Here is a 71,354-nt window from a genome sequence, read left to right on the forward strand (position 1 = left end):
TTATTTCTGAGCCAGCTGAGCCTCGATTAAGTAGACACATTTTTCTCATTTAGGAAAAAGGCTAAAATAATCCAAATTCAGTGAGGAAAAAAGCTGACCGGTAGTGCTTCAAATCTTCTGATATTTTAGCCAAAGAGAGTCCAGTCGTTGAATTTTAGGTTTATGGTTTCAAAAGTGTAGGATCTAGTAGCAGTTTTTAAGAAAGGTCGATCAAAGGTCGACAAAATTACAATTCCGCGGCTTTGAAAAGAACAACTGAAACACGTGACACGAAACACGCAATAGAGTAATTTGTATATTTTTTGGGCAAAGACAACACGGTAAAATTAGCTTTGAAGTTTTATACGTTTTAGACTTTAGAAAAATAGTATTTATCCTAAAGATTGCCTACAATAGAAGAAATACCAAAAATAACAGCACTTGAACTCTCCCTGATGTTCGTCACGCACGAGCGACTTGGAGCGGCGAATGACAAAAATATTTTCCATTGATTCAAAGTAAGCTATATTCTGAAAAAAGAAAAATCTATTTTCTTTAAACTTTGCCCACAAATCTGTCTTAACTAAAAAACGAAACAGCTTTCATATTTGCAAGTATCGTAAGATATATGTTTTAATATTTTATTCATTTAGACCACAACCGGCCTATTTTTAGCAATGGCGACAAGTGAAAATCGAGTCACCGCTTCAAAAATTTATGCTCTAACTTTAGAAATTGTCTTAACTCTCCTGGAATAAATTGGGGACCTTTATCTGTATAAAGCACACAATTTTGATTCGTTTAAAAGAAACTATTAATACGAAATATTTTTGATTTGAAGTCTACTTGGCCATTGACGCGAACGGTTCGAAAAAATGGCACATTTTCAACGGATCACTGCGCAAAAGTCCAACTACTTCCGCATAACATTTGTTTCCATACCAACTAAGAAGAAGTCAAAGAGTATGGAAATGGAAAAATATGTTGTGGTTTAAGCGAGCTTTTAGTGCAACCAGGCGGCAACTTGGCTTATGTTGCGAACATGTTTTGTTTACATTGCAACAGCGGGCAGTTGCTCAAGCGAAAAGAATTTAGCATAAACAACACAATATTTCGTAAACATTGTAACTTTACAAAACTTTATATCAGCTCACACAATAAAACATTATTTAAAACTCGAAAACCTTAGCAGCTAGCGAGTCAGCAAAAAAAAAAATACTGTCGCCTACCTGCAAGCCGGTGAGACAACAAAATTCATTGTCAGGTCCGCCATGGCCATGTTATTGGATTTCACATTTCTTTCTGGTTTTCGTCAACCATAGTATCCGCAGAAAGTTTCAAACGGTAAACATAACACACATAACATAACATTGAACATACCACATGATTGTGATAACTTAAACAAATGAAAGAAAGTTGCGGGCAACACATCCCAAGAAATCAAGCGATCAAAACAGATCGGCTTGAACAGTTGATTGAAAGTTGCGTCACGCAATCTAACCTGAATCCAACTGCCTTATGGGCGAACTGAATAATTATTGTCCAAGAATCGGACTGTCCAAAATATGGGCTGTAAATATTTTTGACCGACGTATTTGTTTGATTTCTTGTTTTCGACCACTTCCTGTACATCTACATCTGGATGCTTCCAAATTTGAAATTTTAGGCTCGCTTTTCAAATACAAAAAAACCCGCTTTTTCAAAATAATAAATTGTTCTAGTAAACGATAAAGGTAAGTAAGAAAGAAATAAAAAGTGGAACACAAATAAGTCTTTACAAACCACGCCGCCACGCACTTGTCATTCATACTTCGTTGTTGTTCTCGCGAAGCTTTATCAACTTACAAAACAAATGGAGGAGTTGCGCTTTTTGTTTCACACTTCAAAGTATAGAGGAAGTTGCGGCAATCGAGGGGGATAACCGAGCACGTTCGTCTTGGAGACTGCAATGATCTTATAGCAAACCATTTAATTTCGTGGAATTTCTGTTAGAGCACGAACTAGTTTTTGCAAGAGCAGGTGTATTTGGATTGTCTTCATCAAAGAAAGGCGAAATTATATAAGTCCCAAGCATCGCCATTCTAGTTTTTCATAGGAAATATTCAAAACAGCACGGGCCTTTCTAATATCCCACTCACCGTGCTGATAAAAAAGCCATTAGAAGCAGAGATGTGCTAAATGTGCACATGGCCGACAAGATCAGGTTTGTAAACGTATCTCACGTTTATACGGTAGTATAAGCTTATAGATTTCCTTTAATGGCTGAGTGGAAAATTTTTCTAGGCAAAAATGTCTTGTTCACTTTTTCGTTGGCTATATTTTTAGTGTGGCCATAAATGTGCAGGGTTTTTCTATCCTTCTGATAATTTCCACCCTATATCTTTCTCCGTAAGAAGGAATAGATGATGAGGTCAATTGAGCTCTATTACACCCCCCCCCCCCCTTAACGAACCCGCCCAACCGGGAAATGAAAAAACCCGTCCGCGAATAGGACTGTTTGAGTTTTCTTTCAGCTAAATACGTTTTCAGCTTAATACGTAAGCTTCGTTTCTAATAAACATACCAAAATGGTGCACACGAGGACATATACATCTGTTAAAAATATTTAGAGCCGATATTTTGGACAGTCCGATTCTTGGACAATAATTATTCAGTTCGCCCATAAGGCAGTTGGATTCAGGTTAGATTGCGTGACGCAACTTTCAATCAACTGTTCAAGCCGATCTGTTGTGATCGATTGATTTCTTGGGATGTGTTGCCCGCAACTTTCTTTCATTTGTTTCAGTTATCACAATCATGTGGTATGTTCAATGTTATGTTATGTGTGTTATGTTTACCGTTTGAATCTTTCTGCGGATACTATGGTTGACGAAAACCAGAAAGAAATGTGGAATCCAATAACATGGCCATGGCGGACCTGACAATGAATTTTGTTGTCTCACCGGCTTGCAGGTAGGCGACAGTATATTTTTTGCTGACTCGCTAGCTGCTAAGGTTTTCGAGTTTTAAATGATGTTTTATTATGTGAGCGGATATAAAGTTTTGTAAGGTTACAATGTTTACGAAATATTGTGTTGTTTATGCTAAATTGGTTTCGCGTGAGCAACTGCCCGCTGTTGCAATGTAAACAAAACATGTTCGCAACATAAGCCAAGTTGCCGCCTGGTTGCACTAAAAGCTCGCTTAAACCACAACACATTTTTCCATTTCCATACTCTTTGACTTCTTTTTAGTTGGTATGGAAACAAATGTAATGCGGAAGTAGTTGGACTTTTGCGCAATGACCCGTTGAAAATGTGCAATTTTTTTTAGCCGTTGGCGTCAGATGGCCAAGTACACTTGAAATCAAAAATATTCCGTATTGTTTGTTTCTTTTTAACGAACCAAAATTGCGTGCTTTATACAGATAAAGGTCCAATTTATTCCAGGAGAGTTAAGACAATTCCTAAAATTGGAGCATAAATTTTCGAAGCAGTGACTCGACGTTTTTTCCTATTTTCAGTTGTCGCCATTGCTAAAAATAGGCTGCCGGTCGTGGTCCAATTGAATGTAATTCTTAAAAAAATATTTCTTGCGATATTTGCAAATATGAAAGCTGTTTCGTTTTTTAGTTAAGACAGATTGGTGGGCAAAGTTTAAAGAAAATAGATTTTTCTTATTTCAGAATATGACTTACTTTGAATCAATGGAAAATATTTTTGTCATTCGCCGCTCCAAGTCGCTCGTGCGTGACGAACATCAGGGAGAGTTCAAGTGCTGTTAGTTTTGGTATTTCTTCTATTGTAGGCAATCTTTAGGATAAATACTATTTTTCTAAAGTCTAAAACGTATAAAACTTCAAAGCTAATTTTACCGTGTTGTCTTTGCCCAAAAAATATACAAATTACTCTATTGCGTGTTTCGTGTCACGTGTTTCAGTTGTTCTTTTCAAAGCCGCGGAATTGTAATTTTGTCGACCTTTGATCGACCTTTCTTAAAAACTGCTACTAGATCCTACACTTTTGAAACCATAAACCTAAAATTCAACGACTGGACTCTCTTTGGCTAAAATATCAGAAGATTTGAAGCACTACCGGTCAGCTTTTTTCCTCACTGAATTTGGATTATTTTAGCCTTTTTCCTAAATGAGAAAAATGTGTCTACTTAATCGAGGCTCAGCTGGCTCAGAAATAATCAGAGATAAAAATACTAACTATATTTCAATAAAGGAAGAGTCAATCTATGCAACTAAGGTAAGGAAAGGTTTACAGCGGTTGAAACGTCTGGGTAGTAAGAAGCTGAAATGCGTGAAATTTCGGATTGTCGAGAAGTGAAATTTGAGCTTCCGGTACGATTACCGTTATTTGTGGTTTTCTGCCGTAAATTTGAATATTTCGAAAAACTAACTTCATATCTTACAGTTACATACCTAGGCCCTCAAACTGACAAAGTATGAGTTTTTGGCTGTGGCCAAAATTTCTTTGATTTTTTCTGACCATGACACTTAAGCAATCAGTTTAGTATTTATGTAACTGAAAGCTTGTAACGTATTGATGAAATATACCACAAGTATATTGTATATATCCACGGGGAAAATGTTTGGCCTCGTGGACACGGCATGGTCTAGTGGTCAAGGCATTAAGGCTTGCAATCTGGATGTCCCTGGTTCGAAACTTCGGCCTCAACAGTAGGTGAATTCGCAACTCTGAAATGCCAAATTTCACCTTCTAGGCTATACAAACAGGGTCAGTCTTTCTGCACTAGCTAGGATATTTAGCACTACAATGCTTATTAATAAAAGCGATACCTAAATAAAGTGGATCAATTGTTATTTTGTATTTGAGCTTACAATATGTAGTCTTGCTGAATATCTCAGCATAAATAATTGAATATGATTTGCTAGCCATTTTTTTGTGATCAATTTAGTTATTTAAAAAACACAGAGATAGTAGCTTAAAACCTTTTTGCAACTGTCCGTAAAACAAAGCCTGTATAAAGTGACGAAGCTTAAGCTCTTGGCGAAACTAGTAACAAAATCATATCACACACAATTAAATTTTAATTCCTTTTTCGCTTGGTGGCTTTACCAAAGTTACAAAACCACTTGGTTGCTTGAACGGCATCAAAAAACTAACAGATAGTTGAACAGGCTCGCAGGAACATTTTTTTCCAAATTGAAGCTTTGTAGCGATTTTTATAATCGAGTTTTTGCGAAAACAGAGCACGAAATTTGTCGCGATTTTACCATCAATATCATCCACTTTCACTTTTTAGCTACGTCACGGACAAAGCTTGTTGTCCGTAATCCGTCTTTAGTTAATCTCTGTCAGTCGAAACCATCCTTGGTTATTTTCGCGTTTTAATTGTACTCCTTTCGTGTTTTTCTATGTTTGAAAATTATTATTTCAAGGTTTCATTCAATTTGGAAGTAATCAGAAAAATGACTTAAAATACCGTGACATTGCTTCCTTTTAAGGAAAAGCTATCACTCTTATTACCCCTATACCAATTATCTGAGAATCTTGCATTGGGCCTAAAACGAGTGCGCCCCAATCATAACAGAAATGATGTTTCCAAAATGGGGACGATTGGTCCAAAAAACGCCAGCTGCACAGAGGGCCAGGGCACGCAGGGATAAAAATATATTTGATTAGATACTTTTATCAGGTGACACCGCCTCCTCCTCCCCGCAACCTACCACCCAAAAAATCAGATCAGGGCGCTTTGGCAGAAGTTTTCTGGGCTTCACGCTCTTCTGCAGTCAAATAATATTGAGGCTCAAAGCAGCAAAACGATGGGATTGCTGCTTATGGAGATTTAATTCAAAACAACAGAAAGCAAGTTCAAGTTAAAAAGATCACATACGTTCTACAAATGTGTCCTGTCATCTTTATTTTTGGTAGGTCAGCTCTGGCATCAACAACCAAAGAGCAACCGACCAACTACAGAATTTAAATTGAATTAGTGATCCCCGTGAGCTCAGGTGGGTTCGAGAAGCTTCCATGAAGACGTGTTGATGGACAGTTAACCAACAGGCCACATAGCCCAGTCACCTCTGATGCTAACAAGGTTTAATTTCAAGAATTTATAAGGAGCGCCCATCTGAAGATTCTTAGTCGTCAGTTCGACCAAGGAATGATGGGACGGGAAGTCAGCCTGTCACCCGTCGCTTCTCATACTATGTTATTAGACACGGCTGGCCAAGGGCGAGTGAGACCAAGTCATGACAGAAGTATAATGCTGTCAAAATGGAGACGAGTGCCCCAAATGAACGCCAGCTGCACAAAAGGCAAGGTTATGTCGGAATAAAAACTAAACAACTTATTTGATAATATACTATAATCACGGTTTAGAAATAGTTTAAGCGCTTCAGCCCCCAACCCTCCGCCTCCCCCATCTCGCGAAAACGAGTAAGTACAACCAAAAGAATCACATACACTCAACAACTATGTCCTAAAAACTTTATTTGGTTGATCAGCTATAGAATCAACAACAAAACAGCAAAATACGTACGACTAAGTACATAGAATCAGTGATCCCGTTGAAGCTAATTGGGTTCGGCAAACTTCCATGAAGATGCGTTGATGGACATTTAACCAACAGGCCACATAGCCCATTCACCTCTGACGCTACTATGGGAATCGAGCCACCATCGCCCCGTCATCTGTACCCCCAGGACTTTACCCTCGTAGCACACCTGATGCGTGCCGTATTCCTTGGTAAACTGCAACTTAGAACCTGAAGAGAAAACAGTTAAGCCGCAGGTTATGGTAGCTACTTATATGCCACTATCTGATCCGCCTAGCCCCCAAGGAGAAATGAAGGTGTAACGTGCGTTCGGAACCGTCCTCATACAAAACTGATTTCTTACACGTCAACATGCGCTTTAGATGTTCGACAAACGTTGGATTGACATGATAAAGCGACTGTTGAGACCTATCATAAAATCAGCTAACTTTAATTTGGTCAGGGCAGTACCAAATGGGGAGATTTCAATGTGTGTGTAAAATAAAAGATGCTTTTTTTAAAAAAAAAAATGAGAGAGCAAAAGAAGTGGCGAGACAGTGAACATTGCAGCGGGTTCAAGTTTATGCATGCGCTCCTGGATATGTTATTTTTAAACACTTTTGATAACTTTATTAAATACGTTTTAGTTTTGAACCCACCTGTGATCTTTCCATTTTTGAAAGTAAAAGGGCCAACTTCGTCGATTCCTGTTCCTGTAAACTGGTTTCTGTTTTGGAAAGTCATGTTGACATCGATAAGCCATTTACTTCCTGCACTTTTTCCTTCAAACGCACGATGGTCAATGAAATAACCTATCCAGTGACCTAAAATAAACAAAATAAATAAATAAATAAATAAAATGAATAAATGAATGAATCAACCAACCAATCAATCAATCAATCAGTCAATCGAACAATCTGTCAGTCAATCAACCATTTAACCAGCCGGTCGGTCGGTCGGTCGGTCGGTCGGTCAATCAGTCAGTCTGTCAAATAATCAAGTAATCGATCGGCAGTTTTCCCAGGAGTGGAAATTTCTTTGAAGGCCGGAGCAAGGGGTAAGGAGACTCCGCCAAGTCCAATAGAGTCTGGTTAAACATATACATTTTGTCTATTGAAACTGAATCTAAGAGAACTACGAAGGCTAAGTGTGCTTAGAAACTGCGATAGGGAGTACGTACATAACAAATAACAGCAAACAAGAAATTGTTATGGAAAATACCTGATGGCAGAGCTTGAGAACTCTTTGAAGAGAGGACAACGGACAATTCCTTAGACTCTGCCGCGGACAACTTGGCTGATTTAGGTTTTGGGGTGGGAGCTGCTGAAGATGCCACAGCCTTTGCAGCCTTAACGGGAACGACGCCTTTAAGCTTCTCCATAATTTGGTTGATTGCTTCAGTCTCACTGGAGCACTAACATGGAAACAAAAGAGTCAGTCTGACACTCTTGTTTGTGCGATATGAGTAAATGTATGATGTCCCACAGTGGTGTATCAAAAAATGTAAATGTTGTTTTATAGAGCCTTTTTTAAGCTCCGAGATAGCTAGTTTCTAGGCATGCGACTAAAACAGAAGAAACAAATATTTCAAATGAACATAAAATGATGTGCCAAAATCGGCACATCAGATCATTTTACAATCCTCGCAAAACCGACTATCTCCCAACCCCAAACTAAGAACAATAGGAAAGTGCGAGTCAGAGATATGAGGGATAGTGCGTGGCGGCCGTTTGGTAGATGGATGTTGGATAAGGACTGGTCCCATGTTATCGCTGCTCCTACGTGCAAGCAAAAGTTTGATTTGTTCTCAAGTGACTTACAGGATGCCATTGAACGGTTCCTGCCGTGGAGAACGATTAAGGTTAACTGCTCTGACAGGCCCTGGACTACTAAGAAATTAAAGATCTTGATCAGGAAACGCCAGGAGGCCTTTCTCAAACACGGCAAGAGTTCTGATACCTACAAGTTATGGCGGAACAAGGTTCAGACGGAAATAAGATCTGCTAAGAAACGTTTCTACCAAACCAAGGTTGCCGAGCTGGAGCTCGACCAATCAAATAGTACGAACTGGTGGAGTCATATCAAACGGCTTACTGGGAAAGACATTAAACAAGACTGGTCCTACCAGTTCTTAGGTGAAAATTGCCCAGATACACCCGCTCTCGCTAATAAGGTCAACGATTTTTTTCTTGGTTTAACGGACCTGTTTACCCCCTTAGAGCCTCCATCCTGCGCACCCCAAGAGGTTCCGCCCGAGTTCTTGGTATCAGAGAGTGAAGTACTGAAAGCCCTCCATGCAGTCAAGACCCGTAAAGCTGTTGGACCGGATTTGATTCCTAACAGAGTGCTAAAGGAGTTCGCTCCAGAATTAGCCGCAGTAGTACGTGACATTTATAACTCCTCCCTAGTTGAGGGCAACTTCCCTGACTCCCTGAAAGCCACCATATTAAACCCGATTCCTAAGATTTCCCCTCCACAACAAATCGAGAAAGACCTGCGCCCAATCGCTCTCACCTGCGCGTTAGCTAAAGTGATGGAGGGTTTCACCCGTGCCCGTCTGATTTCCCAAGTTACTAATAAGATTGACCCACGGCAATACGCGTGCGCTGGCCGGTCTTCTACCGATGCGCTGGTTTACCTCCTTCAAGCGGTGTATGAAGCAGTCGACACTGGGAACAGCGGCGCAAGGCTATTTATGGCGGATTTCTCTAAAGGGTTCGACATGATCGATCACGAAGTTCTCATCAAGGAATTAGAGAAATTGGACGTGCACCCCGTTTTGGTGAATTGGATTAAGGCCTTCTTAAGCAATCGAACCCAGGCTGTGAGAATCGGGAACACTGTGTCTGATTGGAAGACCCCTAAGGGAGGTATCCCCCAAGGCACCAAGTTAGGAGTAATCCTATTCTCTATTATGACGAACAGCCTCCTACGTGCTTGGAACCTTAGAATTAAGTTTGTCGATGACACAACAGCCTTAGAAATCATCCCTAGAAATAGTGTAAGCTTGCTTAACTTTGCTGCCAACGATATTTTTGAATTTTCAAACGAGCACAAGATGAAACTTAATCCTTCTAAATGCAACGAAATGTTAATCAATTTTATGAGTAACCATAATTTTGTAATTAATCCTATTATACTTGGAAATAACGTAATCGAACGAACCTCAACATACAAACTCCTTGGAGTTTACATCAGCAGCGACTTAAAATGGGACTACCACATAGACTATATTGTTAAAAAAGCGAACAAAAGACTATTTTCTCTAAGGATACTAAAGCAATGCGGTGCCACGCCGGTAGCATTAGCCAAAGTATTTGTTACGGAATAGTGCGTCCTATTTTAGAATATGCCGCCCCTGTCTGGCAGAACATTCCTGACTTTTTAGATAATAACATTGAGAGAGTCCAGAAGAGAGCCATGTTTATTATTTGTCCTTCCCTCGACTACAACGAGGCATTACGGCTGCTCGGCCTCACTTCATTGAGAGAACGGCGCCAACATCTTTGCCGGCAGTATGTCTGTAAACTTCAAGATGTAAATAGCCCTCTTCATTTTCTTTTGCCTCGACGTGAGGAGATTGTACATAACTACGACTTAAGATCCGGCACAAGTCGAAGCACCATCAAACCTCGCAGAACGAAGCGTTCGCAGGACTTCGTCACTTTTCGATATTACACCTCGAACTAGCTTGTTTATAATAGAACCTTTTATTGTATATATATTGTAATTTTTATATTTATAGTTTATATTTATACCTTAGCTTGTTTTTTACTCTGTAATTCAGTTATTAATACTGCAATGAGTGTCTATTAAACATTACATTACATTATTATATAAAAATCCCAACTGGCCGATGGTAGACCAGTTGGCTACATACAAAGCGCGACCGAAGATTTGAACCAGGGACCACCGAAAACAAATCCAACTAGTGGAAGGGTGTCGGGGTTGAACCCGGGACCTCCGGATTACAACACCAGCAGCCTTAACCACTCGGCCATGCTGCTTTCTGTGTATTAGTTTTACCTACCAAGTTCCGGCGATAAGTTACCCGTGATATCTAGAACAGCTCGACTCGAAAGTAACTCCTTCTAACTCCTTCCGCGCGTTAAAGCATTACCGCGCGCGTTAAAGCCTTACCGAGCTCATGAACACTCCCTGAAAATTTGCGAGAAGAGCATCGACATGAGCATATTCCTCCATGTCAAAGTTTTCGGTGACTACAGGCATGATTATTGGCGTTTTCTTGGTGAGGTACTTGCGCTGTATAAAGAAAAGCAAGACGTCTTTAAGGACAAAGAAAGTGTATGTACGTCAATATTAGACGATATCAGACGGTAGAAAAACATCGGTATCAGACCAGAAAACTTTGCCAAACTTAACTTTCTAATGTTGTTGGATAATTGGAACAGGCCTCTTTCCAAATACGACATTTATAATTTCTTTCAACTTCTTGCCGTTGAACTCGTCAACTCAAATTCTTTTTTTCACATCCATCTTGTACGTGTAACATACAACACCAACTGACATTGGTCGTGACTTTATCCACAGTGAAGTTTCGAACACTTCGGGGCAAACGGAAAGTTAAAGTAAACTACTAACAGACCTCATTCTCCTCCCCTCCCCTTCACTAAAACAGTAAGTAAAACTTGATTAGATACAAGATTGACAATTTTGCCTGAAAGTTGTTTTTTAGCAAATAGTAAATCTTCATTGAATTTTTGAATTGAATTGTATCTTACCATGGCGTAGTTGTACTCAAAGACACACTCATCTGATTTTGCCCACTTCTCGTTTAGAAAAATCAAGAAAACCTTGGCATCGCGGACATTTGCGACAATATCTTCGCGGTAAGTGTTCCCTCCGTGAATATCTGTGCACATCCAAGTACTGATGCCACGGCTATGGCAGAAAGAACAGAAATAAAAAGGAAGCTTTTAAACCTATGTTAAATAAGTAAAAACCTGACGATCTTAAAGAAAAACTCTACCAATACCACCACTATCACAACCACCACCACAATTACAACGTACCTTCATCGCCGCAACCACCACCACCACTACAAGCACTACCACCAGCAGCATCACGATCACCACCACCACCATCATCTTCATCACCATCACTACAACCACCACCACTACCACTATTACCACCGTCGCCATCACCATCACTAAAGCCATCATCGTCATCATCACCTCCTTCACCACCACCATCGCCACCACCGCCGCCACCATTACCAGTACCGCCACTCTCACAACAGCCACCGTACCACTTACAGTTGAGTATGGTCGAATTACTAAAATATTGTCATGCTTTCAGACCAACTTTCACAGTGGTGTACTAAAATATATTCCGTACGAACGCTTACCTATGGAATACGCTTCTCGCTTTGTCCGCTAACTTCTTAGATGAAGCAACGTTCAAACTCAAAAAATAATCAGCACACATTTCCCTACGAAATAAAAAGTGAAACCGTTTATAAACATATTATACTTTGTTTGTAAAATAACAGCCAAACAGTTAAAAGACTCAATCAAAGAGGTCTATGACCTACTCGTGAATGCATTAGATATATTTGAATCGTTCCTTTGAACAGCATACTATCGTTGGAAATATTTATTATAGGGATTAATAATAATAATCAACTTTATTAAAAGAGGGTAAACACATAACAGGTCGCTTAGGTATAAGAATTACTTTTTTCATATTTTTTATTGCTTAGTAAACCGATGGCTCAGTGGTACAGCTCTGCGTTCTAAAGCGTGTGACCCGCGATCAACTCTCATACCCCGTAGCTACAGTTCTTTTTTTCTTCTTATTTTTTTTCCACGGATATTATATACATATCTGTCTTGTATAGAGTTTCGTTACTCTTTTACTGATTATCCTTTAATAAATTGTGTCGTGCTCTAACCTTCCCAGTCTTTTAATAACACATAATCACTGGTCATCGTTTCCGAATGTTCGCAATTATTAAAGTAAAGGCAATATTTCATCGTTTGGGAAAAGATTATTTCTCATTTACAGGGGTGAAGTATTTTCTACACGTATTTCTTTGAACTGATACCTTTGTAAAGCTGTATTTTTATTCACAGCCGAGGGAAAAGAAATTTAGAAAGCGCCCGTGAGCATACCTAATTTGCATAATGTTTACAACACATGGATGGACGGATGGCTCAACCTCCCCACTATACTCGTTCATTATGCATTCACGAGTAAAAAGCATTCTCATATTTTACGTGTTCTCGTTGCCATATATGGTCAAATGACGTTATAGTCCAATAATGAATCCTGGTCTTGCTTAACCTTGCGTAAGGTACAGACCTTTTGAGAAGGAGTAGCTATAGTTGAACAATTTCTTCTGAGTAAGAATTTTTTTAACCTTTCAGCTTTTTACCAATATATCCCTCTGCAAGTTTTTTCTTTTTTTTCTTTTTCAACATCCATATGTTTACCAGGTGAGGCTTGTTTCAATTTTATTCGTGCTTACTTGTGTACGATTTTTTTTTACACTGTATCGGCTAGTTTTAATCATGCGAGAATACTTTGCCGAATACTATACTTTACTCAGTCGCTTCTGTAGTACAAGTACATGAATTGATTTTTTTTCACTTTGAGTTGACTTTATTTGGCCTTGGGTTGATTATCTGTTGCCGTGAGTTGATTTTCTTTGGTCGTAATTAAGTTGATTTTTTGATCCCTTGCTATGATCGATGTTCTGTGGTGAGTTTATTTCATATTGCCACTACATAAACTTATTTAAGTAAACTTTTCCGAAGTGCTCAGCAAAGACAAAACAGAAAAGATTGACCAAAATTAACTTTATTAAACTAAACTTGCTCTGTTCTTATTCTGCGCGGGCCATGAATACAAACTAGTGTACAGTAAAAGTTGTTCAAACTGTGCACATGACGAGATAAAAGATGACCACTGATTTATCCCAGAACAAATTTATACTTTATGTGTACGTGAGCAACCCATGAGTGCAGCGATGATGGTCAGAAGAGTGAGACGAGAATACTTAACCACGAAATATCACGAAATATAAAGCAAAACAATAAGAGGACCGAGAAGCTATTTTATATTGCTAGAAAGCAGACAATTAATTATTATTTTGCTCTGCCTCAAGAAAATAGCCAAATTTCGCTATTTTCAAATTCAGCCTAAAATAATAGACATCACAACGAGGCTCCGGGGAATAAACTCCACAAACTCTATAGTTTAGTCCCCGGAGCCTCGTCCTGAGGTCTATTGTTTTAGGCCGAATTTTAATATATCGAAATTGGGCTTTTCGTTTTGCTGTGAGCATGTTTTGTTTTGCGATAAGAAATTCAGTTTAACCGTCAGCGATTTAATTTTTTTGCACCTATAGGGCGCCTTATACTTTAAGTGCTTTGGCCGCATATTTACCAGAAAGGAAACATTGTAAACTCCTGTTAAAATTAAATGCGGGAGCTTCGCTTTTAGGGTTGCTTAAATTTATATATTTAGTTTCGAATTCAAGAAGTTAGAAATCCAAAAACTGTCGACAAAGCATGTAAACATTTCTTAGGCCATTTTGAATTCATTTTCTAAGGGCAGGAAACCAATTTGAAGTCAAGCAGAACAAATTACCAATTCATTCTCCCGCCTCACCTGATGTCATTTCTAAGGTTCGGAGCAAAGTTAGAATATTAATGTTTCGAGCTAACGGCCGAGACGAACTATTAATATTAGTGAACTTTAGAAAGAAAAAATATGGATGTCGTACATATTCATGTCATGTCTTTCCAAATCTGCAGAACATAGCCTGCCGCGGCCGCATTCTTTGTTTTCTATAAATAAGCTAGAGGCTGCTAGACGCAAGAAATTATTTCTAACCGCCTTATGACAAAAAAGTTGGTTGGAATTCTACAGTTGACTGACGTCTTCCCTTAATATGTCGTTATTAATACTATTACGGAGCAATGCTTAACGCACAATGTTTTGAACTAACAACCGTGATATCTTTGTTTGTTGAAGAGTCAACGCCGATTGATATCGATCGTGACTGAATCAGCGTCTATGCTGCACACCAAATTTTGTTCGAATTGGCCGAGAGAAGGCCAAATATTCTTTTGAGGTCATTCATGATCAACGAGAAAACTGAATAACCGATGATACGGCACTGCCTTAATTTGCTGCAAAATTAATTTGGAGCCGGAGACCTTAACTGACCCATATTAACTATTCTAAACTGCAAATATATGTTCGGAATTGTGTTTTATCTCTTATTTATACGTAATTAAACTGCCTGGTACTTCATAGTACACAACTTTATTTACAAAAACGTGCTGTGCGAACTATTACCAACTCAGACTATCGAGAACATTCTGCCTCCTTATTTGCTAAACTGGGCATCTTAGATATCTTCCAAGTCAATGCATTGCAAATAGCTAAATTTATGTTTTACTATCATAACCAATTATTGCCCCCGATGTTTCTCAATTTGTTTTCTACTTGTAGTCAAATACACAGTTATGACACAAGAATAGCCAAGTGTTATCGACCACATCACTGTCGTACAAATCTAAAGCAGTTTACAATACTTTTCCAGGGCCCAAAAATTTGGAATTCTCTACCAGAATCGATCACTGGCCGGTTCGAGTAGCTTCTCTTCTTTTAAGAAAAAAATGATTAAATTTCTAATAAAATGAGTCTGAAATTGGCCTAGCTGCACATTCACAGCGAAATTACTAACATATTGCTAACCCGAGGTGGCCTCCCCCATAAGCCTTGTGGTTTCTTTGAGGTCTCATCGCCCTATCTATTTAGTTATTTTGTACGTATTAATTTCTAAAGTGGCAAATAAAATGATGATGATGATGATCATGATGATGAACTAAGACACACACGGTCGCCATGACGAGAACGCTCACAATTTAGCTCAACTTATCTGCAGCGAATCAGTTCAAGATTGCACGAAGAAAGAAGAAAGGTTTCGTCAGTAACTTCAAGAAACTGGAAGCCTTACCTTGAAAGACAAGGAAGCCGCTAGAACCCTTCCTTCAAACTCTTGATCCAATGTAAGAAAGCAACTGCAAGTTAATTGCCTGTAGCGAAGTAAACGCGACGTGCCAACAAAGCGGAAAAAGTTCAAGATAAATGGCTCATGGACGCAGGAAATTTTTCTATCGCCTTATCACAAATTAATTTGGTGGGAATGCGGTTGTTTATAACAAAGGGCCCGACAGACCGCTGAGAATTTTAAAGTTGTTTGTCCTTGTTTGAGCTCTTAGCTCTGAACTATTGTCCGGTTTCCATCGGTAGTAATATTTGGGTTTGTCTAATGACCATGATTTGGACCTTCGATCCATCAAGGTTATAGTTTCATATTTTATTAGTTTTAGTTCTTCCGAATTTTTTCAGTGGCCGTTTACTTTTTATTTTGGTTTTTAATGTAGGTTTGTTTGTATTCGCTCTCTTAAGTCAGTCTCAGAATTGACTCAAGTTTTCCGGGGTCACCGAGATTCGTACCGAAATATGTGTACAATTTAGCTATATCAACGGTTGATGAACCTTCGAGGTTGTAGTCAGTAGTCAGTAAAAGTCAGTAGTTAGTCAGTCATAGCTGAAGACAATAAAGAAGCGAGAGAGAAGATTTGCGATGGAGTCCTGGCTACCTCTTGCACAGCTGATTGCCAAGCATTTCAACACAATCCTGAAATTGAACTTACAACCATGATATCTTTCTATGTCGATGAGCAAACGCCGGTCAATATATATCGATCGCGACTGATTCAGCGTTCTACAGATTAAACTTCCCTGAAACAATATCTCGTCATAACCTCGAGTTCCATACCACCATTTATACCACCATTTGCCAGATATACTGCACACTAAATTATATTCGCATTGACCGAGAGTAGGCCGAATATTCTTTTGAGGTCATCAATTCATGATCAAACAGTGATCAACGTGAAAACGGAATAACCGATGATACGACACTGCCTTTATTTGCTGCAAAATTAATATGGAGCGGAGACCTTTACTGTCCCATATTAACTATTCTAAAATGCAAATATATGTTCAAAATTTTGTTTTATCTCTTGTTGATACTGTAACTGCCTGGTACTTCATAGTACACAACTGAGACACACACGGTCGCCATGACGAGAACGCTCCCAATTTAGCTCAATTTATCTGCAGCGAATTTCAAGATTGCACGAAAAAAATATTCAAGGTTTTGTCAGTAACTCTAAAAAGCTGGAAGCCTTACCTTCAAAGACAAAAAAAGCCGTAAGAACTCTTCCTTCACTCTTGATCCAGTGCAAGCAAGCTGCTGCAAGATAATCGCCTGTAGCGAAGCAGATGCGACGCGCCAACAAAGCAGAAAACGTTCAAGATAAATGGATCATGGACGCGGGAAATTTTCTTACCGCCTTATCACAAGATTAATTTGGTGGGATTGCAGTTGCTCTAACTGCTTTTTTTTCAAAAATTGTTATCGTTATTAACATTGTTTCGGAGCAACGCTTTAAGCACAGTTGTTATAAAGCGTATATATTTTTTTACAATTGTGTGATTTTACTTCATGATCAGTTGTTTATAATTCTGTAGCTAACGTGAGAATCTTGTGATTTAAAGGACCGACAGCCGGCTGAGAGATTTAAAGTTGTTTGTCTTAGTTCATTAACAGCTCTTAGCTCTGAACAATAGTTTCCATCGGTAGTCATGTTTGGGTTTATCTACTGACTTTGGTTTGACCTCCATATTTAGGTTCCTGTTATGGTTTCGTCTTCTATTAGTTTTAGTTCTTTCGAATTGGTCATTGGCCGTTTACTCTTTATGTTGGGTTTTGATAAAGGTCTGTTTGTATTCGCTTTCTTAAGTAAGTCCCAGAAGTGTCTCAAGTTTTCCGTGGTCACCCAGATTCGTACCGAAATATGTCTACAATTTCGCTATATAGTTAATGAACCTTCGAGGTTGTAGTCAGTAGTCAGAAAAAGTCAGTAGTAGGTCAGTCACAGCTGAAGACAATAAAGAAGTGAGAGAGAAGATTTGCGATAGAGTCTGATTACCTCTTGCACAGCTGATTGCCAAGCATTTCAACACAATCCTGTAATTGAACTAACAACCATGATATCTTTCTATGTCGATGAGCAAACGCCGGTCAATATATATCGATCGCGACTGATTCAGCGTTCTACAGATTAAACTTCCCTGAAACAATATCTCGTCATAACCTCGAGTTCCATACCACCATTTATACCACCATTTGCCAGATATACTGCACACTAAATTATATTCGCATTGACCGAGAGTAGGCCGAATATTCTTTTGAGGTCATCAATTCATGATCAACGTGAAAACGGAATAACCGATGACACGGCACTGCCTTTATTTGCTGCAAAATTAATTTGGAGCGGAGACCTTTACTGTCCCATATTAACTATTCTAAATTGCAAATATATGTTCAGAATTTTGTTATATTTTATCTTTTATTGGTACTGTAACTGCATGGTACCTGGGTACTTCATAGTACACAACTAAGACACACACGGTCGCCATGGCGAGAACGCTCCCAACTTAAATCCTGCAGCGAATTTCAAAACTGCACGAATTATAATATTCAAGGTTTTGTCAGTAACTTTAAAAAGCTGGAAGCCTTACCTTGAAAGACAAAAAAGCCGTAAGAACCCTTCCTTCAAACTCTTGTTCCAGTGCAAGCAAGCTACTGCAAGCTATTTATCGCCTGTAGCGAAACAGACGCGACGCGCCAACAATGCGGAAAAAGTTCAAGATAAATGGCTCATGGACGCGGGAAATCTTTTTTCCGCCTTTAAGTTATTGCAAGATTAATTTGGTGAGATTGCAGTTGTTCTGAAAGCTTTTCTAAAATTCCCGAGGGATACTCAAAAACGTTTTGCACGGGGAGGCTCCGCCTAACAGAAAAGGGTTCTCCTTTCGTATACCTACATAGGAATACTGCAACCCCGACATAAAATCGCTCACTAAGAAGAAGGTAAACTCTGGATTTTGCCCGAGACCTTTCGTTGAAGCAGTTTTTTAAAGGACAGTAAATGCCACCGTGTGCTTTCTGAAATTATTTAACTCCTTGCGGCTGGCATTAATGGGAACGTTAAACTTTCCCTGTGAATATATAGCTGGTGTAATAGCTGATCCGCCGGACTCAGACAGAGAGAAAGAGACGAGAACCTTCGTGGTAACTGCAATAGTCGCGGAAGACAGGATTTCGACGTTATTTTCACGCTGACGCGAAAAGCAAGAAGGAGCACCACGCACAAGAAACCCTCAAATCTCAAAGGTCACGCTAGCGCTGTGGAGTGTCGAGATGTTGCCCTATCAAAGTCTGGTACCTAGAGTACTTCACAGTGCTTCACCACGACGGAAGTGGCCAAAAATGACATTTCAAATCTGTTATGTCTGTTTTATCTAGACAGTGTCGACGTTTGCAAAGATCGAAAACGAAAAAAAAATGAGATTTTCACGAAAAAAACAAAACAAATAATTCACGAGTCACGCAAAAAAAAATGTATAATAGCTTGGTACCGGAATTGTTTAACGCAAATAGTCATGATTATGGAGGCGCGGTGGCCTAATGGTTAGTGCGCCGGACTCCGGATCAAGCGGTCCGGGTTCGAGCCCTGGCTGGGGTTACTGTTAGTCACTGGAAAACTCACCTCATCACCATTGGCGAAAATGCCGTTTATTTAAAAATTGGTTCATGCTTAAGCGTACACTATCGAATCATGGTGCACGCGGGAAGTTTGGAGAGCACTCAAGAAGCTCTTGTGCACAACTAAAAGTATGAACCAATTGTTTTATAACATTGCCGGTAGAAATGTAGATCAAAACCTGCGCCAAAAACTCGCGCGAGTGAAAAAAAAATCTGGCGAAGTGATTTGCCCACGCGATCAGCGTGCACTATTGGATTTTATGCACGCTCACGTACACTGAATTTGATTGCGAGGCTCTTCTAGCTATGTTGTAATTTTTAATATAAAAAATGGCATGATGCTGGTGTAATGACCACGTCGGACATTGTAGACAAGGAAGGGAAGTTATTTAGTCTGAATTCAGGAAGAAGCAGGTGTGGTAACATACCAACTTTGTTGTTCTCTGAAAAGCGGTACCTCTTAGGGACTAACTGATGAACTACGTAGGGCGTCTGGTACCTCTGGGCTACTGTACATTTTATAGTTTCTTTCTCATGGCTGGATTACATTATCATGAATTGTGCATAAACATCCTCTTTCGCCATTTGAGAATAAACCAGTTACAGAAGGAAATGAATCGTTTCGAAAGATATGGATCGATTTCAATCGATCTATTTGGATCGATTTCAATCGATCGATTTTGGATCGATCCGGATCGTTGCAGAATCGATCCGGATAGTCGATCTGGATCTTTTTTAACCCTTAGAATCCTAAGGTTCTGGTATTTTTTAAGCAGTTTTCTGGGCTTAAGCTAATCTGTCGAATTTCGTGATTGCATATAAGAAGCTCAAGTAAAAATGTGTGCTGTTTCAAAACACTGAGGGCTCAAAGTTTCATTGTGACGTCAGCATTCAACCGTTGCTTTCTTGGTGAGCGAGCATACGGGCTCGAATCTGGCGAATATTTCGTTTATAAGTGTTTTCTTCGAGTCATTTTCCACTGCAGAAGCCCCCAGGCTGGCATCATTAAGCTAGAATTCTGGGTAGAGGCAAACTTCTGAAAGAAACCAGAGGTGAGAGATGATTTGACGATGATTGGAACGCCAAAAACATTTGTATCTTTGGTTTTGGTCCGTCAATTATTAAGTGGATTAAAACCTTTTACTGTAAAATTGAAAGCTGTATTCTTAACAATGGCTGGTCAGGTAACTTCTTCCAGCCTCAAAGAGGTGTTAGGCAGGGCTGTCCTCTTTCACCATATTTATTTAAATTCTGGCAGCGGAGATATTGGCTTAGACAATCCGGAGTAACAGGAAAATAAAAGGTTTCTATGTAGACAGAAATGAAGTCAAGTTAAGAAAATATGCAGATTCGATGCAGATGATACTACTCTTATCCTAGACGGGTCAAAGGAGTCCCTAGTCGCAGCCTTACAAACTTTAGATGATTTCAGCAAGATCTCCGGCCTCAGGCTCAATGATAGTAAAACGGAAGCTCTTTGGATCGGCTCTAAGAGTGGGCAAGAAAAAAATTATGTACCAGGAAAAGACTTAAAATGGCCAAAATGCAAGGTAAAAGCACTTGGTTTATGGCTGTCAACCGATCCAGACCTGGCGATAATATTAAATTATAAAGAAAAAACTGAAAAAATTAGAAAGTTCTTAAGCTGCTGGCAATACCGTAGGCTCACGCTGCTAGGGAAAATCACCGTAGTTAAAACACTGGCCGCATCACAGTTGGTTTATTTATTAGCGCCGCTGCATTCTAACCACCATGCTATAAAAGAAATAAACGACTTTTTCTACCATTTCCTATGGAATGGTAAAGGTGACAAAATAAAGAGAAAGATTATGATTAACGATCCTGGAAATGGAGGTCTGAAAATGATTGATCTCTGCTCTTTTAACAAATCTCTCAAAACAACTTGGGTAAAAAAGTACCTGGACACGACCAACAAGGGAAAATGGAAACTCCTCTTCGATATGGAACTTAAGAACTATGGCTGTGAAAATCTCTTCCGGTGTAACCTTAATGTTAATGACACAAAGAAAATGATAAAGGTCACGGATCCCTTCCTCAAGGAAATATTAGAATACTGGGCCGAAATCAATTTTGAGCGCCAAGCAACTTCTGAAATCAATTTTCGCGAACAGAGTTTATGGTTCAACTCTTTAATAAGGGTTGATAACAAGCCAATGTTTTTTAAGGATTGGCTTGAAAAAGGTATAACGAAAGTTAAACACCTTCAAAGGACGGAAAACAACGGATTTCTGTCCCTTAATGATCTTGCTTCAAAGTACGACATAAAATTACGTTCTCTCAGTTTCTATGGGTTATTATCAGCTGTAAAATCCCTTCGAAAAACCGTTACCGGAGCTGCTGAGATTAGAGAAGGCAACTCTGAAACACTTTGCGACAAGATTATAAAAAGTCAAAGACCAGGCCCGTTAATTTACAAAAAGCTTATCAGTGCAAAAGGTCTAACCCCGAGCAACAGCCAAAACAAATGGCTTCAGGATTGCAATCTTTTAGATGAAAAAACTACTTTCAACTGGGAACAAGCGTACCTCATGGCACCATGTTATACCAAAAGCACCAAACTGATCGAGTTCCAGTTTAAACTTTTGCATAGGCGCATACCAACAAACAAGTTCCTATTTAAAAATAGGAAGAAAAGAAAACGAAAATTGCACTTTTTGTCACAGTGCCTCAGAATCATTAATTCACCTTTTTTGGTCGTGTAGCGTTACATCCTCCTTTTGGAAAAGGGTGACTGACTGGCTTCAGGAAAACCTCTCGATAACAGGCGAATTCACTTTATTGAATACAACAGCATTGGGCCTGAGGCCGGATCCTCATTCAAAATATGCGCTTCAATTGAACTATGCTTTGTTGCTAGCGCGGTATCACATATGGAAAAACATTTGTATCGAAACATGGTGGTTCATGAGTTAAGTTGTCTCTCTGGCCGTTCTGTGGATGGATTCCGAGACCTGCCAAGGCAATTTGGACAACTTTTGACTTCCAAAGAATGCGTTCGGTGCAGTATTTTGCTGGTAGGATTGGGTGGCTCGACACTTATAAAAAATGTATGAAATAGAGGTGAGTGGACTAGCATTTCGCCGAAACGGCTGTATTACCCAGTCATTCCTTTCGGTCACCAATAAGGAAATTACAGGTTTGCAAGCATTGCTCTAATCGAATGGTAATTGCTCAGTCTGCTGAAAGATTGATGAGAAGTTTTCTTAGTGAACGGAAAGAAATAGGTTTGAAGTTTGCTGCAAATGTACACTTTTGGATTCGAAATTATTTTTTCATTAAAAAAATTGGAGACAAAGATGTGCGTTTTTTGTTGTTGTCCCATGAAGTAGAAAACGGGCATTTTCGGAATTGTTGCAGAACAAACAACCATATACAACGGCAATCTGGAGCTGTAGTCAGTTAGTTGGCTTTTAAAGCTTTGAAAATTATCACTTTGCCATAACGAGGGCTCATTACTATCAATTGTCCAGATATGTGAAAGCTGCAGATTTTTTAATTACTGCCGGTATTTTCCACGCACATATGCGTTGTTAGGACTTAAAGGGTTAATCGACCCGGGCCGTTTCTGAATCGATCCGAATCGTTTCCGAATGGATCCGGATCGTTGCCGAATCGATCCGGATCGTTGCCGAATCGATCCGGATCGTTGCCGAATCGATCCGGATTGTTGCCGGATCGATCCGGATCGATCGGGATCTTTTTTAATCGACCCGGATCGTTTCTGAATCGACCCGGATCGTTTCCGAATCGATCCGGATCGTTTCCGAATTGATCCGGATCAATCCGAATCGAGCAGCACAGAAGCAGTAACTGTGACCTCATACCATCGAGAAGACTGTCAAATACGTCATATGTTAGCCAATAGTTTTTTTTATTATTTTCCGTGTTACATTACATTACATGTTGGTTGCAATATTTTAAATCAAATTGCTATGGTGTTAGTCTATGTTACTGTTTCAAATATTTCATTGAAAGAAATTATTTTCAACAACACCAATCATCGAAAACAAATTGAATTCCACCGAATTTAAGGTGGCTCCGTAGTTATTGAAGGCGCACTCGTCCTGTCAAACTTTTCTTTATTACTTTTTCGGCTCTGACGCGATGGCTGAAATTTTGGAAACATTTTCGTCTATCATTCAGTAATATTTAATTTGATTGAACTGGGGAAAATATTGTTAATATTACTTGTGTTTAACTTTTTTGACAAAATCGCATCCAGTAAAAAAAAAAAATTGCTGATATACTTCTGCTAAGTTTCTTGAAACAAATAAAAGCGGAGCTCCAGCGCGCTTCGCGCGCCAGTGGAGTACCATGGGGTAAGAAAATTTGGTAAACCCAGGAAGCCAAAAAACTGGTTATCGAGTGAGCGCACGCGTTTCTCTCTGGTACAGACTCTCGGAGAGGGGAAGGGGTTCACAAGGCAACCCGAGTGGGGGAAGGAGAATGCCATCTTATCATACCCCAACGAACGTTAAGGTTAACGTCGGCTTGTTTCTTTAATATTGAACAGCCATGTTATGATCAATTGCCAGCTGTCAAAACAAGGTATCCGCTGACCAGTATCACTTGTCCATATTGCGGGTTCAGGTGTGCAGCTCATTGACGTCATGTATTTTTAGAAGCTGATCGCTGACCAGGTTATTGTTTTCCGTTGTATCGCGGGATCAAATCATACTTTTTTGTCTAGGGAAATGATAGGATTTTGAGCGCAATTTCTGCGATTAGAGTGACGATTTCTTTCTGCAATGGATCTTTCTTGAGTAGTAAACGTTAAATAACTTCAATAACAGTATTTTCAATGAGAGTATTTTAACAAAATTTTTAGAACCATAAAATAAGTGTGGAGCTCCGCTTTTAGGCTTGGCTAAATCTATATATTATTCACTTGACACATAACATAGCCAAGTTTCAGGAAAATCGTTGGAGCAGAAGTCCGGAAATACTAAGGTGATGTGAATTCAACTCTAACATTCTATTGAAAGTTTCTATGCTTGACGCTCGTCGACGAAACAAACCACGAACCCCAATTTTCGCAAGAAGCCTACCCAATGTTTGCTTAATCAGAGTGCCTAGCCGATTGTTGATCGTGTGAACCGTTAAAAAGTATTCGCTAGTTCTGTAAACATAAAATGCTTGAAAACCTTCTCCAAACTCCAAAGTTGCGTTTTGCAACATTTTTCAAAAAATTATTCCGCAGTTTTGTGTCAAACTCTTTTCACCTGAATTTCAAGGTACTCCCATATTTTTGCATCGACTTTTGTTGCTGCCGTGCTGTAAGTTAGATATTGTTGTTGAGATTGTACGCTACTTCGCGACTGATCTCTGGCGAAGCAGGCGAGTAATTTTGATGATATAGTTATGAATACGAAATGAGCTTGTACGTCGCTTATTCTCATAATTTGCATCTTCATAATGGGCGTCAGTGATATGCGCGTCAACCACCTCAGAAGGGGAGGATCAAAGAATTTACCCTATACCGTAGAATTCCGGTTATAAGCCCTGGGCTTATACAACTTCGTAAGGGGTTTTGGGTGGGCTCATAAGCGGAAGGGCTTATATCCGGGAGGGCTTATAAGCGGAATGAAAAAAACGTTTCGAAAAGTGTCACGGGAGTATTGACTGAAATACGTTTTTAAGTTAAAAACGCATAATAAAGCAACATTTAGCCCTGTTCAGTACTGTCATCCGGTAGAGGGGGCCTTATATCCGGGGGGGCTTATAATCGGATGTATTTTTTTGTTTCCAGGTAGATGGGCCTATAACCGGGGGGGCTTATAAGCGGGGGGGGGGGGCTTATAACCGGAATTTTACGGTATGTGTACCGTTTATAAAAATTGCAAGCACTAATGCAACTTGTTGCTGCTAGTGGCGGTTTGTGTTTTCGTAATCTTGTTGGCTGGACCTATTCTATCCATGACTATAAGTATTCTGTCATACAAATGTATCCAGTTGCCTTCACAATTAGTGAAGAAACACTTATCTGACACATTGTCATGTGATACAAGTGTTCCTTTCCCAAGTATCCTTGTAGTTCAAATTTTCTTTTCAATGCATCTGTATCTCTGCAAAGTTATCTCTGACCTCAATGCCTTTGGCTGGAAAACTCGGAAGGCCGGAGCCGTCGCTAGCCGTAGCTGTTTTTATTAAGTAGTTTTGAACCAATCACATTGCACGTAGTATTACTTTGTTTCATTTCATAAAACATTTTTTTTTTTAATTTTTGGACATTTCATCTTTGATGTGCCCATTTTTTACAACTGCACTTTGTACTTTTGCTAGTTAGTTATTGTTTTTCTTTTCCAGGCGTTGAAGCTTTGCTAGGTTTTGTTTCAAAGTGGTGTTGTCTGGATCAAGCTTCGCTGCGATCTCATAATGACGTCTGGCTTCTGCATGTTTACCCTGTGAAGAAATGTTATAAACATATGATGACCGATGACCGTTAGTTTGTTGACAGTTTTGTTTATTTTATCGGTAGCGGTATTTAAAACCTAGATTGAGTCTGATCTGTTAAGGGATGTATTGGACTTGTGATTTTTACACTTTTATTTTCTGTTAATTTTATTCAATATAGTAAAGCGCCATGGACAGCTAGTGGAGTATGGCGCTTAATAAATGTATTTTTATTTTTTTCATTATTTTGTTTTAATTTTGTTGCTGTAGAATACCGTTCACCTTTACAAGTTTTATTGCACTTCTTATAGCTTTGGTGGCTTTTTTTCAGTGCAAAAAAACTTACTTAGTTAATCAATCGATTTTGTTTTTCTTGGTTACATATGATGTGTCAAGGGATGAAAAACAACTGAACAAAACAACAAAAAAGCAAAATTAAAAAAAGGAATGTGTTACCATACATACACCTCGAACGTTTTCTGCGTTTTCTTTAACACAAGGCTGACTTAAATGTGTAGATCAATACGGTAACATTCTCTACGATTCTGACACAGGATTGTTACTAACTTCAAGATGGAATATAACTCCAAGATTCAAATGAGCACTGGCGTGTTCTGGATCCAGCTGCACCGCCATCTTGAAGCTCTGTTGAGAAAATAAAAAGTATCTGCTACACCGTCTTTCAATATAAGATAGCACTGCATAGAGCACTTGAGATGTAAGAAAATAGAAAAGAAAAGAAAAAAATTGCGTCATCGTCCCCGCTGTTGAATGCAAAATAGAACCAAAATGAAACAATATTAAACTATTGGTTATCAACTTATTTCTGTTGGGTAGGCCGAATCACGCAAAGCTTTCTCTTGCTTTTCGGTCTCCCCGCCTCTTTTTCTTTGTAACTAATTTAAGTTATTTTATTGTATCTTGTTTGATATTCCTTTCTCTGGCAAAATGAATGAAAGAAAGAAATGTCATTGTCATCAATATCATTCTCTACTGTAATTTCCTTTGCAGCCGTTATTAAAGTCGTTTATACGAGACGCGTGTGACGACCCAAATAGCGGCTGCATCTGTCGAGTTACCTCAGTGTGTGTTTACGTTTGAGTTCCTTTAACTTAAGGCGCTTTCCATTTGTCAGGACTGACCGGCCGGTCCGGTGGTTTTAAGGGTGAAATGGGCCTTTTTCACGGGATTTTCACACAAATCCACCATAACAAAGTATAATATTTATGTATTGGCTGATTTGACAGGACAAATCTGACTAACAGCGGAATTCTGTTCTCAGATATACCAGTCTGGCCGGCCAGTTCTGACAAATGGAAAGCCCCTTAAGTTCAAGGAACTCCATCAAGTACGATGCATATTGAAGAAATATGCCATATTTTCAATTTTCTTAACAGTACTCAGTCGTCACCGGCCTTGTCTATTTTCGGTTTATTATTTCTTCGTTAATATTTTATTCCTTAAAAAAAACTGACATCTCGAGGTTTCCTTCACTTTGAAAGTAATCTGAAAAAAAGGACTTGAAACATCGTGACATAGTCCTTTAATTAGGTTTGTTGATGTAACTTTTCACTTACATTCTTAGCTTGTTGCATGTTGTTCAGGTCTTTATACAAATTTCCTTGTTGGAAGTAAAGGTCTGTATCGTTCTCATGAAGACTAAGAGCTTGAGCAATAACTTGCAGAGCCTGCAACAGGAAAATAAAAGAAAGAGGAAAATGGTAGCACTCCGGTTTGTATGCTTTTAAGGAAGAACATGCATACGTATTCGTGACAAGCAAGTTCGGGACCTGTTCAAATCGGAAATATTTGGGGAACAAATTAAACACGATCAAACATTTTCCCGTTTGGACACCTTGTTTGATCGTGTTTGAACGTTTTTGATAAACGTTTGATATAATTCATAGGAGGCAGCATGGCAGAGTGGTTAGGGCGCTGGACTTGTAAACCGAAGGTCCTGGGTTCAAATCCTCCTCCCTGTATGTCACTAGATGGATTGTCTTCTGTGGTCCCAATTTCAACTCCTCTGCGTTTTATATATAGCCACCTGGTCCGCCTCCTGCCAGTTGGGATTTTTAACAAGTATCTGTTCGATTTATAATATTTGTTTCACTTTTTGCAGTGTTCACAATTAGCACAGTCGTGCTAAATACATTGACACTTGAGTAAAGTAATTTACTCAAGGACGGACACGTTAACAGACAAAAGTGCATACATGCAGTTGCTTCAAAACTCCACATTACATTAAAAGTGAAACACCAAACCTTGCAAGATCTAAAAAAGAGGAGTACAAACGCTTTCAAAGCAACAGCAACTTACCTCATCGAATTGCCCATACTGAGCATACATTCCAGCCAATGTCTTATAATGTCCAATGTTCTGTGGATCATCTAGAACCAGGCTCTTTAGTATGCTTACGGCCTTATTGAGTCGGTTTGTTTGACCAAGAAGAATGGCCTGGGGATAAGGAAAGTGATGTCATAAACAACCATGGCACAGGACCCTTCATGAAAAAGATCTTTAGAAGCTGCCAAAAAAGGCTGCATGCTAGCTGAAGTGCTAAGTGATAGTAATTCACGCTCTCTGTCACCGTAAAATTTCAATAATTAGCTACAAGGAGCTTATGTTTGCCCCCAAAAAGGTTTTTCTTTGGTCTGATTGGAGGTGAGGGGATGGGGTAGTTTGTTATTATACGACATCCTTGGCTGACGCCCACAGATTTGTCAGTATGTACGCATAGCACTTTGTCTACAGTCTCTCTCGATTAAAAAGGGCCAGTTTGTTGGAGAATATTCATTTCCATTTTCTTTATTAAAGGGACTGAGTCATGGCTGAGTTAAGTTTATTTTATTACGTTTTGCCAAATACGCGCTATGAAACTTAATGCTTGCAAAGAAAATACTTCTACGGATCTAAATGACAAAACCATAGCCTAATTACAACCAAATGTGTCTGTTCAGCCCAACAGTATTTCAAGAACCCATGTCGCAATCCGTTTCAATCTTCTTCACTTTTGGCATAGTTAGTAGAGGAGACTGGTTAGGAATCTCGGCGAACTTCAAAGAAGTATGTCTTTGTTTACGAATTTTAACGTCACGTGACATTGACCCTGCACACAACATTTCAAGATGGCGTCCGAATAGTAGTGCGAGTTTCAAAAACTTTCTATCGTGTTCTTGTCCGTTTTCGGTCTTTCTCAGTTTTTTTTTTTCGGTCTTTTCAGTCTCCTCTACTAACTATGCTTTTGGCCATCCTACCTTCTTTTGTATTTGATGTGTTATTGATTTATATTTCACCGAATTTATTGTTCATTTCCCATGCCTAAATTTGATTAAACTTCGTGACGCAGTTCCTTTAAAGCTACTTGAGTTACTGTTTGTATCATTTGAATTTTGTCTTGATAGTTCGATACTTGTATAAGACATCGATTTGCCCAATTTTGGTATAGATTTCCATCAGCGAAGAAATTATAAAGTGTACTTACGTAATTTGATCGAGTCTCGACACTTGATGGTTCCAGGTCTAATGCCTGTTTCCAAGCCAGTTCAGCCTCTCTTAACTGCTTGTTGTGGTAATACAATACTCCAAGCAACTGCAAAGTACTTGGTTCCCGCTTTATTGACAAAGCTCTACAAGGACAAAGTGCATAATTTGTGCTAAATAAAATGCGCCGAATATATATATTGTATTTATAAAGTGCGAGTAAGACCTTGTTTACGGCTTAAAGGCTGGTTCTCATATGATCGTCCCGATCGTCTCTGTCGCTTCAAAAAGTTTGCTTGCGATCGGGGCGATCGCGATCGCTTCGATCGCTCGTGTTCTATCCGGGCGATCGGTAGCAGACCGCGGCGATCGCGAACGATTATATGAGAACTACTGCCACAGAGGGAGACGATCGAAGCGATCCAAACTGTCCCATGGTGCATCAGTTTTACCCAGAACTACGTTTCCGTTTGGCCTCTCTTTTGCTTCTTCGCCGTAAAACGGCAATAATGAGAAGATAAGAGGCCACGAATTTTGCCTTTGCATCGAAGGCTGCCATAAGCGATATCGGAGTTTTGAAAAAACAACGTGCGTCGATCGGAATAAAATCGAATATTCATATGCGGGAATAAAGAAAAGATCATGAATTATTATCTTGTTTGATTAACCCTATTTTGAATAAACCAGACGATCGGAGGCGATCATATGAGAACCCCCTAATCGCTTCCAATCGCTTCGATCGCCTACGATCGCCTCAGAATTTGCAAACGACAGAAGCGACAAAGACGATCGGGGCGATCATATAAGAACCAGCCTTAAACTTTTACTCAAAGTACGTCAGTTCAGTATAACCTCAGCCAACAGACACCCCCATAAGCGGAAACGTATGCGTGGTCCTAGCCACATACAAATAAAACATTTTAAACCTCCCTAAACTTACATCTCTCCTAAGTGAAACAAACAGGTGCCAAGACTGTTCGCTTTAGGACAGGCGGTTCAAATGTATTCAATTTTAACACGGCCGCAGGATGTATAAATGGAACCAGCCAATTGCTACAATCTTGGACAAAACTGTTGAAACACTTAGCAAATTTCCACTAATTTAGCTAACAGAATTTAGTTTTGGTAATACTTTAATGTTTTCAAAACAAAGCCTGTCGAACTGCAAACCTCAAGAAACAACATTGCGCAGGGGGAGTGGGGGATAAAATATTTTTACCCGCTTGCAGGACAGGACATTTGTAAAAAACGCTTGAAATGCGTTTGCTTCAACTAGTTTGTCCGCGAACTTAACGTGCCTATGAAGTAAAAAATAATTTTGCTCAATTTGCTAGTTTATGTCATAGTAAGCACGAATATACGTGTTTAAGCGATCAAAAGCGCTTTTTTCTAGTATTTTTTGAGCCTCGAAGTTTGGATTTCGCAATTTTAAGTGCATCCTTTTCGCGCGCGGCCAAACGCTCGGGTTTCACCGGAAATGACGTACTTAGTGGTTCTAAAGACACCAGGATTATGGCGCAAAGAGAGCAAAGAGGGCTGGCGAAAGCTATATTTCGGCTTTTGAGTCAAACAAAGGCAATTGCGCAAACGAAACTGCAACAAATACACTTATTTCCTTTGGTGAAACTTCGCAGAGTAAATGGAAGCGAAATTTCCATCTGTATCGTAAAGCTATTCGTTCTGATGAAAACGCAAGAAGAAACGAATTCTGTTCCGTCGGCAGTTCAAGGATCGCTGTTCTCAGCACAAGCTCATCCTTGCCACAAATGAAACGGTAAAGTCATGAAGCGAAGAGGAAATTTATTAAAAGAGTTATCTCTGTAAATGATATGATCGTCTCTATATCATTCTGCCCTGACTAGCCGAAAGAAAGATTTAGCAGTCGCGTCAGGAGTTTTACAACATGTTACACAGCTGGGTACAGTATACGTGTTATTCTTTTATTATGAGACTTCGTTCCTCCAAATTTAATTTGTATGGTTAGTAGATCGTTTTATCATTCGTAAGGTAGCAGTCGTTTCCTTTCCCAAACAATTGAAACGATCGATCGTATCCGGATAAAGACGGTTGAAAATCTTCCGTAGGGCTAACGTACCATAAAGAGAAACAACTACAGCTCTGTTTATTCTTGAAGAGGAAATTTTTGGTTTCGTTTAAGTCAAAAAGTGCTAATCTTGAGTTTGAAGAAGTGTTATCTTGCCGTGTTGTCAAGTTTAATTACGTATGTCACTCAGTTCAGTATACTCTCAGTGCTCTCACGCTTCGGAGAAATCATTATGTCAGTCCACTGTGCTTTCCCACACAAGAACACAATCAAAATGAAAGCGAGCAACTGATCGCTTCTTGTATTAAAATCACCAAATCGTGATATAATACCGAATAACCACCGGGATAGGCGTACCGTAACCTGAATTTACACATTCGACAAGCAAGCAACCCCGGCGCGGCAAGCAGCGCTCGTGTCAATTCCGAAGCACATTGCGACACTGCGAAACCAGCCACAAAATCAAAGCCCGTCGATGTACGTGCTTTTGGAAACAATAACAATTCTAGTTGTTCATTTTTTACAGGGAATTTTTCATTTGCATCTGCTTCGCCGAACTTCGATCGTCCTCGTCGACCAGCGCTTATGTGAAAGAGCGCTTGATCGGCTTGCGGCGGTTGGACAGGTCCAACTAACTACTTCAGTCCATTTAGTGTCACGATATTTCGTTGTGCGATTCTTTTCTGCTAGAAACACGCTCTGCCAAGTCCGTAGATGGCAACATATCGTTCTTTTCGGACAAGATCTCGATTTATCAACGAAAAAGCAGCAACAATCTCAGCTGAAGTAGTAAACTTCACTGTGTATCAACACAATCTAAGTGTAAACTGATCCGTGGAACCACTAACTACGTCATCCGAGCCAAATTCGTGTCCAGTCTCCGGACCCACTGTTTTGTCTTACTGAGGGCACTTTAGGCGGCAAAAAGTCCGATTTTTCTCTCTTTGACATTATTATTTTTTTAGCTTTTCGGAAAGTAGACATAATAAGCTACCAAAAAAAGCAAAACATTTTTTTACTTCATAGGCACTTTAAAATAGAATGCTAAATACTGAAGAAAACTTAAAATAGCGTCAAAAAAAGGCGTCAAGAAACGTAACACTCCACAGTTCCAAACAGACGTATATACTAGCACTTTTCTTGCATTTTTTATGTTCCTTGACTAGAATTTGATTCAAATGAAACACATCCAGGAATTATGCAATCAACATGTCCACATTGCGTTATATATATTAATACAAACCTCCTGTAAGCTTGTTCTGATTCCGGAATGTTCCCAGCCGCACGCAGCTGTCGACCCATGTTCACCAAAGCCACTGTGTGATTGGGATTGAGTTGCAGGGCAGTATTGTAATTTGTCAAGGATTCAGCTGTTCGACCTTGAGGTATAAAAATTTAGGACAATCAAGTACATGAAAACACTTCATCGAGTTAAATTTTTGCCAGAAAGTTTTTCAATTTCTTATTTGGTTCTTTCTATATTAAAAAATGCCGTTTTTGCTCACCGAATTTAATGTTGACTGTCACACCGTGAAAGTTCTACTAAGTACCCCCCCTTTCTAGATGGTAACAGTAACAAAACAAATACACTTTTAATGGTATTCATCCTTTACGACATTTACTTATTATTGTTGCTATTTTGTGAAAATGTGTTACCAAACAGGACTAAAACAAAAAACATTCACTTTCTTTCTTTTATATGTGCCGCAACTAAAATATGAAAATATGAGTTGAAATAAGACCCCGTCTTTAAAAACCTCCACGTCAACTCCCCCCCCACCCCCCCCCCCCCAAAAAAAAAGTGTCTTAAAAAGACACTTTTTACCTTCTGGCAAAACTTTAAGGAACTTCTTGTAAGCCAAAATCTTGCGCTGAGAACATACAACCTTTCTTTAAATATAGTTTTAGGCCTAAGGCCAGACACATCACAGAAACTTAATTTTAATTTTCTTGTGGCGAGATATTATATATGGTCCTGTAGGACACGCAACTTGTCCCCTGAAATGAAACATTTCTCTGTCTTTCTGGCATGTTACAACAGCCTCAAAACTGGAGCAGCGTCAAATGATAATCGTTAGAAATCTAAGTGGGTGATAATTATAATTAAACGTATTTAGCAACAAGCAACTGTTAAAAAAAAATGAAGAAAACCCTAAGGCTAACACTGTACGGAAATAATTGTATTTGTAGGTCAACCTTAATAAGTGTTGCACTTTGTTAGTATTGTAAGTAACGTGTATTGTATGTAAGTAGTCTCTTTAATTAATTAATTAATTAATTAATACAATGTAGCTTAATGTAGTGTAAGTAATGTAAGTAATTGTATTGTAAGTAATTATCCAGTAAGTGATGTAGGTAATTGTCCCGTAAGCGATGTAAGTAAGTGAACTGTAAAAAAAAAAAAAAAAAAAAAAGAAAAGAAAAGAAATAAGCCCCCGGCCAGCTTTTCCGGTACTTCATGTAGTTATCGCTTACACTAAAGCTTTAAACGCGACAACTGTTTTCTTTTCCATATGTTAGAACAGTCTCACTATGTGAACAGCAACTCTTATTATCTTTCTTGCTCACCCCTGTTGCCAAGGAACACTGCATAATTGTTGTACGCATCACCGTTGTTGGGTTCTAAAGTCAAAGCTCTCTTGTAAAACTCTTCTGCTTCATCGTACTTCTGTTGTTCACTTAGCACACCAGCAACGTTCATCACAGCATCCAAATAACTTGGTTTTAACCTGACAAAGAAAGTATCTACCCAATCAAAATAAGCCTATCGTAGTTTAGACGGATACGGTAGGCACAGTTTTGCACATTCAAGTAAAGCCCTCAAATTTTAATAGAGCCATGTGTCGACTTTGTTTGGTCAGAACTTGCACGTACTTACGTCGAGATCAAACTGAAATGGCTTTTTTGACAACTAGCGTTCACTTGTGAGTAAACTAGCGAGTTCGTTTGGCGACTCAGGGCTTTAAACTGTGTAGGGCAATCTTTATCTACGTCTGCAGCCTTTTACTATTATCATTTAGCGAGCACTACTACTATCTATTGAAAATCAAATTGAGTACAACAAATTCAAAGACGCGCTACATTGGCTTCTGTGGTATTAAGTGTCTGTGGTAAATTTGACGGTAGCACGCACAGCTCTAGAAACATCTGGACATATCGCAACCATTTTCAATATGTAGAAAGGATAACTTGTAGACGCCATGTTATAAATTGCAAAAAGTTTTCTGTATTACCTGATTGCTTCTTTTAACATTGCTTCTGCTTCAGACAAGCGCTTTAAAGACCTAAATAAAAATACAAAGTTAACCAGTAATTAAGAGGCTGTATCTGTAATAGTGGTCTGCCCGATCTGGCTTGTTAAATAGATTTCGCTCTTTTCTAGTGTGTTGCAAGACTTTCATGTACTTATACTAAAAACACAATTCACTTGACCGGATCATTAATTTTTTTCGAGTTTTTAAGGATTTTCGGTTCACCCGAACGAGCACTTGTAACGACCACTGTCAAGGCTTAAATTTACCACATCTTTGAAAATTAATTAAAAAAGAACTAACAACTTCTGTACCAAACAAACACTACAGCCTGTTAAATTATGTCTTTTTAATTTATCACACCAACTTTCACGAACATTGAGCTCGAATCAAGCTAGCAGCAAAACATTAACGACACCCCTATCACACACCTTGATGAAACACTTGAAAACGGCTCAGATTCAAACTTTATTTTTGAAAAAGTGACGCGGTCTACTTCTATCAAACCAACGCAGCCGAAAAGTAGATGTAATAGAAAATGTTCCTATCGAAAAAAACCTTTTGGTATCGTCTTAATGAAATATTTACAGCTGTGTAAACTTGCCCAATTTCGAAGATCTTCATGTTTGCAGCCATTTTGAGGGACTCGTCAGGACGAGGAGTTTCATCAACTGGCCTCGCAGACATACCTAACGCCATCAGAAATAAACAAAGATTAGATATAAATGCATTGCAGTTCAACTGAAAGAGAATAAATCGTGTTTAAAAATGGAAGCTCGACTTACATTTCAACGATTTCTACGGGCGTAAGGTCATTCTTGTTCGAATTTCGCTTGATGATTCCACAACAAATAACAATATTTGACACGCAGACTTTGACTGAATGTAGCGTTTGAATCAGTTAAAGTTAGTAACCTCGTGCTTTCCCTTCTTTACCGGCGTACAGCGAAGTTGTTTTCACGACAAAACAGCAAGCATCAGGTAAAGAAGACCAAACTGACATGTTTATCGATTGGTCGGTTATATACTTCATGTATGGAGTACCGTAGTGTACCGTATGTGTACCGTATAGTGCCTCATACATGAAGTAGTGACCGACAGGCCGTTTCTTCAGCTGTTTCTTCGACGTTCAACGTTTTGCGATGGAAAATCTTTGCTGTACGCCAGTAAGGAAGGAAAAGCACAAAGTTACTGCCTTGAGCTGATTCATAGGTTAAATTAAGTCGAAGTTTGTATGTCAAATATTGTTATTTCTAGTGGAATCATCGAGCGAAATTCCAATAGTAACAACCGTACGTCCGTAGACGTCCGTAACAGTCAAAATGTAAGTCGAGCTTCCATTTTTAAACACGATTTATTCTCTTTCAGTTGAACTGCACTGCATTTATATCTAATCTTTGTTTATTTCTGAAGGTGTGAGGTATGTCTGCGAGGCCAGTTGATGAAACTCCTCGTCCTGACGAGTCCCTTAAAATGGCTGCAAACATGAAGATCTTCGAAATTGGGCAAGTTTACACAGCTGTAAATATTTCATTAAGACGATACCAAAAGGTTTTTTTCGATAGGAACATTTTCTATTACATCTACTTTTCGGCTGCGTTGGTTTGATTGAAGTAGACCGCGTCACTTTTTCAAAAATAAAGTTTGAATCTGAGCCGTTTTCAAGTGTTTCATCAAGGTGTGTGATAGGGGTGTCGTTAATGTTTTGCTGCTAGCTTGATTCGAGCTCAATGTTCGTGAAAGTTGGTGTGATAAATTAAAAAGACATAATTTAACAGGCTGTAGTGTTTGTTTGGTACAGAAGTTGTTAGTTCTTTTTTAATTAATTTTCAAAGTTGTGGTAAATTTAAGCCTTGACAGTGGTCGTTACAAGTGCTCGTTCGGGTGAACCGAAAATCCTTAAAAACTCGAAAAAAATTAATGATCCGGTCAAGTGAATTGTGTTTTTAGTATAAGTACATGAAAGTCTTGCAACACACTAGAAAAGAGCGAAATCTATTTAACAAGCCAGATCGGGCAGACCACTATTACAGATACAGCCTCTTAAACGGGTAACAACAAACATGGACAAAATATCCTATCCTGTTTAAATATGCCACCAAATGGATAACCCTGTTGCCTTATGTTAAATTGGCATATTCCAGAGTTATACTTGAAAACAAATAGAAATTTTGCAAAGATTTTGGGTATTGGGACTAAGTATAGATTTAAAGCCACTTTTAAACGAAAGCAAAATTCTAAACTTAATCCAGTTGAAATTTGAGGAATGCTGAGTCCACTCCACTCTTTCGAACTCAAGATACCCAAACAGCTTACAGGGCCCATTTAAATGAAACCAATTAGCAGTCTTTTAGGAGGGGGGCACTGTTTGCTTTGCTTATATTTCAAAATTAAATTGGGGGGTGTCTTTCCAGTTTTAAACTCAGGCGCTCTTGGGAGTGAAAGTAACTTACGCCAAGCGTGTTCCAAGATTGAAGTACGAGTTTGCGTGGTAAGGATCATGCTTAATGGCCTGAGTAAAGTGTTTCATAGCTTCCTGTATGGAGAAAACAAAAACACCGCTTTATGTCACACATGATTTAATCTGTTTTTTGTTAGTTTGATGGCCTACAATTGTTCGTTACATCTTTTGCAACAAATGAAAACGCATCTACCTCATTGTTTTCCAACAGGGTACCAAGGTTGTTATGAGCGCTGACGTGATCTGGAGCCAACCTGAATTAAAAAGTAAAAACAAAGAAGACAGTGAAGTTTTTTTGATATGTAATGGTAAAAAGAACTGGTAAAAGGTAAAGTGTGTGCTCGAGTCAAGTGGCCCATCACCCGGAGCTTATCCCAGTTTCTGTAGCATGAAGCGACTAGGAGTATTTCTACTCCTCCCTGGATGAGATGCTAGACAATCACAGGGTTACCCCCAGTATTAAATTCACCGCTACCCAACACAATGACCCCAGCCAGGGCTTGAACCCAGACTGCTCAATCCGGAGTCCAGTGCACTAATTAAACAGACATGATGTGTAAGCTGTCGTATTAGTGCCCAAATGATGTGATACTGCATGGAGACTTCACATACATCGCATATGAGGTAAACTCACTGAAGGGCAGTCTCGTAGTGAAACATGGCTTCCTTGTTCCTTCCAACATCTTTCAGATAATTCGCATAGTTATAATGTGCTTTAGCATTGTGAGGAAGAGTTTCAACCCCAGATCTGAAAAGCAAATAATAAATGAAAACTCGAAAATCCAGTCCCAAAAATAAAGGGTTACATTGCCATGGTTGAAATACCTAATACAGTCAACTCTTACATTACAGACATCGGGACCACAACTTGGTGTCACTAATTGAGGAAGTACGTAATAGCCGGTCGGGAGTAGTTTTCATTAATTCTTATTCGCCGAGACTTCAACTCCTTTCCATAATAACGGGCTGTCCGTAATAGTGTGGATACCGCAAGGTTGGAGTTGTCTGTAGTAGTCATTTACGATTATCTTTATATTTACTAACTATAACCAGAAACTTTTAAGGGGTTGAAACGTGTAACATGCGTTCACAGTGTTTGAATATTCGGTTTTGCCAAGTACCATATTTGGAAACACGAAGAGTTTGTACGCGAATGCTTTACACACGTTATGACACTCGCAACAACATTTTCGGTTTTGCGGTGAGTTACTTGAATAGTGACCTTAGCGCCGTAAACGTCTTACAGAAGCTAAAGAAATTCATTAATTGTAATGTTACATTAACTGTTATGTTACTGTTTCCCTTGTTTAATTACAGTTGAAAGGATATGCTAACCAAAATAAAAGTTCATTCAAGTTTCTAACTGTTGTACTGTTATATATACCTAAACAAGGTCTCCCTGCTGCTCCACACACGATTACGAACCACGGCTTTCCAGCAAAATAATCCTATCAGTACAAAAACTCCTGACAGTAAAACCTTGTGCAGCATGTATGAAGTCACTCCGGATGAAGAGTTGAAAGATTTTTTGGTTCCATTTCTGTTGTCACTCTGTAGATCTCTAGACTCTGTAGATAGTTTTCTGTTATATCCCACGATTGATGCCAGTTTGTTGAGTCCACAAACAACAAGCATACAAAACCCCATGCTACAAAGTAAAAGAGCAAAGAAAGTTGGTCAACTCAGTTGAACTGGCCACTTGAAAGTTTTTTTTAGTAAATTTTCTCTTAACGGATACCTCTATAAGATGGACGCCTCTCTAAGAGGGACACCTGGGGTGCTTACCATTTACACAAACCATCCGGTTGAAAATTTTATGCTTGAAAATTAAACGATTTAACCTAACCTCATGGGAGAAGGAAAAGTTTCGAAATAGAGCCAAAACTGCTGAAAAGGCTAAAATGAGTGAAAAGTGCGTATTATCCCGTCCAGTAGTCTGAAGCTTTCCGAACAGAATGGCGCGTACCATTTGAATTTCCATCCGAAGTTTCCGAAATGTCGGTGTAAATTTGCATCCGACCAGTTGGCGTCTATTGTTTATCCATAACAATAGAACTGATGCAAACCGACGACTTCTCATTGGTCACTTTTTGATTGCGAGTTCTCCTTGAGCTATAAAAAAGAGCGCTTCCTCTGTGAGCTTCAGGTCATAACCCGCTCACAACTACATGAGCATAGAGCTAACTGACGAAGGAAATGACTTAATTCATTTCCGAAAAACCGGTCAAGCTTATTGAAAAACACTTCTTTAAAGAACTCCATGGCCATCACTTACGACGATAAAATCGTTGCCATACTCGCATACATGAGAAATAACCAAGCTCAAACATTTTCTAAAACGTCCAATTGTCGCCTATCAGAAGGACAAGTCTCTGAACCAGAGAGAAAATTCCTTCACGCATTTAACAACAACATTTAGAAGTTATATACGGTAAGGGTCGAGTGACAATATTATAACAACAAGGTGGACACTTCTCTAAAACGGACAGTTAAAGCCAGTCCTGATGGTGTCCGATTCAGAGAGTTGACAGTAATAAGTTCCCCTTTTAAGGTCGCGGTCTTGGTCTGTTTAAGCAGACGGGCATCCTCCGTTTTGTGTGCAAACTAATAAATAATTATTCTGCAAAACGTGCAGAATATCCCTGGTTACTTAGCTGATGAGGACGTTGGCCGAGTTGGTTAAAATCAGATGATCTGCTGCAAAATTCTTAATAATAAATAAACAATAGTCTTCATTTTTATTCCCCAGTTTTGGCTGCATCACATGACTTGTTTAAACCAATAAAAATATTTACTGGATTCTTGGATATACCCCAATTTAAGTTTAGACTTGGATTAATTTCGCGATGTGACGTGTTTAGACCAATCACGCCTGATTAAAATATATGACTGACTATAATAGAAAAATCAGATACATTACATTTACATATTCCATATGAAAATGTACAATAACTGGTGTATAAAATTGAAGCTACATGAAAGTAAAACAAAATGTACAATAGCCAGTATATATAACTGAAGTTAAGTAGAATAATAAACCTAAACAAAATATTTCAATCATGCTTTGAGGAGGGAGGACACTTACCTTGGAATATACAGAATTCTTTCAGCAACAACGAATCCGACTCTGAAGAAGAGGTTGGAAGCCGGAAGAAAAGGAATACATAACAAAGCCAGAGATAACACAAGAACATCCTGTTCACAGCCCTAAAATAACAAACAGTAAGAAATTTAAAATTCTCATATTAATTATGATAGACAGACAGTAGATTGCTTCCTTCTCTCATCATCTGTCCTTATCATGCCATTGGACACCTAAGACCTCACTTCACTTTAAATTTAAATTTAAATTTAATTTTCATTTTATTTTGATTTAATCTTAATTTTAATTTTAATTTAATTTCAATGTAATTTCAATTTAATTTCAATTCACTTTAAATTTAAATATAATTTTAATTTAATTTTAATTTTATTTTGACTTTTATTAAATTTTAATTTGATTTTAATTTAATTTAAATTAATTTTTATTTTAATTTAATTTAACTTAATTTGATTTTAATTTATTTTTCTTTTGACTTAATTTTAATTTTATTTTAACTTTAATTTTAATTTAATTTAAATTTAAATTTAAATTTAAATTAAATTTAATTTAAAATTAATTTAATTTTATTTAATTTTATTTTAATTTTATTTAATTTTTAATTTAATTTAACTTAATTTAATTTTAATTTAATTTTTCTCTTAATTTAATTTTAATTTAATTTTAATTTTTAATTGAATTTAATTTTAAATTTAATTAAACTTAAAATTAAAATTAAATTAAAATTAAATTAAATTTAAATAAAATAATAATAAAATTAAATATAGACAACCAAAAATAAGTCGTATTTGTAATGTATGCTCAAACTTAAGTCAGAATGTATTTTTAGCAATTGTAAATATTTTAGAAATAGAGAAATAAAATTATCTTAATTATTAAAAAAAATTAAATAAATTAAATAAAATTAAATAAAATTAAAAATTAAAATTAAAATTAAATTAAAAGAAAAATTAAATTAAGTTAAATTAAATTAAAATAAAAAATTAATTTAAATTAAAATCAAATTAAAATTTATTATAATTATAATTATAATAAAATTAAATAAAATTTAATAAAATTTAATAAAATTAAAATAAAATTAAATAAAATTAAATTTAATTTTTAATTTAAATTTTCATTTAATTTTAATTTAAAGGGACATGATCAGCATTCTTACCGCGCTGACCAGGATACTTGTTTTCACGTTTTGAAAAAAGTCCACCTGGACTACTGGCTACCCACCATATATGTGTTTGGAAAGTTTTCTTAGCACACGCACTTCTGCATGACGTGGCGTGACGTTGCGGCATGAATTACGTGCACAGTAAGAATGCACATAAACAATTAGCACTCGTGAACGTCCTTAAAAGAGGTCTACTGTCTCTCTAAGATATAATGTTACTAACTCACATGGCTCCTTTTTGCTAACACAGCAGAGTAAACCAGAAGTGCCACTATTATGACAAACATCACTGTTGCTAGGTTGCGGAAATCCAAGGGTGACTCCACTAGAGGTATGCTGCCCATCTGCCAATCATAGCTCAACACACTCGGTGACAGCAGAAGCCAGGAATTAAAGGCAATTAGATAACAATATGTCATGATGCGAGTTGCAAGTGAGTCTGAGAATGATGCAGGATTGTCCTGTGTTGTGAAATGTGGAAGATTACCTCCAAGCATCCATACTCTGAAGGCCATAAGAGAAAGAACCTGTGACAAGGATGACAAATTCCAAATCATCATAACTTTAAGATTCTCTAGTGCCTTATCAATAAATATGCAGTCTATAACACATGTAGCACTGACTCATTGTCGTCACCAGAGTTGCTTGTGCCTCTTAGCCAGCTCAGCTTGGGGCACAAGGAACAAGTGGCTCTGGGAAAACATGATTTGATTGGCTCGGTCTTTAACAAAGTAAATTTAAATTTAGCAAATCAAATCAACCATTTTAAATTCCCTTTGTTGTAGGAAATTCTAAAACGGTTGATTTGATTGGCTAGCTTTAAATTTTCTTTGTTAAAAATCTAGCTAATGAAATCATGTGTCCCCAGGGCCACTTTTTCCTTGTGCCACAGGCTCTGCCGGCTAAGAGGGACAAGCAGCTCTGGGGATGAGAATGGCACTGACTGTAAATAAAGCATTGATGAAGGTCAATACAAGTAAGAGAATACTTACTGATATAGTGAGAACTAGTATTCTGATCAACAGGAGCTTAAACAACTCGGCATCATGTAATTTCCTTTCTCTAAAGAGTCTACAAGTCAAAAAAGATGCTGTAGCCTCAACAGACTAACCCAAGATTTACCTGAGGATTTTGCAGTCTGGCCAATAAATTTATCACAAAGCTGCATTGTAGATATCCATAATGCTACAAGTTTATAATCAAAAACAAAAATGGCCATGGGCCTATCTATTCACCGGTTATACAGGCCTAGCTAAGGCCATGAGGAGAACCCCCCAGCAAAAATCCCTAGAGTTATAACCAGGGGTATCCCCAGGGCAGGGAGGAAAAATTTAGAGACAGGTACAAAAATTAATAGTAGAAGGGATGCTAAACAATACTGACAAGTGATTTGAGGAATAAAACTAGAAATACAATTACATGTTATGTTGCACATAAGTCAAATCAAATAACTGTTAACATTTTCTGAGTCAAATCAAATGGCTTGAAACGTCAACAAGGGCCTATCAGTCTATGACCTGACAATTTCTAGAAGTATCTAAAGATTTCTCATGCAAAAACTCTTGGAGATTCCTAAAGATTGCAAAGGTTATAAGTTTTATAACATCAACCTTTTTTACAGTGTACATGTAGTCTTACCTCCAGATTAACTGCTTGTTGATTACTAAACAATCATAGACAACACAAACACCAAACACTGTAATGCCATGTTCTTTAACAAGCATTGCCATAGAACCAAGGATCACACAGAGTACTATGTATAAGATACAGGAGCAACCTTTCTTTCCTGTGGACCTGCATCATAGTGAAAAAAACATATTCAATACTGTGAATCCTCTATTGACCCCCCTGCCCTCCCCACCCCCTCTTGACTGTTCACAGTCCCCTATTTCCATGAAGTCTTAGAGATTGAGTCGGACGGGCCGCCATCTTGGTTCATGAACACGAGCAAAAACTGGGGAGAGTATTTTTCTGCCCCTGCCCACAGGATTTTTGCACTCTCCCAAGTATTTGCTTGCATTCATGAACCAAGATGAGGGCCTGTCGGACTCAACAATTGTTCTCTATGACTATACGGAAAAATAGGGGATTGTGATACTGAGCAGTCTATAAGCCATCATTCTCCCCTCTTTTGCTTTCCAACCAAAACAATAATACAACTAACTTAATTAACTGTGCATTTTGAATATGCCCAAGCACAAATTCATATACAGGATTTGCAAGCTTTGTTGAAAATATTACTGGTTGATTGTATTTACAAATGAAATAAGAATTAATCCCTTATATAACACTTCTTTAATATAACTTCCATAACTTCAATACCATATTAAAACATGAGTGGTAAACTGACATTTTACGAAAAACAACCCCTTCTGTCTATAAAAATATAATATTAGGGGTATTTACCTAACAAAGGTCATGAATGAAAGCAAAAACAGCATACATGCCAGTACATCAGCACGTCCTACAACTCCTGTCACCTGAGAAGATAACAGATAACTGCTGTGAATGAACCAAGATTGAAATCATTCAACATACCAAATCTGAGGGGTAATACAGTGAGTTACCTTTACAATAGCCTGTTCCAGGCCTTCAGTTAATTGGGGAGCAACCGAAAAACGTCCAGCGAAAAAATTACTGCCCCTCGCCGTTCTTCGTGCTAATCAAGTTTTTTGCGCTGCTCCCCAGCTAACCAAACACCTAGAACAGGCTACTGTAAGTTATAACACCAGTGGATGGGGGGATGGATCATACTGTGGCAGGCCATCACTAAAATGGGCTATTGCATTTTAAGAAATGCTGCCCCCCCCCCCCAAAAAAAAAAAAGAATCCCTATTAGCAAATACTTCAGGAGAAGGGGGTGAAAAATAGTGGATTTCTTAGGGGTAAGATCGGAAATAAAGAAATCATTTTGGGAATTATGGTGGTGAAAAGTCCTGGCATTCTTTAGGTGTGAAACCCAAAAATCCCATAGAATTTCTTATGGGTGGACACATTTCTAATGGAATTCAGGAGGGATTAACACATTTTTAATAGATTCTCCAGGGGGTAAGACATTTGTGGTGGACTCTTAAGAGATTAAGACGTTTTCAACGGACTTCCTTAGGGGTAAGAACGAAAGACCTGTCCACAACAGGGGGAGGGGTGCGGTTTAGCCCAATAAAATGAATCCTAGGGTATCTGATTGAACGTTTGGCAGTCAAACATAATCCAACTTACAACAATATTTGCTCAATCGAACACAATCCAACTTTTGATTATCAAACAGTCGGCACTAGTACAGTTTAATCAAACATTCTGATTTTTCAAATACCAAACTTTCTGGTGTCAAGAGATGCATTCTGGAAAAATTAATTTGGATCAAGTCTAATCGCATTTTATGTTGTTTGTTTGGTTTGGATGTTTGGATTGGTTTGATAATCGAACTCCTGACAGCAAATTTGCTGTTCGATTTTGTTCGATTTCTGAACCCAATCGAATGATTGGTGTTTGAATGAGCTTGATTGAATTTTGGTTAGATTTGGTTCAATTTCTAGATACCCCGGAGAATGAATGCGTACTAGAACATTGTTCAATTATGATTGGTGTTTGAATGAGTTCGATTGAACTTTGGTTCATTTTGGTTTGATTTTTAGATACCCCGGGGAATGAATACTAATACATGTAGAACATGAGAAGCGACACTATTCCCGGTGTATGCAACAGATGGTGGGTAATCAAACCCAATCGAACAACAATCGTTTGATTGGGTTCGGTAATGGGACATAATCGAAATTACAATAAAGTTTGGCCAATCAAACAAACTCGAACGTTCGATTAAGTCATGTTTGTTTATATTGTGGATATGTATGTATGGTGCAACATCCCCCTGATTAGTCCTGTGTCATTTACTTATCCAGAGACAGATTCCAAACAGAATCAAACCTGATTAAGTTCAATTGTGTTCAATTGGTTCGATTGGTTCGAAAATCGAACTCACAGAAAAACAGATGTTCGATTTTCTTTGATTACTGAGCCCAATTGAACGATTGGGCCATTCCATTTAATATCCGCACCCCCCCCCCCCCTATTAAGGGTTAAGAAAATCCTAGGGGGGGGGAAGTCTCCGGCAGTTATTTCCGAGGGGGTAGCCATGTCAGAGCCTTTGATCTTTTTATTTTTCTGAAGAGGGGTATGTGTCGGCACTTTGATCAAGAAAATCTGAAGGGGTCTTCAAATGAAATTTCCGAGGGGGTTGAGACCAAAAACCCTCAATAAGGGGGGGGGGGGGTGGATATTAAATGGAATGGCCCATTGGTGTTCGATTGGGTTCGATTGATTTTTGGTTCGATTTTGTCATTTTTAATACTTACAGCTTCTGTGTGAACAGGATGTGTAGCAAATAAAAGTCCTGCGAGAAATGCAAGTACATTCGACTTGAACGCCACCGCCTCACACATGAGCGTGTACAACAAGGAAACGAATCCATGTAAAACAACATTTGCTGCATGATATCCAAAAGGTTCTAGCCCATGAATCGCGTAGTTCATTCGAAAAGTTAACGTGCAGAGCGGTCTGTACGACTTATGACTTCTGTTGCTTAACATTGGCTTGCCCCAAAAGTCGTTTGACAGTATATTTCGTAGTGGAGTCTCCGGGCGAATGTCCAAGTTTTCTTTGATCGCGAATACATCATCGTGTACCAAATCGTAGTCCAGGCTATTTAGATAACACGCTACAGAGGTAAAAGCAATCACTCCATATCTTAAACTCTTTGGTAAGTCAGGAAATGGTATATTACACAACTCGTAGTTATTGTTATGGCTCAAAGGTCTTCGACTTGTTTCGTGGCTTCGTGACTTCAAATTCGCCGCCATGTTGGATTGATTTATCCCAGGTTACACTTCGGCAAAAATAATGCTATCACGTTGGTCACGCAGCTGACCCAGGTCACGCAATTCTAACGAACCAGGTTGAGAGTTTGTCAAACTTTTAACTGTTAGCTGAGAAATGACAGACGCAATTTTAACGGATCCGCTGAGATATGTGAAATCTGCAAAACTTACTGTTGAGGGTAGCAAAGTGTTTATGCGTACTAACACGTGAAAAGGGCAAAATGCAATTGGACCGACGCGTGAAAAAAGCCAGAAAAGACAGGTGATTCGCGAATTCTGCTGTTTCAAGTATACGTGACACGTGAATTTGGTTAACATTTTGTTCGTGAAACGGGATCACGAACGCCGTTTGCTTCCCTCACTGTCAGCTGAAAATGGGTTGAAATTTTAACAAATTGCTGAGAAAACACCGAAAATGTTACTGATAACTAAGATTCCAGCACCGGCCCCCGTCAAAAAACCTCACATAGGTAACGATCTTTAAAAAAAATGCATTTTATTGTAGCAGTCAAAAGCTTAGCCCCTAATATAGGGCACTTTGAAGAGAAGAAGAAGCGAGTAAGGCCCGTCACAACCTCAAGGCTAGAAAATCAGTCGTCCAGTGACAATCGCATAAACTTTGATGTAAGTGTAAATATCAAAACGTTTTAAACACATTTTCACTTAAATAAGACGCTATTTCAAAACTGGACTGAGTACGACCCCCCCCCCCCCCCAATATTTCCGGAAAAATAAAGACGTTCTAAGGCCCTGTTTATACGTCGAATTTAATTCAGACGAATTTAATTCAAATTAAATTCGTCGATTATTCGACGTTAATTGCCGCCTGATTTAGACGTCGAATTTAATTCAACCGAATTTAATCTTTCACCCGAGTCTTCAGCACTTCTGACCAGTGGCGAGGATAATTGACATAATTCCCGCAAAAACTAACGGGAGATCGCGAAATTTTTTCAACACAACAACAACCTGGCGAGGTTTACGAAGGCATTATTGCTGGAGAAAATATCCAGAGAAAGACAGCAGAGAAGGCAGCTGCGACGTCGAATGTTGACACTGGTAGTGATGAAGAAAATGTTTCTTGCGCGAGTTTGTTTATCGATTTGTCTGCTGTTACAATTACTAGACCGGAGTTGTCGTCGCAGTATCAGAAATACACGTACATGATGGTAGGAATTGGTCTGGGCGACATATGATGAAGGAAGATTCGAGAAAGCGTTTCGAGTGTCAAGAAAAACATTCAACTTTATTTTAAAGAACATTCGACCCGACATTGAGAAAAAAACCGTGACAGAAACTCCCCCAGGGCACACTGCAAACAGTAAACCAACACTTTTGTTTGCCTCCCATCCCACCGTTTCTTCGTTTTCTTTAGCAATCGAACATTCCAACCGAACACACACGCTTCTCCCACAAGCTATGCATGAATATTTTGTGGTCCGTGTTGCAATTTATGCAAGCGGACGGCATTTTTCCTCCACAACCGACGACATACTTCAACAACGTGCGAAAAACGCGAGAAGACGCCTGTGCGCATGCGACATGAACGAAACTTTCCACGAATCTACCACGGGCTCAATGGGGATACATTATGATAATGTATGCATTTAATTCGATGCGTCTGTTGTGCGACGTCTAAACTGAAGACGCGCTATCGATATTTTTTTCGTCCTACCGAGACGAATACAACGTCTTGGACGAATTTAATTTACCAGACGAATCTAATTCGATTTATACGTCGCACAATCGTCGAATTTAATTGCTAAATGGTCCTTGAATTATTTTCGTCCCAATTAAATTCGACGATTGTGCGACGTATAAACAGGGCCTAAGGGAGGAGTTTCTAAAGCCCCCTACTTCAAGTTACTAGTCAGCGGTCCCAGAATACTTGTTGCAAAGTGATTTTATTGGGGAAGCGAATTCCCATACATTATTTTAAATGAAGTTCCGCTAACTGGATGCCACATCTTGAAAAGAACAATCATGGCAGATTTAGCCAGCAGATAGGTATTTCCCATTTATATTACATGCATAGACCCCAACTACCCGTGTCAATTAATGGAAACCATGAAAAGCGTCTGAGGTCAAACTGCACTAGTATAATCACGATTGTTGTCTATTAAACAAAGAATCTCAATAAAAGTGATGTATTAACGACTGAGTTTTAGCAATATTGCTAGCCTGAATTTCAACAAGGATGATGTTAGCTTCCTCAAGTTGACGGAGGTCACATGAATTTTGGTCAGATGATAGTTAAAAAAATAGACGACTCTGTTGTAAGACCTTATAAAGATGGGCGATTACAGAAACCCATGTGGCAGACGTTCTTTTGCGCACCTTTTTCCTCCCTTCTACCCCTACAACACACATCATATTTTTTTCAGCAGTTGCTATAAGTCAATAGTCAAATTGTTTGAGAGAAAGAATAGTACACTTCCGTTTTTCAAAAATACCTTTCTTGACCCAGGTCCTTCTCTTGCGCGGCGTCACGAGCATGCGTAACGCAGATTGAATCAGAGTTAAAAACTCGCCGTATATTTCTGAAGAGTTTTTACAATTTTGTTTTTGTCATAGTTTATTCTTATCTTAAATTAAGGTATAATTATTTTTAGCTTGTTATGTTACTGCTGTACGCAATTGCCGGCCAAACCTTAATAGGCGTGACACTTTTTCCGCGGAAAGGTTTGTTGCAAGCTGTTACACGTATTTCCGTTTCATCATTTCCAGTAATCACAATAGAAGTAGGCGATAGAATCACGCCTTTCTTAAGCGATTATTACAAGGCAACGTCTTCAAACTGTTACCTAAAACTATATTTATAGTATTCAAACTGCTTTGGGGTGATCTACGGCAAAATTGAGAACATTGAGAAACAGGAACTACTGTATATAGAAACAAACTAAACCTAGAACTCGCAACGACATAAAAGGAGGCTTTTATACAGCACAGGTAGTATCGTTACATCTTGCTGTATTATGGCGAGCACGTTTGGAGGTTCAAAATAACAAATTACAAGTAGAAATATTCAGGGACTTTAGTCTTTGTTCTATAAGGGACTTTATTCTTCTATTGCCGGTAGCTTGGATTTAAACCTGAAACCTTTGGGATTAGTCCTTTTTGCATCATCTTAACATTGGTAGATTTTCAATTTCTTAATCAGTGTTTTTGGAGCGAAATCTCCCGGAAGGAACGATTTACAAACATTGTATTATAATTTCCATTTATATCAGTATTAAATACAATTTGTTAACAGCTACAGCAGGAACTTACATGGGTTAAACTGGCCAAGGTGTAAATTGGGCTTGCCTGACAGGAAAAAACTATTTTTCCTCTTTGAACTCAACAATTGGGCAATACGCAACAAGTGTTTTAAAGATGTCACGACAATAATGATGCAATGTATCATAATTCTGCATGTAGATGTTCAACTAGTATAGTAGCTTCTTGCCTTTAACCCTTACCACGAATTTCTACAACCACCAGGCAGCTTCTTAGTTTTGGCAGTTCTAACACTCAAGTTGTCATATTGCTGCGTTTCGTCTAAATTCTTTAAGTAGAATACTAGCTGCTAACTGACTTCTAGTTCTGGTCGCCTACAAGATCCGAACGTTTCGCGACACTATTTTTGTAATGAAAAAGTCACATTTAATTTATATGTAATGTAGTATTTTGAATGTTTTGTTAAAACTTGTTGTTTTACCGACTATTTATTTCCCGCAAGGAAAATAAATTCGGCCATCAAACGGACGTGAACTTGACGGGTCACGCTATTATTGATGTGGTGATTTTTTTGGCCCCGGTGTGTGCCCCGGCAGATGAACATGAACTAAAAGTGTATAGCTATATAACTAACTGAATGATTTTTACTTTCTTCTGAAATTATTGAAGTTATGTAACTGAAATTCTATTTCTTCAAGAATAAGATTATGCGCTGGTTTGCATATATAATTGCTGTGTACTGCAGCAAAGGTGCAATACATTAACATTAATTCCAATTACATGTAAACATGCGTAAAAACAGCAAAGTGAAAACCACAATAACAGCAAAACGAAAACCGCGTTCCTGAACGTTGATGTTTCGTCGGCAAAATATTATATATAAAGTTAAGCGGATTCGGTACAGTAGCTATTATTACACAATTTCGCTCTCCTTATGGCAAACAAAGGGGACAATATTAGCCATTTTCGTTTGCTAAACTACCTCTGTTAGGGAAAATTAAAGGGAATTTATTCTGTGGCAACTTCCTGACTTTTCTCCTATTTCAGCTATTTTCTGTCGAAATTCAGTGGGAATTTGATACTCTAGACTTAAGTAAGGACTAATTCGATCATTTCAAAACATGTAATAAATTGTCATTTACTTTGCAATATTTGCATTGAACGCACACATGAAACAAACTGCATCGCTCAAAGTCAATGGCGGTACAAAGAGCCGAGGAACTAGCTATGATTTGTGAATTATTTTACATTATTTTGCACAAGATGCGCTAGAAATAGTAAGGAAAGAAACTATATTTCCCTGCAAAAAATTGAACGCCAGACAAGTGAGATTAAACGGCAGACCTCTTCCACAAAACAATAAATTAAAATGCCATAATTAGGTGGCTGGCAGGGTATTGTAAACAATATAGTATTCGCGAAAACGTTGTCATCAGGGAAAAGCTCTGTCGCGACTTGATCCAAATAAGGTCAAGCTGCCCTTCGCAAAGCTCTTGTATTTCTGTGATGGGAGTATTATTTGTCTCAAAAGCGTTTGTTCATTAGGTTTTTGTTTGCGACAACTGAGAATTCGTTACAAAATCGACGGAGACGAAGGGATAATGTCTCTTTTTAGAACACAGAAGCGTCCAAAGAATACGGAAATCTATTTTCCTGTAGCTTCATTTATATTAGTCCTCCGTCAGGTTCAGTTAAAGGAACGAAAGTCAGTGTGTCATGTCTGCTCATCGTCACATAAACTGAAGTATTGTTTTAACTTCTCACCGTAAGCTTAGAAAACAAAACGGTAATAATAAGTTTGCTAATTGGGTAAATGGGTTGTTTGGCCCATAAGTGCTAATAAAAGGATGTCATACTTCCTATTTTATGGTGGCCGCCTATAAATGTGATGACACGCAAAAATTGCAAGTGATCTTTAGTATAACGTGACAAGTTCAAAGGTCCTGAGCTGCGTTTCATCACAAAATGCTGGTAATCTTAGATAACAGTCTATTTTTGACGTCTTTTCTCGGAAAAGAGAAATACGTTACAAGTAGCTCGACACTTAAATTTTACGTATTAGCTTTCTATGTATTCTTAAAGTGTCCATTTTAGGATAATGAAAGCACTGTTTATCCTAAAAGTTGGAAGTAATTCCACGGATGTAAACCGACGCATCCGTAATTTGTCATTTCTTCAGTTCACCAGAGAGCAGGAGATATCCAGGGTTAGTCCTTAGGAACGATAACTTCCGAAGAATATGCATTGTAAAAGCTTGAATCATTTTACCATTTATGTCTTTTAATAGCGCAGTTTCTTGGAGAGCTTGAATCACGCCCGAATTTTTTTGTTAACTTGAAACGCATGAGAACGATTTATATTGAGACATCAAAATATAAAATTAAAAAAATTCTAAGAAAGATAACTCAGGGGCGATTGAGTTGTGCCGGCGTTAAGTTGTGATGTGACAGCAAAAAATACTTTAACTTACAATCACATGGTGAGCTGCCTAGCGTACTAGCAAGAAATTGGGCCCAATTGACCATTAAAGGCCAACCTGCAAAATCACTTCTTCAACATTGTTGCTCTGTACAATGCAAGGACAATTCTCTATAATTACCGGGCAATGCAACTGCGATACATTTCCTGAACATTGCGTAATCATTCGCCGGGGCTGTCCCTAAAGCGAAAATCATTTTGCCCTTCTGGAGTATAGCTTCCTCTGGACTTCTAATTTTATCTTTGTAATCACGTAAGATCCAAGGGAATAACTAAAGGAAGATCATAATGTTATATATTGAGAATGATTGCTTGGGACTTGTCCCCATCCCTTATAAAAAGAGACACCATGCATCGAACATTCAGTTAAACGTATTCAGTTCATCAGCGCACAGTCAGTAAACAGTTCATCCAGTTTGGAAGTAAACTGTTCATTCAAGAGGCAGACTATTCATACAACTTCAAGAAACAGCTTGATTATGGGTATTTATTATATGTTCTGTTTTTGTCTTTTCTTGCTTGTCTAGAGTTATAGCTAGGACTAAGTAGGGCTATGTATATAGCTATCTAAGACTGTGTATAAAGCTATGTAGAGCTAGTTTTGGCTATGAAGGGCTTTGTATGGCTATGTATGTCTGTGCATCATCATCATCATCATCAAAACCTTTATTTACACACGATAGGGTTTAAAGCACAATGCTTGTGGGGTCGTGTATTAAACTAAATATTACAAAATACTAATAAACTAATAGATTTCTAAATTACAACTAAATGCTTATATACTAAATTGGATCGTATCTACTATCAGTAGCACTATGTAGGGCTATGTATCTAGCTATATAAGGCTGTGTAAGGCTATCTAAAAGTATGTATTATTGCTATGTCGGGCTACGTATGGCTTTGAAGTCGAGTCGATCCGCCAACATTTTCTACTCAACAGAAAATTGTTCGTCGATACTTCGATTCCACATAAGACTTGGCATTTTTTCTTAGATCATAAAGTTTGTTAATTGCAAAGTTGCTTTTTAGGCCCCGGTTGCTGTTTATCGCCATTCTTTTTAGTTTTTTTAGGGTTGCGCCTCGCATGGGTAACTATTTTCCCGTTCGCGCAATTCCTTTTTGGTCCTTTTCTTTTATTGTAAAATTTTGAGACCAATAAAGTTGATAGACAGGTGGAAAATACTTTTCACAGGAAAAATCACTATCTAGTGGATAGCGTAATGTGTTTTGTCACCGCTTATCTGGCGGATAGCACTATCCAACGTTTGAACAACCGGTCCTGAAGCTTTAAGAAATCCGGTCTCTCTGAATAATATAGTCAGCTGTATAGTGTTTAAAGGACTGTGTCACGGATTTTAACCAATTTAAGGCATGGGAAATGAGCATCAAATCTGTTGAAAAAAATAAACCTCTTAAAACAGTAAATGAACATTTCAGTAACACACAAATACAAAAGAAAGTACGGATGGCCAAGAGCGACGAAGATTGAAATGGATTGTGAAATGGGTTTTTGAAATATTGTTGGGCTGAACAGTTTTCAAAGTTACTATCTTGCCCGAAAGACACATTTGGTTGCAATGAAGCTATGGTTTTGTCATTTAGATCCATAGAAGTAATTTCTTTGCAAGCAGTAAGTTTCATAGCGAGTATTTGGCAAAACCAAACTGAGAATAATCTTAACTCAGCCGTGACACAGTCCATTTAAAAGTATTACTGCTGTTTTGCGTTACAAGTTCTTAAGCTTACATATATGTTCTCTATTTCAGGTTTAAAAGACTTGTTATCCATCTTGGGAAACTGCTCCATAGTTTCACTTATCTGTTTCACCTTTCTTTGTTCCGCTGCGCCTGCGAAACACGCGCAAGACCGTCAGGTTCTCAGCTGGTTGGAGGACTGGACCGAGCAACTTGGGCGAAGTGTTGGAGACACGTTCGCGAAATATGTAAGTAGCACATGCGCTAGACATGTCAACGATAGTGGAGTCAGTAGTCAGTAATGTTTTTGTCGTGGGCTGAGTTGTTCATTTGAATTGTGGCATTTACCAGTGTAAAAACCTTTAGATATTACCGTTGGAGCCAGCTTACTTTATTTGACAATTAGACTAAACTACGTTCCAGATTTTCTTATTTTGACAATTAGACTACTCGCCCGAGTTTTCAACGAGGTCAACGAGTCATCGAGGCGCAGCCGAGTTGACTATCGTTCATAGAAAACGGGGGCGAGAAGTCTAATTGTTTGTAGCCATCGTGAATGATCGCGTTCAAACTCTATAGCTTTATATCAACGAATAGACTCTCTTATTCTGAATTTTTTTTTTTCATTGAAGGAAAACGTCCGCTTCAGCAATAGGAAAAACAGCATGCCTTTTTTACAACTTGGAATCCTTAGGTACAGCCTCGACACAATATCGAATAAAACGGTAAGAAAGGCTTTTGTCTTTTTATTATTGTCTCAGTGCTATTTTAAGTTCTTAGTTTTATTTCAAGTCCGATTTCTTGGCACGCGGTTAACTTTTTAACTGGCTACCAGAAGCAAGCAATTGAATGTCATGGTTCTTCGTAACCTTTTCCATTGTTTGTTAAATTGTTTTTGTTTTTCAATTCAGTTCTAAGAAATGATTGTTTGGGAAACTTTTTTTTCCAAATTTTGTATCTGTAAATGTATTTGGAGCTGAAGGATTAGTTGTCAGAAATAACTTGCACTTACATAACATATAGTTTTGTTTTTGGAATACCTCTATTTGAATCTAATTTGCAGTTTTACTTGGGTCTGGTGAGTTAGGTTAATTGGAGCCTTATTTACGGATAGTTAGCTGTTCCAAACTCAATATTAATTTCATTTTTTTGTACTACAAATAATGTATTTCTGCGCTAAATATATTGTTGCATTCTATAGCCTGAACGCATCTCCGAAGCAATTTGCCGCCAGTTAACAGAATTTACCGGCCCTGTGTACTTGGCTCTTTATGACGAAAGTCAACGCTTAAATTCCAATGCCGACCTGACCAGGCAACTTTTGAACGTCTCAGTGACCCTCAACTCGACACTTGAAATGGCCCGTTATCTGGTAAGTTCTGCAATTCCTTGACCTTCACTTAACATAGTACCCAGGCTTCCTCCTGCTAACGCCTGACGTCAGAAATTTATGACTTCACTATCTATCCTTGGTGTTTCCAGGACCCTTATTACGCCACTTCGCGCTCGCTTTACAGAGAAAGCTTAGGGACACGATTAGACTAGACCAGACCACTATAGAATAGATTGGACTGGTCTAGCCTGGACTAGATTGGTCTGGGCTATACAAAACTAGACTAGACTAAACTAGACTAGACTAGAATCGACTAGACTAGACTAGACTAGATTTGACTAGACTTGACTAGACTGGACAAGACTAGACTAGAATCGACTAGACTAGACTAGACTAGAATCGACTAGACTAGACTAGACTAGACTAGACTAGACTTGACTAGACTGGACAAGAATAGACTAGACTAGACTAGACTGGAGTAGACTGGACAAGACTAGACAGGACTAGATTAAACTAGACTGGACTAGACTGTAAAAGACTAGACTACACTACACTAGACTGGACAAGACTAAACTAGACAAGAGTAGGGCAAGACTAGACTGACCTTGACTGTACTAGACTGGACTAGACTGGTCAAGCCTGGACTAGACTGGTCTGGACTAGACTAGACTACACTGGACAAGACTACACTGGACTAGACTAGCAGCCGAGTTGAGGAGACTATCGGTCGTAGAAAACGAGAACGAGTAGTCTTATAAATTTAGGAAAGCATATCGTATTCTGTTATAGAAATATACATATTTTTAATTAACTTTCCCAACATAACTGACTGAAAAAAATGCCGAATTACATGTAATTAATGGCGACAATTCGCCTGAGCGGTTGCTCAAACTTTGGAGTTACTCACGTTTTTGTTTAAATTCGGCGAAATGTAGACACATCCAGCTGTTTTCCACCCAACTCTGTTTCTTTAATCTAACATTGCAACTTTTTTGTCACTTTTTTTTATTTCGTAGCATGTGAGGAAGTTCCCCAATGCACAGCAAACCCAAGTTGTGAAATCTTGGTCCAGAAGCACAATGTACGCTAATGTAAAATATTACAAGGTACGTGTAATTTAACAGTAATTTAGTTCAATTCACTGGCCACTTTACAAGAGGAGCGGTGGCCTAGTGGTTAATTAGTGCGGCGGACTCTGGATTCAGCAGTCCGGGTTCGAGCCTTGGCCGGGGTCACTGCGTTGTGTTCTTGGGCAAGACGCTTAACTCTCAAAGTGCCTCTCTCTACCCAGAAATTAGAATGCGTAACGGCGAATTTAATGTTGTGTATAACCCTGCGATAGACTAGCATCCCATCCAGGGGGCAGTAGAAATACTCTTAGTCGCTTCGTGTAAAAATCGGGATAAGTTCCGGTATTATGGGTCACAAGGCTTGAACGCAGACCTAACCCTTTTTTGCTGAGGACTCCCCCACGAGGTTCCATTGGGAAGGGGAATTGGTCATGAATGAAAATTGGGTAACAGCCCTCGCAATGTCTCACATGAATTGCTCGTTACCCTTCGATAGAACAATAGAACAAACAACAGGAACAATGTTCCTAGCCCCAAAAACAACTGCTGCACTAGAGTACCAGTAGAATTACAAGCTCACGAAAGCTGCTACACTCATGATGAAAATACGTCATGTACATGTGCATGTAGCTAAGAAATTTTGGTATCAAAACAAACGCACCTAACTGGCTTCTCATTTAAAAAGTTTACGCACCTCTTCATTTCTAACTACAAACCGTTTTAGAGCGGTTTTCACTTGAGTGTCGTAAATCCAAAAGCAAAGTAATTACTCTGGCCAATCACTAAAAGGTCACAGACAATCCAGTGAACCAATCAAAACTCGAAGCAAATACATGTAGTTGGCACGAAGCGCGGGAAAACGTGCGCGAGCGAGTCGCGATTGGTTTTGGTTTTACTCCTGATTGGCTGAGAAAGTGGCGTGAAATTTTTAAACCAATCACTAAGCGTAGTGAACGCAAAACCAAAGCAAACGCAAATTACTTTCGACACTCAAGTGAAAACCGCTCTATTTTGTTATTGTTGTTGTTGTTGGATAACTACTTGGGAATGATCACTTCTTTAAAACTTATTTACTTTGACTTTTTTTCTTTTTCTAGGATAGAGCCCGTGATCCTGCCAGCATTAACGAACTCCGTAGCTGGGCTACTTTTTCCGAGATGATTTATCTCTACAATAAGCTGACGACTCTCTATCAACATATCTAATTTGTACTTCATTTAATCGACAATGAATGTGTTTCATGCTTTGCATGGTTTATAACGTTCCTTTATGGTAAAGGTTTTTAAAACAAAAACGCATATTATGTAATTTTTGTATCTTTTGATATATTACAAGAATTTAGTTTAGGGATAGTGTTTTACATTAGAACAGATTATCAACTTATATACAGATTGTACCAAACTAGCTATTCATATATAAATATATATATATATATATATAAAATTGTTATATCAGAATGGAATATTGTATTATAGGAAGAAATAAGTTCTTCAAGAAATATTTTAACTTATATTGTATTTAATAAAAAAATGCCGACATCTTGGTTTCAAGAGATGCTGCTTGCATGTGAAAATAAACATTTATTTTTATATATATGTTATATGACTGAAGTATAATCTATGTTTCTAAAGAACAGGGGCGGTCAAAGGCGATTAACCCTTGCGATCCGGCCCAAAGTGTTTTTCCACTGCTTATTTTATGTTACAGTTTGATCAGTTTTCCAAAGTTTAAAATGTTGAAAAAAAAAAAACAACAACAACAACAACAACGAGATACTGGCTTCAAAATTGATGCTGGAGTAGTTCTCTTTCGGTTGTCGAAAGTAATTTACGCTTGCTTTGGTTTTGCATATCTTCCGTAATTGGTTTAAAAAATCTTACGATCTTTCTCTACCAATCAGGGGGCCAAAACCAATTGTGACTCGCTCGCGCATGTTTTCCCGCACTTTGTGCCGCCTACATGTATTTGCTTCGAGTTTTGATTTGATCACTGGATTACCTGTGTCTTTTGTGATAAGCAAGAGTGATCACTTAGAGCGGTTTTCACTTGAGTGTCGTAAAACCAAAACCAAAGTAATTACTGTGGCCAATCACAAAGGTCGCAGACAATCCAGTGAACCAATCAAAACTCGAAGCAAATACACGTAGCTGGCACGAAGCGCGGGGAAACGTGCGCGAGCGAGTCACGATTGGTTTTGGTTTTAGTTCTGATTGGCTGAGAAAGTGGCGCGAGACTTTAAAGCCAATCACTGAGCGTAGTAATTCAAAACCAAAGCAAACGCAATTTACTTTCGACACTCAAGTGAAAACCGCTCTATAATAATAATTGGTTTTGGTTTTACTGGCGACACTCAGAATGAAAATCACTCTATATTCCTGGATTTACATCTTACTATGAATAGAAACGAACAAAATAAACAAACAAACATACAAAACCACCAAATATTAAAAACAAAGCGGAAAAAATAAACAAAGATAAAAAAACGAAAACACAAGACACTGAAAACAAAAAAGAGGTACAAGTGCTAAAACAAAACACAGACCAACACACACGAGTGGCCATATAAATTTATTAGTATCGTCACATGCGCGAATTAAATTTCGGTTTGTGATATAAGCCTTACACTATAGTAGCCTCATTCATACAGAAAGAGTTGTCCCAAGCGCAGATTTGCGCGCTAGTCGCGCGAGTTAAAGAAAGCACGAGCGCGACGCGCGAGTATGACATGGGAACGATTCTCAGCCATTTTGATTCGCGCGTCGCGCACAAGAAATACCAGTCGCGCGTGTACAGAAGTCGGAGCACGCACCACCAGAAGAAAAAAATAAACAAAGGACCTGGAGCAAGTCTAAGAAATTGCATATACTAGGAATTTTGCCAGCTGGTTAAAGAAAGTCACTGATGTGACCTTCAAGTTTAATTTATTCGCGGATTATTTACTATTGTTTAGCCTCATCCTCTTTGACTGCGCTGTTGTTTTGCATGAAGTATACACGAATCGTTTGTTTACTTTGAAAGTTTTAAAAAGTCCGCGCAGAAGAAACCACAACAGGACTGGGAACGAACCATTTTGTCCTGTACGACTCCTCCCCAATGAAATAAAAATTTACAAATCGTCACTATGGCAACATATTGATTGCTCAACTCACGTCCAAGATGGCGGACGAAGAAGCTGAAAGGCGGCCTTTCTCTTGTCCCGTTGGACCGCTTAGCGAGCGTAAGTTAAGCGCTGAAAAGTTTCCTAACACAAGACCGCTTTCTATGGGTGCAGTACAAGAAGGAGGCGAAGAAGAAATTTCAGAAGAACTTCTAGAGGAAATTCTAATCGAACGCGCCAAAGGCGGAGATAGCCTCGCCAAGTTTCAATTAGGACAGTTCTACTTTGAGCGGGAAATTTATGACAAGGCGTTAATTTCTTTCGAAAGAATCAAGACCACAGATTTTCAAGCAAAATATCAACTGGGGGTGATGTACTATGATGGAATCGGAACAAAACCCAACCCGGTAAGCTAATTATTCCTTTTTGTAAGCAATTAACCGTTTTAAGCTTAACTTATAGTCTTTTCAACAAATTCAAGTACATGTTCGTATACTAAGGACGTATTATTTTAGCATATGGAGTAAATTTTATAACGTCCCCGTGCATTACCGCTTAATCACTCAAGATATAGTGAAGAAAATGTCACGGTGATTGCATGATCTAACATATGAACTGACATTTGTTTTGTACTAAGCTAGACAAGGTAGATTCATTCGAATCTATAAATCACAATCTTGTGTGCTGATAATTCCCAGGCTTTGACTGTTGATGTACATAGCCAGGAGTCATTATTTTAAGTGCCGGCCAAGGCCTGTCTGACAAGTTAAGGCAATAATTATTGCATTTTGCTGTTAGGTCAAATTTCCTTTTAAATGCTGCTTAATTTGATTACAGTCAACTCATTCTTAACGGACACCTCCATAAGACGGACACCAGGTGTTGGTTACATCCCTGCCGTTTTTCAGTCCTTTTACTGTAAATAAAATCCCTATAAGACTGACACCTCTCTAAGATGGACAGTTGGATTGGGTTCCGAAGGTGTCCGTTTTGGAGAGAGTTGACTGTATTACAGTAAATTCCAAAATAATAATACTGTGCGATGTAAAGAAATAGAAGAACAGGCTTTCAATAATAACAGGCACCTGCTGTGAATCACAAGTAAAAATTCCTCTCCTAAAAGGGGAGAAGGTTTTTTTTGCTTCAGTGGCCTAATTGTTAGTGTGCTGGTCTCTGGATCGAGCGTTCCATATGGCTCTCCATAAGTTGTTGTACAAGGGCAGTCACCTTAACTTTAACCCTCGGACGTACAAGCAAACTCATACCCCCATCATCGTACAAGGGGGGGTGGATGGAACCCCTCCCCGGAGTTTTCGTTATATTAAGGCGTAGCGAAATTATTTTGCTCTGAGAAGAAAGCCCTTAGCTTACTCTACAAGATGACATAATTTTAATTGGCTGTGACGTCATATGGCGTCACGTGACGTCATAAGAGCCGCCATCTTGGATCCGCCATCTTGGATTTCAACATTTTCTTAGAAAGTCACAAAATAACAGAAATTGATGCAAAATCAAGCTAGAATGCTTATGGAATGTAAAAATAAACAAATCTTGCACTGCTGTTATAAAAAACTGGAAAAAATCAAGAAAAATGTTAAAAATGACGATTTTTGGCAAGACCTGCTTGTATTTATGACGTTGCCATGGCAACGTCACATACCATGGACACATGGTTGACATATCAAAATTTCCGCAAAGGATGAATGAACAGCTACCGAAAGTTTCAGCATTGTAGGGTAAATGCTTTTTTCAAAATTTGGGAAAAACCTTACGGGGGGGGGGGGGGTGGCATCCACCCCTCCCCCCCCCTTGTACGTCCGAGGGTTAAATCTTATTGAAAGCCATGGCAAGAACATTTGTCCAGAGTGATTTTAGAATACTGGGCCACTTACAGTCAACTCTCTCTTAACGGACACCTCTATAAGACAGACACCTCCATAAGACGGACACCTGGTCATGGTCCCTGCCGTTTTTCAGTCATTTTCCTGTAAGAAAACTCTCTGTAAGACGGACATCTCTCTAAGACGGACAACGGACACTTTGAAACCTCCAACGGACACGCACAAAAAGTTATTTTTTAGTGAACAATACTTTAAAACTTGTTATCGACATATAGCATAGTAGGTCAGCGCCTTTAGAATACCAAACTTACCAAAAACAATCCGCTATTTATAAAACACATTACTTCTCTGCTTAGGCGTATGCATGGGCACCAAAGATTTAGTTTTCTACTTACAGTAGTACTGTTTGTGATAAACAAACAAGTCGAATTTCTGATATTATTTTTGTTCCACTTTATATGTTTTGCTAATGTAAGCGACTCAAACAGACGTGTATTCGTTGTGCATAGTCGTTTACCTTTATCGTCTCAAAATTTCTGGTGTCACGTTACTTCGACTCTCTATAAGGCAGACACCTCTCTAAGACGGACAATTGGGGCCGGTCCCGACGAGTGTCCGTCTTAGAGAGAGTTGACTGTATTTACATACATGTATTTCTGAAGAACGAAGCATATACTGTAGAAACAAAGGAACCATTCAAATTCAATGAGATGCAAATACATGTAAGTGGCCTGGTATTCTACAGTTTAGCCAAATGTTAAAATACCTCAGCATTATTGTCTAAGGTTTTAGATACAAATGAAGGGATCAGATCCATAACTTTTAAATCTTTTAATTAGACAGTCTATACCTGAGTTTTCAGTGTTTGATGTTATCTAATGAGTAATACTATGTAGTGAGCTTAAAAACCTTCTGATATTGAATCTGCTCATCAGGTAAAAGGATTTGAATTCCTGAAAGAAGTTGCAGAGTCTACCAATCCAGATGCAACACACTTGATTCCCTTTGCCCAATATAATGTCGGCAGGGCTTATTATGAAGGGTTTGGAGTCAAACAGTCTGACAAGGATGCAGAGAGATGGTTTCTTGAAGCAGCACAGGACGGTGAACCCACTGGTAGCATCAAGGCACAGACTGTTCTAGGTTTGTTTTACTCACGGCCTGGTGAAGACTCCTTTGATTTACAAAAGGTTAGTTTGTATATCCTTTGTAATTCTAATGGAAGCTAGTTTTATGCCCTTGAAATATGATTTGATACAAACTGTGATATTTTTTAAGGTGGCTCCATAGGGTTTTTTGACCACGCGAAGAATGGGTACGAAAGGGCGAGCTTGAAATGCCGGCAAATCAAAACAAACATGGCGGCTTCACGCGAGCGTGAAATTTTCGGCGAGATTTGCTTCCTGCCAATGAAACAACACCCATACTTTCCTGTGTTGAGCAGATAAAACAGTTTACAACACCCTAAAAAGGTGTTTACAACGTCCGCGGTGCTTCTGGCCGCTTTTGTGAAGTTCGTACGATCGAAAGCAAAAGAGAAAATAAAGAATAGTCTCCGCGATTGTGAGATACTTCGAGCAGAATTTCAGAGATTCTGCTACATAAAGGATCAAGGTATGTCTCTAACTAACCTTGGGGTTAACAGATATTCGCACAAAAACCGACAACAACGGGGAACGCTCGTCTTAACACATCAACTCGTATGGTTCGAAAGTTCGCGCATGCTCAAATAGCGATCTTGGACAATTTCTATTCTGATGACGTAATTGTTATTCGGGCGAAAATAGAAATTTTCCCCTTGTATTTACTAGAGTTTCCTTCGGTGAAATTCCTTAAAATTTGGCATAAATGTGATACCTATTTAACTGCCCTTTATGCCGTTTTTTAAAAAAAATTGTAAGCCATTTTTTTTGCTACCTAAGTCAAAAAAACACAAAATAACCAAAAACGCAAAAACGACCTGGACAACCCCTACTTTTTTTGTTTTTAAAAGTTATTTCCCATCAGATTCAATCCGTTGGGAGAATTTCAAAAATTTTCACCGAAGAAAATTAAAGAAATTTAAGATCAAAGCCATAAAAACACCAAAAAATAGGACTTTTTGAGTAGATGTAGCTCAAAAACAAAGGCCGTTATTTTAAAAAAAAGAATAATGCACAACATATTTTAGTCCTTGTTTTTAATATTCCGGCAGCTTTTATTTAACTAGTTTAAAAAATAACGCGAAAATGATCTCTTGATGGGTATCACTTGTGAGCGCGCCGTAATATCTCAAAACCCTATGGAGCCACCTTAAAAGATATTTAAATGCATGCACTGTTATGCATGTGTTAACCAGGCATCTCTCTCCCATGTTCAATTCACTCTTACATTCTTAGATTCTTACATGTAGATTCATGTAATTCAACCCATGCAGGAAACTGACAAACCAGTTGAGGGATCCATAGAGTGCCTCTGATTGGTTATTTCTCAGTTGATAATTTTTATGTGTATTTTTATTCCAGCAATGCTCTTTTTGAGGAAAACCTATTACTTAATTAAACATAACTACAACATAAAATTTAATCAGCGAAAAAGAGATGTTAACTTCAGTGTTGCTTTTAATTTCATTTTTTCTAAGGCTTATTTTTGGCATCAGGAAGCCACAGGGAATGGAAGCCTGGAGTCACAAGGTTTGAATTACATAAATAGTTTTTTTGTTAGTTTTTTTTTTTTTTTTAATGCATAATAACACTGAGTTCAGCTCTCCAATCAGACTGGCAATATTCCGGGCTCTAACGCCCCTTTTACATAGAAAGAGGATTATCCTAGTGCTAGGATCATCTAGCACCAGGATCATCCAACATGTTTCAGGTTTTAGTTTAAACGTATTTACCTTTTCTCACATGTATGTGAATAGTGCCTAATTTCAAGATATTCAGGGTAGCCAGTGGTCTATATATATGATGTGTACATGTATATACAGTGTAGGTAATGGAACATACGAATGTGTAGTTATTGTTAGTATAACATGGTGAACTATTGGGACTCATCAACAAATGTGTTGTGGTGCAACCTATGATAGATTTATTTAGTACATAATTTGGTGGTGAGTAATAGTCTTAGTAACCGAAACCCCAGAAACCACACAAGGCACTTAAAGCGCTGCCTGGGGGGGGGGGGGGGTACTTGGGTAAATTTTTGTTGGGTATGTGCCGCTGGCCTCTCAGAACCTCTACCTCATTATAGTCTTATTCTATGGCCAATTATAGACCCCATCTTAGTCACTTTTGGGTAAATTTGATTTTCGACCCCAACTTAGTCACTTCTGGGAGCTGTTTGTCAAATATTGAACAACAGCAATAAATACGGTAACATTTTTTTCGGCGAATATTTCCGTTCATAAATCACAACTTGCCAGATTTCCGTACTCTCAAAATCCTGAAAAAGTGTGACCCCATTCTAGTCACCCTATAAAAAATGCTTGAAATGGCGACCCCATTATAGTCAGTCCAGTTGTGAAAATGCGACCCCATCCAGCGGCACATCCCCATTAGCCCATTTATAGGAAGTGCCCCCCGGTAAGCGCTGCCAGTAAGATGTCATCTGGCAGTCCTGCTTTACCTAACTTTGTTTGAAAGAGCTGTCACCAGAACTTAAATGAACTTGTTTTCAGGTGCATTAGGCGTGATGTTTGAGTATGGCATTGGTGTTCGGCGAGATGGTGAAGCAGCTTTCAAGTGTCTCAAAGAAGCAGCAGCCAGAGGCAATGTTTATGCTCAGGGCAACTTAGCTGTTCATTATTACAGAAGAAAACTGATGAACAAGGCTGCAGATGTGGCAAAAAGGTAACTGACGACTGTTTACTGATGAACCTTTTTAAAGAGGCGGTGTGGTGGAGTGGTTCAGGGCACTAGATTTGAGATCTGGAGGTGGCTGGTTTAAGGACTCTGCTAGTTCCCAAGGCCAACTCCAAGGCCAGGTTTTGTACCTAGCTAACTGACTGAGCTTGTTCCCACCAGTTGGGATTCGTAATACTTTCAGTTTAACTTTCAATATTATTTGTCTGTTTATTAAGTATCAAGAATTACAATAAAGCACCTGTGCAGAGTTAAATCGACCAACACTTAGCCTGAGAGTAGGCTCACCTTTGGGTTACACTCACACGGGACGAAGCTATGAAAAAGAGTCGGTGAGCGAAGCGAACATGCAGGGAGCACCAACTTTCTCGCTGGCTCCCTGCCAGGTTGTTTCGCGTGCCAACTCACTCAAGCGGTTTTCCCCCTCATGAGTGCAACCCAAAGGTGAGCCTGCCCGCACTGACAGGCAACCAATGCTTGACTTAATAATTCTTTTGGGTTCTTTTTTTGTTTGTTTTTTTTTTGCTTGTTTGTTGTTGTTTTTCACTTTTCTTGTGTGCATGCATGGTCTGATTTGTAATTTGATTTGTATGTGACAAAATTCAACAAGATAAATTTGTATGATCCAACTTGTTTTTTGTTAAATTCCAAAGCAACCAATATCCTGTCATTGCCTGTCCTTTTCATGGCTGCATTTGTTTACTGTTGTTTTCTTTAATTCCATCCATGCAGTGTTGGAGAACAGGAAGACATTGAAGGCCTTGCTCTAGAAACCGACTGTTTGCCACGCTATGTAGCAAAAGGAATCGCCTTGGGATGTTTTGTTTATGGCCGATGTTTACATCATGGATCAGGAGTGGAACAAAATAGAGAACAAGCGAAGCACTGGTACTCAAGGGTAAGTACAGAACAAGAGGGTTAACTGCATAAAAAAATTACTTTATTCAAAGGGACACTTTTACGAGGTTCACTTCAAAAGCTCTGAGCCTAAAAACATTGGTCCAGTTTTGTTAAAAAATTACTATGCCAGTGTACTGAAGCTATAAACAAGTGATAATGTTGTGATGCCATCAGGAACATCAGATCTCAACTTGAAAAAGTTAGGCTGACTTTTTTAATTTCTTCCCTTGTGACACGGAAAAACAGCTAAAAACTAATAACGGCTCCCCACTTCCTCCAACAGCAATGTACTTTACATCAACATAAAAAAAATGGCATAAAAAGCAGCATCAACCGTCAGTCGAATAGATACTATACCACACACACTTTTCAAGTAATGTGGATTCAGAATTGAACGAAAATAGTGGCGGATTGACGGATTTGGCCAAAAAATATCACGGATCAGCGGATTTGCGTACCCCTATTTACCCCCCCCCCCCCCCTCTTAAAGTTTTTTCAGTATACCGACGATTGCACACAATAACTCAAATATCTAATTATTCTTTGCAGGCTGGTTCCTTTGATCTTGAGGTAGTTGCCAGACTACAAGATGAAACAACTTATGGTTACATCTAAAGTTTTCACTGTCATATTGTGCAGACGCGATTCGGAAGGTTTACGTGCTACAATCTTGGACTGCAGAATGCCTGTGCAGTGAAGGAACAGGCCCGGATCGAAAAATTCTACCAAAGGAGGAAAACTTGTTAAGACTTCTGCAGATGTAATTATTTGCCGAGATTCTGACGTTGTGTATGCAAAGTAGTTGCCGCTATATAATAGTGCACCGTAAATTCTAGGGTTTTTCTGTGAAGGGAATCAGACTTAATTTTGTATACTTGTTTTTAAATTATTCTACTTGTAAAGACGTTTTTCTTCTTCAATTTCTGACATTTAAGTGAACTACATAACTTTTCGAAACCAGCACTTTTTCCAAGTGTTGATTACCTTATTTTAGAAAGCCTTGTACTGTTGATAAGTCTGACCAAATGCAATTGCTTTAAGCCAATCAAAGAAAAGTTCCCCTATCCTCAGCCAATCAGATTTAAAAGCGCTTGATGTGACTCACGTGTCTTTCCTGCGCTTTTTTTCTTTTCTATTGGTGACTCATAAAACACTGCTTTATGCTTCTCGGTGATTTTATTTTCTAGAAAAGAAACGTGATTGCCTCTTCTAAAACACTACCTTACGTTTTATTTGTAAAAACTTTCTCCTTGATTCCAGCTTAATACAGCACAAGACTTTGGTGTATTGTAGCTTAGACTGCTCAAATCATAATTTAATTTTACGTATTTATTAACAGTATGTAAATATGTGGAGTTAGGGATGTACATGATAACTGACTTGAAACCCATGTAAAATATGTAAGAAAATTAATTGGAGTTCAATAAAAGTTCAACTGAGTTTGCTCGTCCGTTTACTGAGCATAACATTGCACAACGTTGTCTCTGATTTGACAATTACATGTAGGAGTATTTGATTAATATGGCCGGGTCAATTTAGAAACAAGTTTACAACCCACTTGATCAAAAGGCAAGAAGGCCAAAGTACTACCAATTAGTAAACACTAATACCGGTAATTGTTTTTATGGCCTAACCTTTAGCCACGATATATCAGGCCTAAAGTAAATAACTTTTTCTTGATCAGGCTAATTTAGTTTGAGTCTAAATGAAGATCGAACAACCAATTTTAAATTTCTTGACAGGGTTTATTGTTACTGTTGATTAGTTTTTGTCGATTTATATTTTGTGGTTGTTATGGTCTCAAACGTAACCTCTTTCTTACATCATATTTGTCTTGTGACTTCAATTTAGTTTAGTTTGCGATTGTGCAAACCAACTATAATGAAAATAAACTTCCCAGAACGAATGAAGAAATCGCCATCAGTTTTGCGGACCTATCGCATCGCATGAAGAAGCTTAACTCTTGCTTCATAATAAGTACAAAAAAACTAACGAGTTATACAGCTGGACAAAATGAATTTGGCAACATGCTTATGCATTCTGCTTTCACTTGATGTACGACCTAGGTGCCTACTTATTAGTAATCTAATTCGTTTCAATTTTTAAGGTACGAGCAATGGACTCCTGAACCCAATTTAAGTTTCAGGTACGCCTACTGCTGTTCAAAATGCGAGAAAATGTTGCCGGCTAGCCATGAATCTTTTTCTTAGAAAAAATGCGCAGAGGACATTTTCAAATAATGTATACGTGTGTAAAACCACAACAAATTTTGTTGGTAAACTTAAGATCATCATTCAAGTGTGACGTTTACGAAAACGGCGTATTTAAATTTTAATTTACGTAAGCAAATAACCAAATTACTTATGCCCGAACGGAAATGGCAATTAAAAAACAATAAACAACTCTTCGTCCTTTGTAAAAGCTTTATGGCAGATTGTTTTGCAGTATACGCACAAAGCTTTATTTTTATAACCGCTCTTGCGCGTATAAATTGTGCGATTTCTTTGAACGCGTTAGCCTTCGGAAACAACACCAAACTACCCAAGTTACGTAATTGATTCCCAGTTGTCAGGACATTAGCAGCAAAACAATAACAAAGTTAGTTTAAAAAACTCAAAAGTTATTAGAGAATTCAACATCTTGGTTTCTAGGTAACTGCGGCTTTTTCACCATCGGAAAAAAATGTTTAGCGAACTTTTGCCACACGTGGGGAAAATTTAAATACACGCAATGCAATTTTATAACGCACGAGACCTGAATAAAACAATCTTTATTTCCTAACCATAAAAGGGAAATTATTCAGCCACAAACATACGTCAAAGATAATAAAATAGGTTTAAAATATTGGTTAATTTTTTAATGACGTAAAAAGATGGCTGTTTTTCAAATTTTCTTTCTAAAGCCATTTAAATGATCTTTCTGGCAAAAAAGGTTGCTTTTGAATCGATATAATACATGATGGATCTTTGTATGGGCTTTAAGTAAAAATTAATGATCTTCCATTGTAATACATGTGGATACAAGTATGAAAAATGTAAGACCAAGTTAAAAATCCATTTGGGAAAGTAAAATTTTGGGGAATCAGTATAGACTCTTGAACAAAACTTCAAACGGGAACGTGAAATGATGCATTCACACACAACAACGTTTTGAATGCGGAAAAATAATTTCTTTTTAAAGAATTAAATTGCTTTGTTTAAACACAATAGCCTCTCAAAAAGACTTGTACTAAAGGTTTTTGTTTAATATTTAGTCGTTTTTACGAAATGGATTTTAATTTGGAACCGTTAGAAGAGTATAAAAACCAATCTTGTTAGTTAAGATGCGAGGATGGTGTTTCGTCGAACTGGCAGAACTGATAAGGGCTTTAACTAAAGAAGGTCTCAGATCAAGGTCTATTTCGCCACTATACTAAAATCAAACAATAATTGCTAAAAATAAAATAGCTGTAATTATTATATTTTTATGGCGCATGTAGTTAATTGTTTATCAAGGTTCCTTTCTAAATCGTGGGAGGCGCGGTGGCCTAATGGTTAGCGCGCCGGACCCGGAGCGACCGTTTCGGGTTCGAGCCCTGGCCGGGGTCACTGTGTTGTGTTCTTGGGCAAGACACTTTACTCTCATAGTGCCTCTCTCCACCCAGGTGTATAAATGGGTACCGGCGAAATAATGCTGGGGGGTTCCCTGCGATGGACAAGCATCCCATCCAGGGGGGAGGGAAATACCTAGCTGCTTAATGCTAAGGAAACCGGGATAAGCTCCGGCAGTATGCGCCACTTTGGCTCGAAGCTAACCTTTTTCTAAATCCATTGAATAGATCTTTCTGGAAAACAAGGCTACTTTTAAATTATAAAAAATAAAAGATCTCTGGACGGCCTTTTAGAGATGAATGATCTATCTTTGTGACACGAAAGGTAAGATACAATGCAAGTTCAAAAACGTACGACCAGGCATTCATTTGAGAAAGTGGAAATTTGTTGTACAAGACTGTACATGCAGAAAGATTCCAAGTGAAACATGGAATAATGCGTTTACATACAACAACATTAAATGCGGAAAAAATGATGCCTCTAGAATTGAATTTCTTTTGTCTTAATGCAATAATAACTCGACAAAAAGACCCAACTACGTCTTTCAATTGGGTTTCTGGTTGTCTTTGAATGGTTTATAATTTTAAACTTGGGAAGCGAAGGCCGAGTTTCGTGGGAAAAGAATTGTAGTGAGTGTATATAGTGATTATTTTTTTTTTTTGTAAATTTCATGATATTTGTATCACAAAGGAGGCTTTGTCACATGAATAGATACAAGTGTGAACAACGTCAGAAAAACTGAGCAGTATTCAGGCCACTTGAGAAAGCGATCAGCAATTAAAAAAAATAGAATAGCACTCTGAGTACGCGGAAAAAATTCCAGAAGAAACGTGGACTGATGCACTGAAAGCGGAAAAAACTGCTTCTTGAACTGTATTGCTTTTGTTTAAACGTGATGACCTCTCATAAAGGCCCAATCGCGGCTTTCAATTGGGTTTTAAGTTGTCTTTGAATGGTTTATGACTTAAAACATACAAGGGTATAAAAGCCAGCGCGCGAGCTTGAAAAACAAAAGCAGTCTTTCACTGAAGTGGCGATGTAAGGGGCGTAGTAGGAGACGAGGACTAAATTTCTTTTGTCGACCTAAGACTGCTTTCTTGAGGTAAGTAATTCATTCTTCACGTTTTTCTTTTTTTAAGGTTTGGCTATGTTTTTGCTGTGCTGATTTAAGCAACGACAAACCTTAAGATTTTTGCGTTTGACTTTTCTTCTCAAAAATGTATTCGATATCTTAACTACAGATGTCTTTGAACTAAACGCAAAATTTCCACACTGACTAAGTTAGCTCCTTCCAGATATACTTTATGGTCAGTCGTATGGAATTTTTACATTTTTCGAAACTAGCCATGTAAAAGCTTGCCTTAATTTTCAATTTGTATCTTTATTTATTAATTTCAGTAGTCTTTCTTTACATGTAAAAACTGTCCTAACCGAAAATCAAACGAAACGAAACCAAATGGGCAATTTTCTTAATTAAGTTTGATCCTTAGGCCTCTAAAATAAAATAAAACATTGAAAAGAAGTCTTCGAATTTGTATGATTTGTTTTCCTCTGCAAGTTTTTCTGTCTTGGAATCAGTGTTGCATTGTTGTCATAGAGAGGAAAAAAGTTTTCTGTACGCATGTTGATCGACACGACTTTCCTTATGAATTCGAACTAAGAAATTTATGAACTTTCCGGGTACAGATATAATTGGCATTCAAATACCTTTTGAGTTGACTGATCAGCACTCATGCATAACTCGAACGAAATTCGTAGTTTCAATATTTATAAGTCAATTGTAAATATGTAAATAGCAATTTCTATTTTAATTTTTCGTTATCAAATATTTTGTTCACGGAAATATCAGCTTGTCAAGCTACTCTAAAATTCGAGCTTAAATAAATTTTTTGTGTGTTGTTGTTATAAGTCTGTTTATTAGTCGGTTCGTTCTCTCGTTCGTTCGAATGTTCGCTCGTTCATTCGTTCGTTCGGTCGGTCGGTTCTTTTGCTCTTTCGTACGTTCGTTCGTTCGTTCCTTCGCTCTTGCGTTCGTTCCTTCGCTCTTTCGTTCGTTCGTTCGTTCCTTCGCTCTTTCGTTCGTTCGTTCGTTCGTTCGTTCGTTCTTTCTTTCTTTCTTTCTTTCTTTCTTTCTTTCTTTCTTTCTTTCTTTCTTTCTTTCTTTCTTTCTTTCTTTCTTTTTTTCTTTTTTTTCATATATTTCAAGTAAAAAAAATCTAAATCGAAAATGCACTTAACAATGTTCTTCATTTTTCCGTCCTCTTTAAAGTAGAATCTCTTCTGTCAATGTCAAAAAGAAAGAGGAAGGCACTGACTATTGTCATATTTTGCTCACAGCTTGATTCTAACAACTTTGCATCATGGGATACACAAGGGCGTTG

General features: G+C 38.3%; 5 protein-coding genes and 1 long non-coding RNA gene across 6 annotated transcripts in view; 4 read left to right on the forward strand and 2 right to left on the reverse strand.

Moving 5' to 3' along the window:
- Positions 1 to 6,418: 6,418 nt before the first annotated feature.
- On the reverse strand, positions 6,419 to 18,158 carry LOC144641739 (uncharacterized). The gene is made up of 7 exons (XM_078500769.1): positions 18,097 to 18,158; positions 11,834 to 11,917; positions 11,208 to 11,367; positions 10,606 to 10,728; positions 7,687 to 7,879; positions 7,125 to 7,289; positions 6,419 to 6,696 (listed from the first exon to the last, which is right to left on the reverse strand). Exons 2-7 carry the CDS (start codon positions 11,911 to 11,913, stop codon positions 6,551 to 6,553), a joined length of 867 nt encoding a protein of 288 aa, XP_078356895.1. The 5' UTR covers positions 11,914 to 11,917; positions 18,097 to 18,158; the 3' UTR covers positions 6,419 to 6,550.
- Positions 18,159 to 23,002: 4,844 nt separating this feature from the next.
- LOC144642769 (protein O-mannosyl-transferase TMTC1-like) lies at positions 23,003 to 45,907 on the reverse strand. Its single transcript, XM_078501833.1, has 18 exons — positions 45,391 to 45,907; positions 43,445 to 43,518; positions 42,677 to 42,832; positions 42,031 to 42,109; positions 41,266 to 41,565; positions 39,862 to 39,983; positions 38,161 to 38,424; positions 37,411 to 37,524; positions 36,970 to 37,030; positions 36,769 to 36,851; positions 34,298 to 34,348; positions 33,633 to 33,793; positions 32,308 to 32,443; positions 29,022 to 29,166; positions 27,857 to 27,994; positions 27,115 to 27,225; positions 26,105 to 26,182; positions 23,003 to 25,546 (listed from the first exon to the last, which is right to left on the reverse strand). Exons 1-18 carry the CDS (start codon positions 45,892 to 45,894, stop codon positions 25,427 to 25,429), a joined length of 2,697 nt encoding a protein of 898 aa, XP_078357959.1. The 5' UTR covers positions 45,895 to 45,907; the 3' UTR covers positions 23,003 to 25,426.
- On the forward strand, positions 35,500 to 36,367 carry LOC144642858 (uncharacterized). Its single transcript, XR_013568805.1, has 2 exons — positions 35,500 to 35,639; positions 35,729 to 36,367. It is a non-coding gene; the product is annotated as an uncharacterized LOC144642858 (long non-coding RNA).
- A 6,116-nt stretch (positions 45,908 to 52,023) lies between the features above and the next one.
- On the forward strand, positions 52,024 to 56,911 carry LOC144642116 (uncharacterized). Its single transcript, XM_078501107.1, has 6 exons — positions 52,024 to 52,092; positions 53,376 to 53,551; positions 53,936 to 54,028; positions 54,505 to 54,675; positions 55,653 to 55,742; positions 56,804 to 56,911. Exons 1-6 carry the CDS (start codon positions 52,089 to 52,091, stop codon positions 56,909 to 56,911), a joined length of 642 nt encoding a protein of 213 aa, XP_078357233.1. The 5' UTR covers positions 52,024 to 52,088.
- A 1,933-nt stretch (positions 56,912 to 58,844) lies between these two features.
- LOC144642737 (LRP2-binding protein-like) lies at positions 58,845 to 66,271 on the forward strand. The gene is made up of 6 exons (XM_078501787.1): positions 58,845 to 59,210; positions 61,580 to 61,834; positions 63,265 to 63,316; positions 64,300 to 64,471; positions 65,216 to 65,381; positions 65,933 to 66,271. The coding sequence occupies exons 1-6, from the start codon at positions 58,863 to 58,865 to the stop codon at positions 65,996 to 65,998; spliced, it is 1,059 nt and encodes a 352-aa protein (XP_078357913.1). The 5' UTR covers positions 58,845 to 58,862; the 3' UTR covers positions 65,999 to 66,271.
- Positions 66,272 to 71,333: 5,062 nt separating this feature from the next.
- The window catches only part of LOC144642117 (uncharacterized), a 6,201-nt gene continuing 6,180 nt past the window's right edge, over positions 71,334 to 71,354 (forward strand). The window contains exon 1 of the mRNA XM_078501108.1: positions 71,334 to 71,354. This exon is cut by the window's right edge and continues 177 nt beyond it. Within this exon, the coding sequence (XP_078357234.1) occupies positions 71,334 to 71,354 (21 nt within the window).

The sequence above is a fragment of the Oculina patagonica genome, chromosome 2 (assembly GCF_052425735.1).
Source record: "Oculina patagonica isolate OP01 chromosome 2, crgOcupat, whole genome shotgun sequence".
Classification (NCBI taxonomy): Eukaryota; Metazoa; Cnidaria; class Anthozoa; order Scleractinia; family Oculinidae; genus Oculina; species Oculina patagonica.

Excerpts from the sequence above, each read along its gene's own strand:
- LOC144642737 (XM_078501787.1), top strand. The coding sequence starts at position 58,863 with ATGGCGGACGAAGAAGCTGAAAGGCGGCCTTTCTCTTGTCCCGTTGGA. Across the intron at positions 59,211-61,579 it reads TCGGAACAAAACCCAACCCG|GTAAAAGGATTTGAATTCCT; the intron begins GTAAGCTAATTA and ends TCTGCTCATCAG. Across the intron at positions 65,382-65,932 it reads CGAAGCACTGGTACTCAAGG|GCTGGTTCCTTTGATCTTGA; the intron begins GTAAGTACAGAA and ends TATTCTTTGCAG.
- LOC144642769 (XM_078501833.1), bottom strand. The coding sequence starts at position 45,894 with ATGGCGGCGAATTTGAAGTCACGAAGCCACGAAACAAGTCGAAGACCT. Across the intron at positions 37,031-37,410 it reads CACTACGAGACTGCCCTTCA|GTTGGCTCCAGATCACGTCA; the intron begins GTGAGTTTACCT and ends TTTTTAATTCAG. Across the intron at positions 32,444-33,632 it reads AGTGTTCCTTGGCAACAGGG|GTCGAACAGCTGAATCCTTG; the intron begins GTGAGCAAGAAA and ends TTATACCTCAAG.
- LOC144642116 (XM_078501107.1), top strand. Across the intron at positions 54,029-54,504 it reads ACACAATATCGAATAAAACG|CCTGAACGCATCTCCGAAGC; the intron begins GTAAGAAAGGCT and ends TGCATTCTATAG. Across the intron at positions 55,743-56,803 it reads CTAATGTAAAATATTACAAG|GATAGAGCCCGTGATCCTGC; the intron begins GTACGTGTAATT and ends TTCTTTTTCTAG.
- LOC144641739 (XM_078500769.1), bottom strand. The coding sequence starts at position 11,913 with ATGTGTGCTGATTATTTTTTGAGTTTGAACGTTGCTTCATCTAAGAAG. Across the intron at positions 11,368-11,833 it reads GCGAGAAGCGTATTCCATAG|CCGTGGCATCAGTACTTGGA; the intron begins GTAAGCGTTCGT and ends TTTCTGCCATAG. Across the intron at positions 7,880-10,605 it reads AGGGAGTGTTCATGAGCTCG|TGCTCCAGTGAGACTGAAGC; the intron begins GTAAGGCTTTAA and ends TTTCCATGTTAG.